This window comes from Podarcis pityusensis (assembly GCF_964106645.2).
Source record: "Podarcis pityusensis genome assembly, chromosome: 5".
Lineage (NCBI taxonomy): Eukaryota > Metazoa > Chordata > Lepidosauria > Squamata > Lacertidae > Podarcis > Podarcis pityusensis.
Window position 1 is genome coordinate 95773536 of NC_138032.1, and position 51137 is coordinate 95824672.

The 51137-nt window shown below is 41.8% G+C and overlaps 1 protein-coding gene across 3 annotated transcripts; it reads right to left on the reverse strand.

Annotated features, from left to right (window-relative positions):
- Positions 1-425: 425 nt before the first annotated feature.
- On the reverse strand, positions 426-49757 carry PACSIN2 (protein kinase C and casein kinase substrate in neurons 2). Of its 3 annotated transcripts, none has more exons than XM_081005593.1 (11): positions 49618-49757; positions 28332-28443; positions 20891-21047; positions 19670-19905; positions 18411-18566; positions 16887-17062; positions 14605-14725; positions 11602-11723; positions 5513-5626; positions 4775-4971; positions 426-2568 (listed from the first exon to the last, which is right to left on the reverse strand). In XM_081005593.1, exons 2-11 carry the CDS (start codon positions 28389-28391, stop codon positions 2456-2458), a joined length of 1452 nt encoding a protein of 483 aa, XP_080861719.1. In that variant the 5' UTR covers positions 28392-28443; positions 49618-49757; the 3' UTR covers positions 426-2455. The 3 variants fall into 3 exon arrangements, with proteins under 3 accessions (XP_080861719.1, XP_080861718.1, XP_080861720.1); XM_081005592.1 differs by having other exon boundaries at positions 5513-5629; XM_081005594.1 differs by lacking the exon at positions 5513-5626.
- Positions 49758-51137: the final 1380 nt, after the last annotated feature.

Consider the following 51137-nt stretch of genomic DNA (forward strand, 5'->3'; position numbering starts at 1 on the left):
GACTTATTTTCACCCCTGTCCAAAACCAAACCTTTTAGGGGAACTGATTTGTTGTTGTTCAGCATTCCTTTATTCAGCATTTGTTTTATCTCAATATATTCATGCCTGAACATAAATACATTTTGTTCTACGCTTGCCTAGTGTAAAGGGTCTGCACTTTGCCTATTCTGTATTTTGAGCATTTCTTCCAAAGTATATTTGACTCCTTTTGTAGGCATACTTTGATAGCTGGAGGACAGGACTGTAACTTTCTTCAGTCTCATGTTAGCCAAAATCATGTGTGCATTGCTGGGACAAATAGTACTTCTACTTATCATTATGCATATACCAAACAGTAATTTTTGACTATTTATCTCAAAGTGCAACAAACAGAAAATACAGCGCTTTCAGTAAAGAGAGAGAGAGAGAAGTACTTTCACAGTAAATTTGTGTTCAGCATATTTAAGATTTTATTATTTTTAAAATAGTGTGCTATACAGAAAAATACTCCAGACTTATTTTTCACCACTTGTGGCAAATCTACTGTTCATGAACAATTATGCTGGAATATTATGATGGCAGCGATCCAATACTGAACCTTATACAATTGAACTTCATATGTTAATAAATATATTGATCTCCAAAAGCAAATGTAATACCAGGAGCACTTACAGCATTTTAATTGCCAAAAAGTTATTTCAATTACAGTGTAGTTCCCTAAAATAGCATTTCTACTTATCGGATAAGATTTAGATTTTCTATAAAGCAACTTGTTCCAACATGTTCACAATCCAGCTATTTGATCTCCTACAAATGTATACAATTTCACGCTTTTACAGTTGATTTGCAATTTCAAACAAGTAGATTTTACAGTGTTCTGCTACAATAATCCACAGTGGGGCTACTGCGAGTTTATATTTGGAGCCACGATTCTACCTACAAATATTAATATTAGGATGTAACTACTATGTTCATCTTATTTGAGAATCAAAGTCACATAATACTTAGGCCTCACTCCAGTGTACTGTGGATGCAGGGCCCACAGAAGGATCTCAGGAACGCATAGAGGAAGACTGGTCTTCTCCCGCCCCGCCCCCCCCCCCCCCGAGGCCTTTACAAGGAGTGGGAATCTTGTGCGTACCTTGCAACTCCCCATGCAGCCCTCACTCCTCCACCTCCATCAAGGAAAGTGAGATTGGGGTGGACAGGGACGTATTATGTGTGCATGCAGATCTCTTCCTCCTGAAATCACTCCATATGGAAGAGGGTCAAAACTGGGCTCCTATATCCTTATGGCAATCCCTCCCAGCTACTACATCCACAGTGCACTGGGTTGAGCAGCTGATCTACTTTATGTTTAAATGAGTATGCACTGTCAAAGCACAATTTAAATATGTTATAATTTAAATGGCTTGCTCTAAAGATGCAACGTCCCACTGACATGGATAGCAAACTCACATTTACTAGTGCTGGACTCCACCTTAAATCTAATGCATAGACAATAGGCTGGCTAATTAGGATATGCTCTTTAAACATTTGAATATCAAATTATATATACACATATGCACAACTTAAAGAGCATCTCAATAAAAAAAAGCATTAATCTATTTTACAGTCTTTTGCTTGAAAAAATAATCTTCGTAGACGTTTCCAAATTGCACAAAATCATTAACATCTTGCAAAATGTAAATTTCTCAGCAAGAATATGATGGAAATAGGTTTAAATATTATACTTTTAGAAATCCACTTGGAAGTCGTAATTTGGAAAATTCATGTTTCTGGTGCCAAAATGCATCAATGGCATTCCAGAAACCCAAACTAACATTTGCAGACAGTATGCTACAATGTTATGTAACAGACCCAATTTGGCATTTTACACCATTAAGGCATGCTAATAACATGGAAAAGTTAACAGTACAATGTAAACTGAGGAATAATCAAATTCATAACTTAAGTAGTAGAAGATGAACCAGGCATGAAAAGATGGCAGGCTACATAGTCTTTAAATTAATAAAAATGCATCTTTCAAATATTGCTAAGAACAGATAAAAAATTGCAATTATAAAAACAAGTTGCAATTTATTGCAAATTATTATAGGTCACTTAAAAGAAGTGATTTAAGCAAGAATCAATGCAAGCTACCACCCAGAAAACTGGGACTGAGGCAGCAGCAAATTTCAAAATATACATAAGGCATGATAAAACAGCAAATTGGCAATAAGTTCTAAGAATATCATTTTCTTGCCAACTAAATTTCCACTCTGGCCTGGTTATTTTGTGCTGTGCATAAGCTGCCAACCTTTCCCAGTTTCGGTCTGAATTGTTATCTTGTCCCCTGGGAACACATATTTCAATCCATAATTCATTTGCATTAAAGGAAATATATACAATTTGAACACATTTCAGTTCTCTTCATGGCGGGCCACCAACTGCATACCGACTGACAATTACTACAGCACTTCTATACAATTCTTTGTCACTGGATTGCCTCGACATAGTTTGCGGGATAGAGTCCAACTTGTCCATTGTCCAAGCGGCCTTTGCACCAACCCTGTTCATCTTCATCTTCTATTTTAGTTAGCTCTTCCCCTGTGAGGAGAGAAAGTAATTTCAGAACCCCCAAAATAGCTACTCCCCTGGAGTGTGTCAGGAAAATGGGTCTTCCCATTGCAGTTACAGTACTGCCTCTTCGCCCCAATAAGCATCAGAGCATTAGAAATCCGGGTTTTATTACATTGCTCCTCCCGTCCCTTCAAAAATAGTAATAATCAAAGCATCCATTGAAGCACCATGTTAACTGGATAAAAAACACCAGATATCATCATTTATTATTATTATTTATTGATTTTATAAACTGCCTTATACCTGCTGGTCTCAGGGAATCAGGGATATCAGGCAAATTAGTTGCTACCAGCTCTGAGTGCAGGGCCAGCTAGTCAGACACAGCTGTGTAATGTCAATGTGTGTATAAGACAGTGGTCCGGGGGGGGGGGGTTGATTTTTTTTTTAGGCAAATATTTTTAGGGAAATGTTTCTGGACAGGCCTGGGATAAGAAGGTTGCAGAGCAGGTTTAAATCTCCTAGAAAAAGGAGCTCTCCAAACTGGGTGAATGGGCAGTATAATAGCAAATGTAATTAAAAGTAAACAAGTAGAAAGTGATGCCCATTGGGGCAAAAAATCCTAATATCACATATACACCCATGGGGTACGAAGTGGCAGTGACTGACCAGGATCAGGAAGCGCTATTAAGATTTTGGTCCTGCGTGCCGCAGCTGTAAAAAGGTGAATACCATGGAACGGGATTGAAAACAAAACTGGCAATATCATAATGCCGTTATACAGCAAATGCACTTTGACTACTGGCATTTAATCTGATAAAGGATACTGTAGAAGTGAAAAGGGTTCAGAAATGGGCAACCAAAATGATCCCTTGTGAGGAAAGCTTAAAAAATTTGGGAGCTTTGTGTTAGGGAAAGGACGAGTAATGAAGGACATGATAGGGGTACAGTGGTACCTCGGGTTAAGAACTTAATTCGGTCCGGAGGTCCGTTCTTAACCTGAAACTGTTCTTAACCTGAGACACCACTTTAGCTAATGGGGCCTTCCGCTCCACCGCCCGATTTCTGTTCTCATCCTGAAGCAAAGTTCTTAATCCAGGGTACTCTTTCTGGGTTAGCAGAGTCTGTAACCTGAAGCGTCTGTAACCCGAGGTACCACTGTATATCAGATTACCGTATTTTTCGCCCTATACGACGCACCGGCCCATAGGACGCACCTAGTTTTTTTGGGGGGGGGGGGGGAAATCAAGGGGAAAAAATTTATTTCCCCCCCAGGTTTGCGCAGCCATCCCCAAGCTAGAAGAGGGAGACGGAGAGCTCCGTCTCCCTCTTCTGCCTTCAGGGACAGCCTCTCTAGCCTCCGTGGGGCAGCGGCTTGCCCCGCTATCCCCCGAGCTTGTGGGGCTGGCGATGGGGAGAAGCAAGCTTGCTTCTCGCCCCCCCCCCGCCAGCCTCCAGATCAGGTCCGGGAATAGCAGGGTGGCGGCACTGCGGCTCCCCGCTGTCCCCCGAGCTTGTGGGCTGCAGGCTGCTGCCCGCAAGCCTTGCGAGCCCGCGGGACCTCCCGCTGGGCTTGCAAGGCTTGCAGATAGCTTCCTGAAGCCTGGAGAGTGAGAGGGGTCGGTGCGCACCCCGGCGTCAGCGAAAGCCTGTATTCGCCCCATAGGACTCACACACATTTCCCCTTCATTTTTGGAAGGGAAAAAGTGCGTCCTATAGGGCGAAAAATATGGTATGTATGGGGTGGAGAAAGTTTTCTTTCTCTTTCTTATACTACTAGAACTTGCGGTCATTCCATGAAGCAGAAGGGTGGGAGATTCAAAATGGACTATTTCTTCACACCACAAAAACTAGGGAATTTGGTTCCACAAATTGTAGTGTTGTCCACAAACTTGGATGGGTTTAAGTTGGCGATCAGCCCAATTCATGAGGGTAAAGGATACCAAGGCTAACATTTTCCCTTCCCTGTCAGAGGCAATATCCCAAGTGGTGAGGGAGGCTGCCTGCCGGCGCTCCTTAGGCATCTGATTGGCCACTGTGAGAACAGAATGCTGGACTGGATGGGTCCTTGGTCTGATCCTGCAGCCAGGCTCTTATGGTCTTAGAGATGCTTGTGGCTGGCATTGACACTTATGTACCTTTGCCATTTGCTCTTCTGTTTCAGGCAGCAAAATGTTTTGGGCCAATCCTGCCTTGCATCTTTTTAGGGCAGGGAAAAAAAGTAAAGGGTATTTACCAGTCTTGAAACTTAGTTCGTCAAGCTCTTGACCTTCATAGTCATACAATGCCCGTACTCTAACTTCCATCGTAGGGGATGTATCCTCATCAAATGGATTTGTTTCTGCTGGAGCATCATTGGATGAAAAAGGATTGTTGGTCTCCTCATCGGACCAGTCCGCAGAGTAACTTTGGTTTTTCTCCGAGCTGCTAACACTAAACACACGGAAAAATTATGTTAGCTTCCCTGATACAAGTAGCTTGGCAGGAGGTGGGATATCAATTCTAGATATCCCACCCCCTGCCAGGCTACTTCTGGGCACCTGCTTAGCAATGCTGTGCTTTGCCCCTTTTCACATCACAGTGCCCTTAGAGACAATAAGAGTGAACATAGAGGTTATGGACCACCAAGAGAAACATCAAGGCCAACATGTTCATTTGAGGAAAAAACATGAAACGGTGAGAAAGGGGAGGGGGGAACACCTAGTGAGCACAGCCAGTAGCAAAGATCCAGCAGTAGTTTCAAAGCACATGACCGCAGTTAATATTTGTGGAACCAGTGAAGGAAAACCAACCAGAAAACAAAACAGTGACAGAGCATTGGGAGGTTAGTCGGTCAGGTTTGCAACAAAATAACCGTTCAACAAGGACTTCATGCATTGTGCAACATAAGGCTTTTGTAGAAACCCGGAGTTGGAAACCCTGGATAGGAAAAGTGTAAGTATAAAAAACAGTTTGAAAACCGTCTTTCACCAACTTTTTGATTTTATTGTCCTCCTTTTCACTGACAGTACTTCCAGTATCCTCTTCATCTTCAAAGGGATTGTAACTTGACTGAACTGACTGCACTGTGTCACCCGGAACACTAACACTGCTATTTGGGAGAGAAAAATCATGAAGGTGACCCTGCCATTTCACGGAGTCAATATACATGCAATTAAGAACAGAGCCATGCACATCCTTCTCTTTGGATGGCTTACCTTCCCAACACTTACTTAAAACGGAAACACGTCTCCCCTTCTGCCAAAGCCATTTCCATTTTATTTCGCTACAGAGACACTTCAGATTCAGTGTCACAAGTGTCTGACCTGCCACTATAGAAGCCGGCCTAGGATCCCAGTTTCAAGCTGGTTTCTGAGCATATAATGCTTAGCAATAAGAATGGATACATTGATTCTGATTCACATCAAATCGTAGTTAGTGCTAGCCAGGGAAATATGGAGTGCACAACGTGGGCAGTGCGCTCCAAATCAGTCTTGATAGCAAGGACTCTAAAAAGTACAGCAATTAATACCATTTTACAGGTTACAATGCATGTTTACATTCTGAAGTCACTTACCAATCAGACAAGCCCATCTTGTGGAAAATGAGAAAAAATTAACATTAAAACCAAAAGATGAACAAATAAAACAAACTATCAAAGCGTTACGAGCACAATTTTCTATGTTGGTGAATCAGGAAGTAGAATGGAAAATAAAACTTATGGATGCCCTGACTTCCCGTTGGCTGCAGGGGCCATTTCAGACGCGGATTTAGCCTCTTGGGGAAAATCCAAGCTTAGCAGAAGATTGGAGCTTCACAAGGGCACTGTGAGCTCCGGTAAAAAACCCAAAAGGGAGTTTTGGGTGCTGCGGACCCAGCGGCACCCCTGGCGTATCTCCCCAAAGGCAGACGGACCCGTAAAAAGGTTTGGAAACCCGAGGGGATGGAGGCGCGGGTGCAAGGGGATCTACTTGCTACTTCTGCTGAGTGAAGCCTCTAGTTCCGATGGCAAAGGCAGCTGATTTCCCGACATTAAAAGATAATCCGAAGGCAAGTGGAGAAAATTTGGACTTATTTGGCAAAAGAAGGAATTCGGAGAGCTTTGAGACGCAAACAGGGAGTCCGTCTCACTGCTGACGAGAAAATGGTGCAGTAAGTTTTCTACTACAAAATTGAAAGTATATCAGTTCTTTAGCTACAAACAGAGACAAGTGGCTATAATAGCTAACCCCCGTCAGCCCTTTGGGGAAGGGGGAAAATAGCTATATAAAGACACTCAGAAGCATTGGACGTGCAATATTTGTTGCTTGATCCTGACGCACTGGGAGATGCGGCTTTAAATCTGAGGGAACTGAGATCTGCTGGTGTACTCCGATATCATTACTGATGATTAGGTCATTGAAGAGACCGAAGAGGGGAGTTCTTTAATAATTTTGGATCCTGAGGACTATTTTTTTATTGGTGGTTGTGACTTTAAGAACTGGATTAGGCTGAATTGGCAGCTGAAGAGAACAGATAGGAGGAATTCAAAACAGGAAGAGCCCAGAATAGACATTACAGAGATACTGGCAGATATTAAAGATACTGAAAAAATCTTGGATAGTAAATTTGATAAAATGGATGGGAAAATTGATAAATCAGTGGCAGAATTAAAAGGCCAACTGGGAGAGGTAAGGATAAAGACCCAAGCCCTGGAGGAGATGGTGAAGAAAACAGTGGTCCCTCTTGTTGTTCTGGCTTCTGAGATTCAGAATATTTTTTTCTTGTTTTCCTCCTCCAAAAACTAGGTGCGTCTTATGGTCTGGTGCGTCTTATAGAGCGAAAAATACGGTAATTTGTATACAGGAAACACATGTGGCAAAAAAAATGAAATAATTCTTAAAAATAAAAGACTAGGGAAGGAATATATTTCAGCAGATGACAGTAAAAAAAGAGGGGTGGCCTTATATATAAAGGAAAAATATGAATCTCGTCAGATTTTTAAGGATGATAATGGAAGGATAATAGCAGTGGAAATGGTAGCACAACGGGAAAATTTAATTATGGCGGGAATCTATGCACCGAATGACAAAAAAAGTGAACTTTTACAAAGAACTAGAGGAGAAGCTGTTTGATTTTATGGACCAAAATATAATAATAATGGGAGACTTTAATGGGGTAGTTTCCCCAGGGATGGATAGAACGGAAAGGGAAAAGGTAACGAATCAAGGGAAACTGCCCAAAACATTTTTCACTTTGGTGGAAAATAATGATTTAATAGACACATGGAGATTAAAACACCCACTTGAGAAACAATTTAGTTACTTCTCAGAACCAAATTAAAGTGCTGGTCGGATTGATTATATATGGACTTCCAGAGATTTGGCAACGAGAATAATAAAATCTGAAATTCTTCCGAAAACTATGTCAGATTACAATGAAACAACACTGGAGTTGAAAGTTAAGGAGGAGACTTCATTTAGGTGGAGATTTAACGAGGGGCTGCGAGATAACCAGATAATATTTGAAAAAGCACAAAAGACACTGAAAGATTATTCTGAGTTTAATTTAAATAAAGGAGTGGACATTAATGTGGTATGGGATGCCTCAAAGGCTGTAATAAGAGGATTTTGGATACAGCAGAACACAATTCAAAAGAGAATGAGAGAGAAGAAAAAAGAAGAGTTGTTAAAACAGATAATATGTAATGAAAAGAAATTAGCAACTAATCGAAAAGATAGCCAAGCTAAACAAAACATAAAAATGTTGCAGACACAATTCTCAATATTGATAAATCAAGAGATCGAATGGAAAGTTAAATTTTTAAACCAGAGAAGCTTTGAGTTCGCAAATAAACCAGGAAAATTGTTAGCCTGGCAACTAAAGAAGAGACAAAAGCAGAATACGATAAGAAAACTAATAGTGGAAGGGAAAACAATAGAAAATCCAGGAGAAATAAGGAAGAATTTTCAAAGATTCTATAAACAATTATATAAAAAAGAAAAAGATGAGGAAAAAATAGAAGAATTTCTGGAAAAGAACAGGTTGCGGAAAATTCCCAATGACAAAAAGAACCAACTCAATTTCATTATTACTGTGGATGAAATAAAAGTAGCAATAAAACAAGCAATAATAGGAAAGGCACCAGGACCCGATGGCTTGACAGCCAAATACTATAAGAAATGCATGGAACAACTGTCAGTTCCATTAATGGAGGTAATGAATAACATTTTAATGGGGAACAAAATTCCAGAGACTTGGAAAGAAGTCCATATTACGCTAATTCCCAAACAAGACACGGACTTAAGGCAGGTGAAAAATTATAAGCCAATCTCACTCCTAAATAATGATTACAAATTATTCGTCAGTATATTGGCAAATAGACTTAAAGATGTATTGGGAGAGGAGATTGGAAAGAACCAAACTGGATTTCTATCTGGTAGACAGATGAAGGACAATGTTAGAAATATAATTGATATAACGAAATATCTGGACTCCAGGAGAGACAAACAAGACGCCCTAATGTTTCTGGACGCTGAAAAAGCATTTGATAATGTGTCTTGGCATTTTATGAAAAGAAATTTAGAATTTATGGATATCAGTGAAAAAATTTTAAATGGTATTCAGGCTATTTATTCGGAACAATATGCTAAATTGATAATTAATAATAACCTTACAGACAAAATTGAGAAAACAAAGGGAACCAGACAGGGGTGCCCGCTATCGCCATTGTTATTTATAACAATACTAGAGGTCCTGCTGAAGAAAATAGAAGCAACAAAAGAAATAAAAGGGATTGGTATAGCCTCAAAAGAATTTAAGTATAAGGCCTTTGCTGATGACATTGTTTTGACTTTAGAACAACCTATGTCCAGTGCAATAGAAGCTTTGAAAAAGATTGAAGAGTATGGGCAATTAGCAGGCTTTAAGCTCAACAAAAATAAGACAAAAATATTAACTAAAAATTTGAACAGTAAAGAAATAGGAGAACTACAACAAAAGACAGGTATGTCGATAGAAAAAAAGTTAAAATACCTAGGAGTCTGGCTCACATCTAAGAGCATAAACCTCTTTAAAGACAACTATGAAAAGGTGTGGAATGAAGTGAAGAGAGATCTGGAGATATAGACTAGAATGAAATTATCAACGATGGGAAGAATCTCAGCTATCAAAATGAACGTGTTACCGAGACTGTTGTTTTTATTTCAGACAATTCCGGTTATCAGTGGAACAAAACAATTTAACGTATGGCAAAGAAGATTGTCCAAATTTATCTGGCAGGGAAAAAAGCCAAGAATTAAGTATAAAATATTGACAGGTGCAAAAGAAAGAGGCGGTTTTTCCCTGCCAGATCTAAAAATTTACTACGAGGCGGCATGTTTTTGTTGCTTGAGGGAATGGATAACCTTAGATAATTCAGATATATTGGATTTGGAGGGATTTGACAACAGATTCGGGTGGCACGCCTACCTGTGGTATGATAAGGTCAGAATGCACAGAGGGTTTTTGAATCATACTATTAGAAAATCAGCGTATGAGGTATGGAGCAGACATAAAACATTATTGGAACGGAAAACTCTGAGGTGGCACTCTGGGCCCTTTTACCTTGCCCTTTCCCCATTTCACATCCCTCACCACCAGCTCAGCTCTAGGCCTCCTTGAGAGCTTTTGCTTGGCCGGAATGTGCCCTTGAAATGTGCTAAACCCTCTGGGTGGAGAGTTTTGTCTACAGAAACCTGATGTGTAACTGCAACATAGCCTAGAGTGCCACATGCCCACCCCCACCCCATGAAGACTGCTAATGAAGAAACACAACCCTTGAGCTAAAAAAAAAAAAAAAAAAAAGATTCACTACTCCTTATCTATTACCTCAGCTGGTCAAACTTTAACTACAATCCCAGAACAACAAATCCCAGTAACAGATGCTACCTTTCAAAGCTGTACTAAAAGTTCTTTAAAGCTTGTGTTATTCCGCAGCTATACCTAGTTCTAAGCAATTTCACAAGTGAATGACCAACGCCAAATTTCTCATAGCAAGTCTTCTGTATAGGCACTAGGGAGACTATAGAAGTGGTGGGGAGCTTGTTTCAACACCAGTGTTCAGTTTCTTCATGGACTACCTTCCAGGACCCACAGGCAATGCACCTTTGTACAGTAGGTTACATACCAGCCATAACAGAGTAAAGGTTTCCACATTCACCTTGTCCATCCAAGGCAAGCAAGAGGCATTAATGGCCTTCAATGGCACATGTCAGGCAGGCCAGAACATCCAAGTTGGGCACAAAGCACAGCTAGTACGGGATGTGGCCTGGGGGGCATCCTGAGGGCCAGAGGGGCCCCAGGCCTGAGGTTCTCTATCCCTGGATTAGAGCTTTGTAAACTATATGCATTGAGATACTAGGATCTCCAATTAAACAGACCTGTAGTTAGGAAGCATAGAAGGAGGACCCAGTTTTTGAGCGTGGGAATGTATTTTGTCAGGGCATACAACTTCCTGCTAGATACTGCTCTGACTCAATATAAAACTTACCTCCATCTGTTTTCAACAAGGCCAAATGTTGAATCGATTTGTTGCAAGTCTGTTCTTTTCCACAGATTACTACTTATTTGCCTTATTCTGGAATCTAATCAAAAATTTTAAGACTCCGCTGTTTAGTTTGGTTGACAAACTGACTGCCAAAACAAGTCCTATTTATTTACTTAGATTTTAAATGAATGTATGCTTACTTCTCTACAGTTCTGATGGGACATTAATTCCAACCCAACTTTAGCAAGAGACTGAGAGTAGGGTTCTGGCTCTCCTACCCACGTTTCAAACAAATCAGAAAAAGCATGTTTTCCAGAATGTGGTGACTTCCCATATTCAATCTACTGCAACAGCTCCCAGTTCAGTCAGTCATTCACTTCTTCACATAGTAAAGGAGCAGGAGAGGGGCCCAGGAATAAACATGTCAGCTCAAGCCTACTCCCAATCGCTCCTTATGGGGAAATAGGTCTGAATAAAGCCTAATTTTCCAAAACTACATATTTCCAGTATAATCCAAAGTACGACCATTTGATACTTAGCAATTAGTGCTAAAAGATAATGGGCTCATGATCATGTACCTGCTGTTTTTGTTGTGCTGTGGAACTGGTTCTGTCTGGCTAATACCCGTCAGAGTTACCCCATCTGCAGCTTTCTTCTTCTCTCTTCTACTAAGAGTGCGATTCAGATCAGCTGACCAGTCCTAGAAAATGTAAGTGAGAAAAGGCGTTTTACATCAGCTTGTTTCCAGAGACCAACCCCCCATTCTTGGGTCCAAGGGGTAATGCCCTTTGTGTGTCTTAACCCTGATTCTAGTCTTAAGTCATTCATACCTGTATTATAGCTAATAATAACTGAGGGGGTTATTGCTTTTGCTTGTTATTATGGTATGTATTTTTGAGTTTTTATATTGTAAACCACCCTGTGATCTTTGGGTGAAGGGTGGTATAAAAAGAACAACAAAAAGCACCCTCTCAACCTTAGCCTGGAGATATTCATTGTCAGGGAACATAAACTGGCAAAATCTAGCAAACAAGGACAAAATGCCTTTGCCCCATGTTCCCGCTGACACAAGCATTGCAATGTCCCACTCCATACTGTGGCTTGGGAATCCCTGGAATTGCTAAAACTTAATATTCAGTTCAGTCAAGACAACACTGTATTGCTGCCCAATTGGCTATGGAGAGTAAAGTTTAAGAGTCCTTACAAGTAGCACTGTAGCATAATAAACCACCTTAAGGAAATCCTTCTGTTAAGGTTCACCTGGAAACGGTCATTTCAGGACTACTTCACTCTTTGGAGAGCCCTTGTTTCCTAAACTATAACTGACGTTAAATGCCTGAAATCAGATGAATCCAGGGCTGCCTTGCGAGGAGGCACTCTGCTCAATCAGCTTTTCAAATTCCCAGCCCATTTTTGTACCTCTGAATTTTAAGCAATTTCAGAGGGTTTGGCTGGGATAAATATAGTCTGACTTGACTTCCAGCTTTGGGTGGATTTTCTGCATCCCTACACTCAGTAAAGTCTCACTGTGGTCAAGGAAAGTCTTCCCTTTCAACCTCTTGGATCTTATCCTGACACTAGCAATTCTCTGTTTCAGATAGAGCAGAAGGAAGCGAAGATCTAACCCAGTTTTCTGATCATCAGTGTGTCTGTGCAGCACTTTGCAATGGTAAACCCCGCTCAAAAGGGCTTGCAGCTTTCCAGCTTCTACCGCTGCGCGTCCCTCTTTCCTCACACTAAATGCCAGAGCTCCACTATGCAGCCTTCTCTGAATCAATGCTGCCTTATTTTTCATCCCTCTCCACACCTCCCCACTCTGGGACACTTTTTCTGGTGCCTTGGCAGAAAGGCAGTATATAATTAACTATGAGCTAACCTAGCTTTTTGTTTTACTTTCTCAACAAAAACTCTAGCTTCTGGAAAAGCTTTGATCTCACAGCTGTTGCTTCCTCCAAACTACCTTAATTCAAATTATTTATTAAATCCTTGGATGAAATTAAAATTCCTTAACTGAAAATTGTTTCTAAGTAGCAAGGAAAATTACGTACACAGGAAGTAACCATTTACAAAAAAGCTGAAAATTGTACAAATAGCTCGTCTCATTTGACATGTTTTCATGACCATTTAGGCAGTCTGAGTTATAGAATTAGCTGTAAGTAAATGTGGAAAAAAAACTTACTTCCTCCTTGTTGCATGAAAAATAAACAAACAATATTTGTTAGGACAGCATTTTATTTTAAGCATTTTAAAGCCTGACATTCATTTAAAAAAAGAAGAAGCTTCCAGCTTAGAGTTTAAAGCAAAAAATTTAAATGCAAACAAATTAGAACAGTAGAACCGATGGGAAAACAAGCTATAACATCACATCTATAACATGTAATTTCCATTTTGGATAGTGCTTCACAATTGCATACCCAACACAGAATACATACAGAACATATATTAGTATAATTTATAGCACAGTTCTCAGAGTGTTTACTCAGAAGTAGGCCTGATTGTATTCAGTGGAGTTTACTCTGGGTAAGTGTGCAAAAGACTGAAGCCCTAAGTTTAAATGCATTTTCCAGCTTTATTCCATCAGGAAGAAGAATACTAGAAATACTGAAGAGTATTTTATCAATCCAGCTGATTTTAAATAATGTTTTAAACATTGGTTTACTTTTGTAATCCGCCCTGGGGCCTTAGGGCAAAGGTGGGTAATAAATTGTAATAGTTTCAAAATGCAATTTCTAAAATGCAATTGTGGTCGAATCCAGGCAAGATAAATCCATAGTTCTCCTGCCAGAAATGTAAATATCTGCAACTACATAACCTTCCTACAACATAACCTTTTTAAAAAATTAGCATAAAGCAATGTTAAATTGCCATTTGCATATTATCTAGCTCACAATGAAAAAACATTACCAAGGCAGCAATAATTTGCTAATATTATCCTGATAGCACATGGCAGCACTTTGATTTCTTATATGCTTTTTTCACATAGGGTCTTTGGTAAAAAGATCTGGTTTAGCTTACACTGAATGCTGTAATGCATTTGTATTGGAAGCCATTTAAAAAGGACATAGATTTCACACCTCTTTAAAACAAAACAGCAACATGAGGATAATATTTAACTTATTTCATTCCTAGTGTATTCTTCCAAACAAGAACATGAGCCAAACATGATCAAGATTCCGAAGGAGAATCTCTCAACTGGCTAAGTCACAACCTGAACCATAAAACTGCTGGTTAATTCTAGATACAGAAACGTTACAACGGGGGTTGCCTTCTGCCCACCAGTCCCTCCTATGGTACCTGGCAAATGTCCAGTAATCATTATGTCAAAATTGCTATTCTTACTCAGTTCCTCTTTACACTCTCGTACACTGAACATGCCTCCATCAACATACCCACATCTCCCTGGATGACAGCCACCCTCCTCCCATCCATTCCAAAGAGAGGAGAGTCACCAAGAGCTTCCCTCTGTGAGTGTGTGGCAGCCGGGGCAGATGGAGGTGCCTTTTCCCCCATTGAGGGGGGCATGGCAGCACCATTTTGTGGTCCCACCAGGAAAAGGCTGCAACAGAAGATCAAGTCCTTACCTCAAACTGGGGCCAGTTCATGGACATGCCTGGACCATGATTAGCTCTAAACCACCTCAGATCTTCAACGGTGTCTGCTGCTTTGATGTTCTGCTCCAATTCACGATAGATATTTTTATAGCTGTTAAGTAATACACGCTGATTTAGAAGTTGCAATAAGCAAATCAGAAAGGTTTCAGCTACACAATGTTTTGCCTAGGTATTATTACATAACGTCTGCTTGAAGTTCGGTACAATACAGACATGTAGTAGATAGAAAAAGGAGTAATATCTTTTTAATCAGATCTATAAACAGCTGGTGAATATTTTCATACCACTGTTTTAACAAAAATATTAACCTTTTATGTGCAGTTAAACATATTCATCATCAGCTAAAAGAGAGAGAGCTTTGTTGCTTCAAACCACATTAGTCAATCTGGATGGAAAACACAAACCAGATCAACTGTAAAAATAGTGCAACTTTATTGTGAGAGTATTTCCCAAGGGCAAGGTGAATTCTGTTTTTAGATCTGCACATCTACTAGGCATTTCACTGTAGCACCAACAGACTTACTATTTGGTATTACTACTTAAATACGAACTAGCAGAGAGAAACATTTCACAAATGTTTAACACACAGGCTGTTTTTTTTACTAACAAGGGGATTGGGTCAGTGCTTGCACTACTGCACTGCACACTTCAGTGATAAAACTGAGACTAGCAACATACCTGCATCCATTTTAGCCTGACAACTGAGAGGGAGAAAAAAAACTAAAAATAAGAAGTTTACTTTATAGTTTAATCAAGTAATAATAAGCAAAAAAAAAATCTGGTCATGTGTTTTAGCTGTTAAACGTATTTTCTAGAGACGTATAAGCAGCTGATCAGTAATATTTGGAAAAAACGCTTTGAAGCTGGGTGTGAGCAAGGGCATCTTTCAGTGACCAATTGTATTTATAAGTATTTAAGAGTTTAATTTCTTTAACTACCTGTCTTTGGAGATAGGGTAGGTTGTATATAACACTATCATACAATTGGTTTTTCCTTCCTGGAAAGATTAGTGCTATGCCTAAGTGTGTTAGAAGCTATATGGAATTATTCTGTTTAGTACTTCACCACTAAAAATCTTGAAGACAGAAAGAGGCTGACGGCAGGAGGAGTTGGATGTTTTTCTAGAGAAAATACCCTCTACCCCAGGCATAGGCAAACTCGGCCCTCCAGATGTTTTGGGACTACAGTTCCCATCATCCCTGACCACTGGTCCTGTTAGCTAGGGATGATGGGAATTGTAGTCCCAAAACATCTGGAGGGCCAAGGTTGAGATAGTTTGCCTATGCCTACTCTACCCTCCTATTATCATAAACTCACTCAAGTTGATCTTTACAACCATCTAACTGATTACTCTATTAAAAGCCTTTAGAACATTGCCCTGCTTAATTTTTAAAATTATTTTAATTACTTTAGTAAAGGTACTTTAATAAAATACTCTGTCTACCTATATCTCCCACACAGGGAATTCACCTTTGGGTTGTATTTGTTTAAAACCGATCTTAATATTCTATAAATAAACTACTGTAACTCATTCTTGGACCTTGTGGTGAAGGGTGGGGTAATAAACAAACAAACAAACAATCCTTTGGGGAATGTTATGAGGATAAAATTAGGGGTAGACCATTATCATAATGTTATAAAGCATATGCATTTAATACTATTTATCATTATTGTATTTATTTCTGTTTTATTATTTATTTATTCCTTAATAAGCCTGTTAGTATTGTTAACACTCTAAACTAAAATAAATCACATTAATTAATATTTACCATTCTGTTCCCAGCTTGTCAACATCATGTTTTCTTATTGTTACTTTCTACTTAATAAACAAGCAAGCAGTTTCAAAAAGTGCTAACAAAACTGAGGGCGGAAGACCCCTTTTTGGAAGCCCCTTCTCTTTCGCAAAGGAGGGTTGCACCCATGACGGTGCATGCTTCCTAAGAAGACTTTTTTTCCCTTACTGAATCTTCAAATTTATGCAGATTTAACCAAATCAACTAAGATCTCTTTAAGTAAAACACTAAGAGAAAAATCACTGGTAGCTTTTAAAATGAAGCCAGTCACAATCACTAGCTTGTGAAAATCATGTCCTCCTATAATCCTCCTCAGAAGTCAGTAAATTCAAAAGAAAAATGTTTAAATATAGGTTATGTCACCCCAATTCTATATTCTTTAAATAGTGAGCTATGCTAGCATAATTTACTGTTAGAAGACAACTTTGGTATGCAATGGCTTTCATCTTACACATTTACCCTGGAACAGTAGACAAGTCAAGATGTTTCTGAACTTCCAACAACACTTCTCGGAAGAAACGGATACGTCTTTCCTCAAACTGCTGACACTGCTCAAAAACCTGCTCCATATTTTCCATATATTGAGGTGTTGCGTTGTCCAGGTCTTTCAGAGCCTTTTCATACTTTTCTCTCGTCTTAAAGACAAACAAACAAACAAATCCAAATCAGATCAGCTAATTGGGGAACTAGGTCTGACCAGCTGGCTATGGCACAGGCAAGACTAACCTTGCTGCACTGGGTTGCTCACAGGTGACCCGGAAGAGCTAAGCTAAGGTTAGGTCTACAGGTGGATGTCACTAAGATATCCTGGCTCAAGTCTGGCAACCTGTCTCCCATTAGCACAGTTCTAATTGGGTGTTAAGGTCCGTATAGTAAAAGCTATGGTTTTCCCAGTAGTGATGTATGGAAGTGAGAGCTAGACCATAAAGAAGGCTGATCGTCGAAGAATTGAGGCTTTTGAATTATGGTGCTGGAGAAGACTCTTGAGAGTCCCATGGACGGCAAGAAGATCAAACCTATCCATTCTGAAGGAAATCAGCCCTGAGTGCTCACTGGAAGGACAGATCCTGAAGCTGAGACTCCAATACTTTGGCCACCTCATGAGAAGAGAAGACCTCCTGGAAAAGACCCTGATGTTGGGAAAGATGGAGGGCACAAGGAGAAGGGGACAACAGAGGACGAGATGGTTGGATAGTGTCTTCGAAGCTACAAACATGAGTCTGACCAAACTGCGGGAGGCAGTGGAAGACAGAAGTGCCTGGCGTGCTCTGGTCCATGGGGTCACAAAGAGTCGGACACGACTAAACAACTAAACAACAACAATTGGGTGTTGACTGCCTCACTTCAGTCTCTGGCTGTGTAATAAAGCATAGTTTATCATCATGTACTATTATTAATAAAAATTTGAATATCTATAGTCCTTCATCCTGTATCATCATTCTCTTTCCACCATGTGAACTTTGTGTTTCTATGTCTTTCTTGCTGCTCTTTTCTTTGCAGAGTGTTTAAGTAAGCCATGTTTAACATGTGGTCTTTTTCTATGCTAATGGAAGTGGGTAACTTTGGAAGCAACTTAGAAGGGGGAATTTGAAAGGTCTAACAGACTATCTCTTTCCATGCTTTCCTTTGCTGCATGTTCTGTGATTTCAAATCTCTGCTGGGGCTCTCTCACCAAAGAATTGTTGGAGCACTCTCAGAGGTGCAATACGTAGTTCATTCACACACACAAAATGCCACTGGCATATCTAGAATGCAACAGGAAGAGAAGAACACTTCATACAACTGAACAGCAAAGTGAGAGTGAAAGTGTGCACATGTACGCTCCAAATACCCTAATTTGAATAGAATAAGGATACTAATAATATGAGACAGAAGGTGACAATTTTTTACGCTTGTGCTGGGATCACTTATATTTACTAATCTATTTTTCCACCTGGAAGAAATGCTTGTAAAGTCCCGTGTTCAGAGTAACACACAGTTTACCTTAAGCACATCCTGTTTACTTTTATCAACTTTGTCCTGCAGTTTCTTCAGTTGTTCTGGATTCAGGGCTGGGTCAGCTTTGCTATTAGTCTCTCTGGATACGGCCAGCTTTTCTTCCTTGCAGGCTACATGATATGCTTTCTTAGCAGCTTCGACCTAAGTGACATGTTTTAACAATAATTTCATCTTTGTACAGCATCACTATAAGCACCCACCATAGATTAGAAAGTTTGAGAGAGGGGAAATATTGTTGTAGGACTTAAGGAGGTATCAAAATATCTTTAGATAACCTGATCATTATATTGCTGAAAAGTACAGTGACTGCGTACTTTTGTGTACAGTGAGCCAAACTGAGGCGCCAATAAATACCCTTTCACACCTTACACACGTGAAGAGGTCCTTGTGTAGTTAACACAGCCCTGTTGCTGGTCCTGTCCCCATCATGAGATAGCTACTGGCCCTGCCCCTGGACACCCAAAAGGCAGTATATATGTTTGCAGGGGGAAAGCATGTATGAGCAGCTACCCTGCAAGCATTCCCGCAGCACAGAAACAATGGAGAATTGTTGGCTCATACAAGACGGAAATGAGACTTCCAATCTACAGATACAACAAAACGTGTAGTCAGGGACTTAAGCACCTGTTTGGCTCTCTGTGGCTTTAAGACCAGAGGGAAATGAGCATTGGCCACAATTTTCCTAGAGAGTGAGAAAAATAGCAGTGGAGCCAACTGCTGCAACATTACTCCATTACTGACTTTTGCTCTCACCAGGAGGAAAGAAGAGATTCTTGAGGAAGGCACAGGGCCCTGCTGCATTCTCCAATCAAGAAACAGCACACTATGGGCAGGAGAAAAGAGGAAAGAAGCGGGAGAACTGGATGCAAGGATGTCCTTCTGCAACATTCAGTTCTTCCTAAAAAGAGATCAACAGTCCAGCCTACTGTGCCTCTCTGCTTCAAGGACCAGAAAGCAAGGACCTGTTGACCATGATCAACAGTGGAGTTGGCTCTCTCAGAAGGTGGCAGACTCTCCGTCACTGGAGGTTTTTAAGCACAGGTTGAATGGTCATCTGTCCTGGATGCTTTAGCTGAGATTCCTGCATTGCAGGGGGTTGGACTAGATGACCCTTGGGTCCCTTCCAACACTTTAATTCTATGGTTCTATGTGAAAGCACCCAATGCAGCATGGATACAAGAGCATGGAGAGGTGGAATAGTGGACAAAGTTGCAAGGAACACCCAGTACATAACAATCACTTACCTCTTTTAGCTTTTTGGCCCATGGTTTCTGAGCTTTCCTAAATCCATCTTCAGCTTCTTTGGTTTCCTTAAATCCACCCATTATTTGCTTGTGAAATGCCTCCTTCTGCCAGTTCTTTATCTTTTCGAAGTCTTCATTCATTAGGGCACTTTTTACTTCTATGTGTAGTTCACTCACCTTTTCGGCCTCAGACATAAACGCATGCCAAGCCTTTTCAACGGTACCATACTGGGGCCCTGATCACAAAGATGGGAAAAAAGCAGCAAATGAAGTCATTTTTCTCACACTGTCCTGAGTTTTTAAGGGGGGACTATAGCAGGCTTCCTCAACCTCGGCCCTCCAAATGCTTTGAGACTACAATTCCCACCATCCCTGACCACTGGTCCTGCTAGCTAGGGATTATGGGAGATGTAGGCCAAAAACATCTGGAGGGCCGAGGCTGAGGAAGCCTGGACTATAGTGACTACATTCACTTCACAATAAAGCAGTTAATGGTTTGCTGTGAACATACAGAGGCCTGACAACACCTAGTGTGTCTACTGTGGTTCCCCAGAATAAGCCAGGGGGTCCTTAACACACCATCTGAGACCATGCAAAGAGGCTGAAAGGCAGGAGGATGGTCAATGCCCTCTAGATCACCCACCAAGATTTCAGTAACGCAGGCTAGGTCAGTTCTTTCAATCAGGATCAAACCCTATATGACAAATCCTATAACACCAACCTGGCATTAAGCAGCAACACCATAAGACTGGTCAGATAAACTTAAAATTCTTTAATTATCGATCCCTGAATCAGGGAGCCCTTTGGTCCAAGGATAGGTATATATTTTTAGGTACCCATTATGACTGAACCTGCATTCACTCTATTTTTTTCTCTTAAACCTTCTTAGAAATCAACTCCAGGACCTATATTTGTGTTTTTCATAACTTGTTGGGTTCTATTATTTCACCTTTTTTAAATAGAGGGCTAATTTAATTAAGGATCGCTAGACTCAAGTAAATTACCAAATCACTTGTGTTAAAAAAAAATTGGGTAGATTTTGAAATCTGGGCAAACAGCTACTCACTAACATTTTGGGAAAAGGATGGTATCCAGGGTTACTGCACTTTTTTCAGAGCTTCCTACTAACCCGCTAAGATCTCCTAAGTAATTAAGTGGACTTGCACACTGCCATCGATACAGAAAACATAAACACGCAAAATAGACAAAAGTTCCCTTTACCCTTTTCTACAAGTTGTCTCCACCTTTTCGCCCATTCAGTGAGCTGCTGTGCATAGCCCTTTTCTATCCTTGCACGCTCATGAATGCAGTTCATCAGATCACTGCAAAGTCTATGACCATCATCAATGCGTTTCACTGTCCGCTTATAGTTTCCAACCTAAAAAGAGAGACAGAAACATTTATATAAACACATCTACGGCAACAAATCCAACCTCTTATTTAAAATGGACGCCAATTGTTTTTCTGTTCCTAGAAACGTGACAACCATTCTTAGGTTAATTACAAAAATGAAACTTGTACTGAAAATCAGTTTGTAATGCCAATCACAAGCAATCAAATACTATTAAATGACCATGATTCTGAATGCAGTGAAATATTCCCTAAATACATTCAGGTATGTACCAAGGAGTCAAGATTTGAGAGAATTCCAATTTTTAGCTATAAGCAATCTTGCTGCACTTGATGTGTTAAAAAGGTAGGCATTTTCTTTTCTAAGAAATCCAACTTAAAGTACCATAATCACCTTTCCTAATACTATTTTATTTGTGTTTTCTATTGAGGACCAAATCCAATTCCCTTACACACCTAGAGCTCATCATACTTACCAGAGTTCTGTTATTTTGTAAAATAATAATAATCATCATCATCATCATCTAACAGTTACATTCAGATGAACAACTGAGCTAGCTAGGAATGTTGAAGTGTTGCTGGCCTTATTTGTAACCAGCAGCATATTTTTCATATAAGACAAAGCCTAGAGCACAGTCTGTAAGAAAGATCTTAAAAATCAAGGCTGTTCCATAGAGCCAACACTGCCTTTTTTATAATAATAATAATAATAATAATAATAATAATAATAATAATTTATTATTTATACCCTGCCCATCTGGCTGAGTTTTCCCAGACACTCTGGGCAGCTCCCAATCAAGTGTTAAAAACAATACAGCATTAACTATTAAAAACTTCCCTAAACAGGGCTGCTTTCAGATGTCTTTTAAAGATAAGATAGCTGCTTATTTACCAGCTCCACCGGGTACGCAGGCTGAGACCCTACCTGCCCGCAGACTGTCTCGCCAGAGTGGTGCATGCTCTGGTTATCTCTCGCTTGGACTACTGCAATGTGCTCTACGTGGGGCTACCTTTGAAGGTGACCCGGAAACTACAACTAATCCAGAATGCGGCAGCTAGACTGGTGACTGGAGGCGGCCGCCGAGACCACATAACACAGGTCTTGAAGACCTACACTGGGTCCCAGTACATTTCCGAGCACAATTCAAAGTGTTGGTGCTGACCTTTAAAGCCCTAAACGGCCTAGGCCCAGTATAACTGAAGGATATACCCTGACACTGAGGTCCAGCTCCGAGAGCCTTCTGGTGGTTCCCTCCCTGCGAGAAGCCAAGTTACAGGGAACCAGGCAGAGGGCCTTCTCGGTAGTGGCACCTGCCCTGTAGAACGCCCACCAGATGTCAAAGAGAACAATAAGTACCAGACTTTTAGAATACATTTGAAGACAGCCCTGTTTAGGGAAGCTTTTAATGTTTGGACTACTGTATTTTAATATTTTGTTGGAAGCCGCCCAGAGTGGCTGGGGAAACCCAGCCAGATGGGCAGCATATAAATAATAATTTATTATTATTATTATTATTATTATTATTATTATTATTATTACCCTGTCCTGAATAAGGGTTTGTCCACTGTCCTTTCCTCATGCAAGAGAACAGGCATCATGTCCAAGGGTGTATGGGGTGGGCAGCAGAATTGTGAGGACTGATCTGGGAATGAAAGCACTGCTTGTTTCTAACTGCCAGTCACCTAGGAGCCAAATAGGACTACTCTGGGGAGGCCTATTGCGGCTTCCTGAGAGCCTCCAGACTGCTGCACCACTTCCCCAGAGTCCACCTAGTCAACCAGTTCATTGCAGCTAGCAGAGGACAAGACTCTGGGGTTATCACAGCTTCATTCTGCGAGATTTGAAAGTCACGGCAACAACCCCCTTAGGCTCTCTCACCCCATCCAGTTCCTTCCCCACCCACCCGCCATGTAGACCTGCCTCTAAAGCCACAGAAAAGGGTAAGAGCTGCCCTTAGGCACGCTGCTATGGTTCGTCTTAGTGTGTCGTCCAAACCCGGGCTTGTGGCTTAACATAGCACAGCAGCAAAATGATTGTAGGAGCAAAGCTGCCACAATCTCCTGCTCAGGAGCCTGCACATTTGCTAGTTTGCACTAAGACGTGGTTTGACATGGTGTTCCTGGCAAAGAAATTCATACAAATGTTTTTTCAGTTGGCAACCCTCAAAGGGGCAGGAAAGTGAAGCTTAGACTCTCACTGCTACTAAAAGGTATTCTGAGCCCTTGTAGTTTCTGCATTGGCAGAATCACAGGAGACTCCCTACAGGAGTGAAATTTGAAGTCCTCTTAGCATACAAATACATCTGCCAAATATTCTCACTTACAAATGAAGCTGTTGTCTTGCCAAACTCAAGACGGACACCATGTCCTTGTTGCGCATTCCCTTCTGGCAATACACTTGCAAGTATTTCCACTTAATACGGAGTACATCATAAGTGACGTTTGCAACTGGCACAGCTTATACGGAACAGTATCACCTGATGCTTTCAGAAGGGGAAACCCTTTAGACCTTTTGGTCCATTGTAAACAATCTGCTTTTAGCACTATCCTCAGGCACACAACAGTCAAATCCCTAATGATATTTACTCGGTATCTACTAAATCTTATATTGTATTGCTAAGATTCACTGGTGATCTGTGACATCTTTATGTAAGCCACACTTAAGTTCAAAGTGCAATGGGAGCTGCCTATAAACCGTGAAGGTGGTTCCTGGATTGAACTTCCACAAACTGCAGGCAGGTTTCATGGGAACTTCACAGGAAATTAACTTGTATGGCCTTGGAGAGTGTGGAAGAGGGGAGGCAGAAGGTAATTAAATACTGTAGCCAAACTACAGTACTTTTCTGTGTGTAACACGCCCTGTATATAAGACGCCCCCTATTTTGGGGGAGTAAATTTAAAGCAGGGATGTCCAACAGGTCGACCACGATCGACAGGCCGACCCGCGGTTGTTAGAAGTCAGTCGCGGGCTCATTTTCGTCTGCAGGTGCAAAAGGAGCATTCGGCTCCACCCCCTCCCTCTTTCCTTTATCTGCGCACGATTTCAAGAGGAGTAGATCACTGCCAGTTTTTCATTCTCTGAGTAGATCACAGTCCCTGATTTAAAGAAAATGGGGGAAGACGGCACAGAGTTGTCAAGCTTTTTTTGGGGTGGGGGGGAGGATTGACAAGAGTTGTTTTTTGGGGGGGAGTGCCCAGTTGCTGAAAATCTCTCACTCAACTGAGACGCTAACAATCGCAAGCGACGGCAGCCAATCCAAAGGAGCCATTTACGCATTCGCAAACAACTGCAAATAACTCACCCAACTGACAAAGCAGCCCTTGCAGCAGACACCATTCACCCACCCAATTGCAAGATCCTGTTCATGGCTGCAGCCAATCGCCCGTCCCCCCTCTGCACTGCCCATGTATAAGACCACCCCCCATGTTTAACTTTAATTTTGAGTAAAAAACGCTCATTTTATACACGGAAAAGTACTGTAAATGCAAGTCAGAGATAAAAATGCAATCATGAGCACACTTCAGTAACTTTCAAAAAGTTTTTATATTTTTGTAAATGGCTTTTAGGTATTTTACAATCCTGCGGTATATAATTTTTATGTAATAAAGAAATACAAAGACTTGCCTCTGATATTTAAAGGCTGCATAATTCCTACAATAGCAAAGTTATTGACAAATTCTAGAGGCGAATAGTTGTGCCCACGCAAGCAGAACCTGAGGCTCAATTCAGACAAGCCAGAAAGCAGTAGGATGAGCTTGCAATGCAAATAACAGGCAATGTATGGTCCAGACCAGTTCATCTGCTTTTATATTCCATCCTCTCAGCACTTGGGTCATAGCAAATTATTTTCTGGAGGTAAAACAGCAGGTGTAAATATGGTTTGCCAATCTGGACATCACAGCAAACCACAAATGGTTTGCAAACCGTAATTCACCATAGTTTTGAACTTTCTGATTCCGTTTTGCCAGCACCACGGTCTGTCGTGATGACTGAATAGAGTCTGGGTTCTATCTGCAAAACAGGAATCTAGTTTAAAAAAAGAAACAATGGGCCATGATGATACTATGCAAATATAACTGAGGATGGGCGGGGGGAAGCTACTGGGAAATTTATTCTGCTTGGCTGCTAAAGATAAAAGAATGTGTCATTTGTTTTCAGGTCAAATGCTTCTGATGGAAAATAGCCTCTGAGAGCATTTTATAGTTTTTGATCTTTGCATTCCGGCAAGCAAAATCTGAACAAAGCACTGTTTACAAAGAAGATCCAAAAAGTTAACCATACTTTGTTTTTACTAAGCGGAAAGATGTTACCAGTTGGTTTCCTGTGCTTAGCATACGCAAAGGCAAAGACCTCTTTGCGATAGTTCGCTTAAGCAGAAAATGAAATGTAGCAATACTTCACATTTTTATCCCTAGTAGCAGAACATGAAAGCTGGAGATTAAATTTTTAACATCGATATTTTTATATTTTTGGGGGCAAACGGAATCTTGAGATTTGGCTAGCATATCTATAAATGCAGCTGGGGGAGAAAAGAGGAAAATTCAGCTTTCCACCAGGTACGTTTCTTCCCACAAGGTCTCCCCCATTTAGTTATTTTGTAGACTACATCTGGTATCAGTTTCTACCTGTGTTATAACCAGCAGGCAGAAAGCTACTTTGACATGGACCAAGGGCTTAGACACATTCAGTGGGCTCTCTCTTTAAAACAGCAGACAATTTATGTCATATCAAAACGATTTCTAAAAATCTCAAGTCTGAAAAGCAATCCCAAGGATAGATTCTGAAGTTCATTTGGTATGTGGAATGAGCTGTGGAACTCTTTCACTTCCAGCCAATGGCTATTGCGACCAAGTGCAGAACATCACAAGCTTACCTACTTGTTACCTTCCCCAACATTAGCTGGATTACTGTCATGTGTTATATGTGGGGCTGCTTCTGAAGACAGTTTGGAAACTTTTGGAGGCTTTTGGTTTTGATACTTTTGGTTGCCCTTTTTTGCAAGTTATCTAGCCCTACAATAGCCTTTCTGAGAACAGCACGTTGGGCTATGCCTTAGATACTTCATCCCTGCTTCACCCCTATGTGGCATTCCAAATAGGGTCATATAATCAAAGTGCGTAACAGCATTACAACACTGGTGATTTATTTCTCTTTTTCCCTTTCCTAATTATCCCTCTCACAGAATTACGCTAGTCTTTCACAGGTGCTGCATACAAAGTTACTATTCTCATTGTGCTATCTATAATGACTCCAAGATCTCTTTCTCCTCCAATGTTCATCAGTTTCAGTTACTTAAGGTAAAGGTAAAGGTACTCCTGCCCGTACGGGCCAGTCTTGACAGACTCTGGGGTTGTGCGCTCATCTCACTCTATAGGCCAGGAGCCAGCGCTGTCCGCAGACACTTCCGGGTCACGTGGCCAGCGTGACGAAGCTGCTCTGGCGAGCCAGAGCCGCACACGGAAACGCCGTTTACCTTCCCGCTAGTAGGCGGTCCCTATTTATCTACTTGCACCCGGGGGTGCTTTCGAACTGCTAGGTTGGCAGGCGCTGGGACCGAGCAACGGGAGCGCACCCCGCCGCGGGGATTCGAACCGCCGACCATGCGATCGGCAAGTCCTAGGCGCTGAGGTTTAACCCACAGCGCCGCCCGCGCCAGTTACTTATCAAACCTAAATTGCCATTCTGTTGGTCAGCTCCCCAGTTAGAGAGATTTTATTATCCAGAAAAACCTGAAAACTTGACAACTTTGTCACTCAACCCAAACTTCTGATGATTAATGAACAAGTGGAACAGCACTAGTCAGCTTAATTGAAACAGGTATCTTTCCCAAATATTTCACGGTAAAGGCAAAGAATTAAGTCAATAACTTCTCCAAAATCTCCTTCACCTCCCCACCCTAAGGGGTAACAAGGGTAGACCTCTATTTGGGTTTGACTGTAACCAAGCTGGTCCAAAAGGGAGGCACTCCTGAACACCCCACAAATAGCCAAGAATGAAACATATGGGGTAGGGTAAATCTACTGTTAGCACAAAAATGTGATATTTTTCACAGTAGAAAGACTGACAATGACAGTGCAATTTAAAGATGCAATCTATCCAGAGACTTTCAGAGGCACACCACTTTAATGGAGGTCTGTAATTCAATAATGTTATTCCCATCAATGGTTACTTTCCCCAATGAAGACAGATTTTAAATCTAATGAACCTGCATATTTTTAGCCTGCTCCTCCTCTATGAAGGTCAGGGTGGCTTACATTACACTGAAGTTCCCATTTTACCTGTGCAACACCCTTATGTGGTAAGCTAAGTGGAAATAGTAGCTTGCCAATGCTGCCAAGAAAGCTTTACGAATGGACAGAGACCCGACCTTATATTTCCCAGACACAAACTGAAAGCTCTACAGGCCAACGCTTACAAAGCTTGTGAGGGCAGCACAGCTTGCCAGCAACATGGGTGGTTTTTTGGGGGGCGGGGGTTTACCAAGGCAGATAAAAATCGTAGGCTCATGTGTTTTTAATATTGTGTTTTAATGTTGTAACCCATCCTGGGACCTTAGAGTGAAGGGTGGCAGACAATAATAATAAGCAATAAATAATATTTTTAATGTAAAGTACAAAATTTAAGTCAATACTGAACTGAGAAAACACAGGCAGAAAAAGTCTAGTTTATGACTTAATCCATTCACACATTCTGTATAGTATCGAATCCAATAATTCCTTAAACCGATTAACTGAAACCCTGATAAAAGAGAGACAACCAATACAGCTGTTTTAAAACAGGGTTTATATGCAATCTAAATGGAACATCAGCAGTTGCGTTTTGAATCAGTTGAAGTTTCCGAGTTCAGTGACAGCCCCACAGAGAGGGCACTGCAATAATCCAACCTGGAAGTTACCAGAGCATGGAGCACAGAGGCCAAGTCACTTCTGTCCAAAGGAGGCCATAGCTGGTGAACCAGCTGGAGCTGGAAAAGGACACTCGTGGCCACTGAGGCAACCAGAGCCTCCAGTGAGAATGCTGAATCCAGGACCACAGCCCAACCTGTGGGCTGCTCCTTTCAAGGGAGTGCAACCCCACCCAGAAAATGCTGTTTCCCCACCTCCCAAACACAAGCACTCAGGGCACATAACACATTTACCAGTCAGCCTGATGACGAGTTCTGGAGAAGTCAAAAGCCAGCACACTCTTTTATGGTATTTTGCTTGGTCTAATAAAAATGTCGCTCCAATACAGATTTTGGGATTTCTTATGGTGCAACATAGCTACCTGTACTTTTAAAAAACATATTGTTTCCTTTTTTTTCTTAATTACCTCCCAGAAGCTGTCACTAGGAACCTCTTCTCCAACAGAATCATAATACGAGTCAGACATCTCTACACACCCAGTGCAATCCGGAGTCTTGTAAATAGGAGTTCTTCAAAGTCTGTAGAGAGGAAATACAAAGATCAGCGGAACAAAGAATTGAACTTGCACATTTTTAAAGAATTAAAATTATTTTAAGTTTGCAGTGGAGAGAGAGAGAGAGAGAAAGACATTTGTTTTATGTATATTATATTATATTATATTATATTATATTATATTATACAGAGCCATATCTGGCAGGATCGAACTGTCAAAAGAGTAAAATACTCAAGCGAAATATTAAGTTAATGGCTTGGTTCACATGTCACGGTAAGCCAAACTTTTACCAGGACTGCACAAACATGCTGGCTCCAAGAAAGGAGCTCACATCCACTTTTCTCCTCTGCAGCCAAGTCAACGTTTGGATTAGCGTATCGTCTGAACCCAGAATGCTGGTAAAGCTCTTTCCTCCTTAACCACAGTCTGTACCCAGGAACAAACCTTCTCTACAGATGGTGATGAAGGAGCAGACAGCTCACCCATGAACCCGGAGTTGGATGATATGCCAAACTCGGGTTTAGTGCCATGCCGAACTGACCAAAAAAGGACAAGAAGGAAGCAGAGTGTTTGCAATCTCCTCCCAGAAAGCAAGGATGTTCACATTAAGCCAGTTTGGTTTCTTGTTATGTGTAAACAAAGCCCAAGTCACCTGTTTTGCATCCAGTCTCCAGGCAAAGCCAACAGGTCTAGGGGCAAGCAAGTCTTGGAGCTTCTGCAGTCAGAATACAAACTCCCAGGGCCAATGTACCAGCAAGGTTACATTACAGCAGTTAGGCAAGGCTGTTTTCTAATTTTAAATGGCATCAGTAAGGATTTTTGGTCCCCTCCTTTCCTCATGTGCTCAGGTCGACTTGGACTATATTCCAGCTACTTACAGAAATCATTTTTTGTTGCCAAGCCTGAACGTTCTTTGTCGACCATCTCACCACCACCTGGATCATAATCAATGCATGTCATTTTTGGAAGCAAAATGCTTAGCAAAGCCCTTAATTTTGAGTTCACACAGAACAGATTTGAACCAAAAGATTTGTTCAATGCATACAGGAAAGTGTTTTCATGGTTGTCAATTACAAAATACATCTAGATATCAAGTGCAGAACAAGGTGCATGTCATGAAAACTGCTATTCATACAGACCAAAATATAGCCAAACCTCCATGCTGAGTTCTAGCTAAGGATTACACTGCTACCACCAAAATTTTGAAATTTTAGCCAGGCAACTCTGAGAGACAGACAGCAAAGAGCTTACCCATAGCAGCCTTGGCTCTATTTAAATTTCTACTGTCCCAAATTTTCATTTGTGATGAAGAAAGTCATTCAAACCTCCAAATTATAAGATCTTTTTCAAACTTATATACAGTAATGTCCTTTTGTTTTTAATAAATTGGCTTCCGAGACCAACCTTATGGAAATATTTACCTTTCAGAATTCAGCCTATGACTTTGTAATGTTTACATGCCAAGGGAACCTGGGAGTGGTTAATACAGCAGTGAAGAAACACACACTCTTTCCAATCAGACAAGTCATAATATTTTTTGAATAAAGCACTTTCTTCATGATACATCAAGTTATGCTAATATTAATTTTAAGGTTTGTACATATCATTGATGCTACATGGTGAGAAAGTAGGAACAGGCATATTTGGGGAAATATTATGAAGTCATAGCAACGACCACGCCAGAAAAATCTCTACTCACACAGGACTTTTTAAAAATAAACTAGATACTAAAATACCAACATTAAGCTAGTGATGACTCACTCCAGTCTCCTACAATACAATGATTAGAAGAACAGCCAGTACCTTAACATATCTGATGAAAGAGATTGACTTTGCCTTCCCCCACTCAGCACAAAAGCAATTGCCCTGGCATTTATCTCTACAGCAGTAGAGAAGCGTAACTGGATTGTGTCTCATCCTTAATAGTCCAGACTACTTTTTAAAAATGAGGGAGCTGTGACACATTTAGACTCAGTTTCACAAAACAAAGCTGTATAAAAAATGAGTGGAAATGAATTCAGTATCTCAAAGGGAAAGAGTATGTCACTCATTCTTAGAATATTAAAAATAATTAACTCACATCACCAGGTGCTCAAAAGGCTTGGCAAAATTACTTATGTGTATGTCAGGGAACTGCCATCAGTGCCGGAGGGAGAGAGCAAGATCCAGAGGGATTCCAGAGAGCGTCCCGGGATTGGGAGAGGCAGCCCATCTTCTGGGGAAGAATCAGTGTAGCACCAGTGGAGAAGGGGGGCAGGTGGGAAGCGACGAGGCGGTCCCATGACTCCTTGCCGGGGACCAGCGGGGAGAGTAGGGGTCCTCCGCTGCCTACGCCCTCCTTGCGCAGAAGGCTTTCGCACAGAGAGAGTAGGAGGAGACTAGGCGTCAAAGAGCTTCTTTGCTGGAAGAAGTTTAAGAAACGCCCACTGACAGATTCTGCCAGCGATTCTGCCACGGGTGAGTGGCTGTCCGGACAGAAAAGGTTCACTCAGGCAACCCAGCCAGGTGTTTGCACTGGCTTACGCACAAGCAACCCCTAGAACCACTACAGTGTACTCTTGATCCAGATTTACACCTACCATTCTTATTTATGTCGCACAATTTATAAACCACTTGACTGCAAAAACAACCACCACAAAGTTGCATGTTCTTCTTCAGCTATATGCTATACTAAGCCAACTCTGGAGAAGAAAAGTATTTTGAACAATGGACAGCTATTGATTCTTGTGGACTACTTAAAGGAGCATTCAGATTTTTAAATCGCCTAGCCTTCCTTTAAGCTGCTAGCCTTCCAAGTCTCACCCAAAGCACGGAAACTGTTGAGCTCACGCTGGAAACTGAAACCATCAAGGTTGGAAGCCAAGGGCATCTGTGGGAAGAGAGAGCACTAAAGTGGCAGAACATGATGAGGGCAGCCAGTCCTCTGTGCTATGGCAATGCCTCCCCATGCAAAGCTCAGGGAAACGTTGGCTCAGAATTGGGGGGAGAACCAAACAGGAGGGACAAACGTGTGAAGTTTTTTTGAAGGGGGGATGACTGACTTTGGCAATGGTGCTGCTCATCTCAATCTCAACAGCCACATTTTTCTCCTTGGAATGCCATCATATCATGACACAGCATCATTCTGAGGGGGCTTCCAGTAATGATTGCCCTAATGACCATCTCCTAATGATCAGTCAGATATTCCTAAGAATTTTAGGAAATTATCTGTATAGGATCGGGGGTTACACACAGAATGTCATCATCTATATTAGTTACCCACTTACACACCCATAGGCACCCACACCACAACAGTGAAACCGTCACAACTGTTAAAAGTTAAATTATAATATTTTCCAAAATTTTAAAAGATACTGAAATGACTAGAAATCAGACTGGGAAAATAATGTTGCAATTATATGCACATTTACCAAAAAATGCTTCAGCTCAAACACTCACAGGATTGGCCTATGAATATAATATACCTCAAAAGTATCAGAAAGAGGCCAAACATGTTACCTAGAAATAGTACTACAGGTGTAAGTTTGGCTGAGAAAATGTGGTGTCAAAGCACAGCAAACCATGATTGCTTGAAATAGAATATTTGATGACGTGGAAATAAATTAATTGGCATTTCCAGTACATTATCAGCCTCTTCAATGATTATTTGATAAATAATGACAGTGCTGCTTTCTAGGAAATGCAATACCCACAACAAACAAAATTTCAATAGCTTAAAAAAGGCATCACTTTACTAACTAGATAGAATAAAACTGGTCAGATACTTGGATGAAGAAGCCTAGCCTCAGTTAAGGCTATTAAGTACTTACTAGCAAGTTGCCTGCAAGTCATTATTTTTACCCACAATGATCTCGACCAAACATGCTTTAGCTCATGTCTGAACATAGTTGTAATGCTCCAATATGCAAAACCTGACTGCCAGAGTTTTAGGATTAAGTAATGGAGAATTATTTTACAGGAAAACATTTCCCTGCCTGGCTGATCACATGACCCTATTGCATAATAGTCTCCCATGCTAATGTGATGTTTTAAGATCCGAGCAGATTAGCTGAACTTAAACTGAACTTTGATACACACATGGATGTTCTAAATTGTTTTTAAATAGCATCCAAAGTTGATTACAACAGACACTTCACACTAGAGGACGATGCTTTCACTTTGACAAAATTCACTTTGAAAAACTGACTCCTTTCTATTGACTGCATTCAAAGGCAGAATCTGCACCACTTCCCTACTTCCTCGTCCCAAAACTGCTTCCTCACCACTTTCCCCTCCTAAAACTGTTTCTAAGACAATACCAGAAGCGACTTTCTAAGAACAATTTAAGCCTTGAAGCATACTTCAATGACTCCTCCTGGGCAGTCATCTTTCTACCTGAACCATGAGCAGACCTACCCAAGCCTACCATCTTAGTCCCCAGCAAAATACTTAAGTTCCTCATGACATTCGGAGATATTTGTGGAGGCAAGCTAGAATATTTCTAGTGAAAATGCTCAGGGACAGAACACAGTAGTGGAGCTCAGGAATACAATTTAGGATGCAGTGCATTGGGTACAAAAACTGTTTCATGAAATACCACCACCACCCCATGTAAGGCATGATCTGACAGCAAGTGTCGGAAACCTGTGACTCTCCAGTTCCTGATGGGACTCCCAGCTCCCATTAGTTCGAGCCAGCACGGTCAGTGGTCTGGGTTAATATGAGTTGTAGTACACCAGAACAGGCGGCAACCATTTCACACAGGGTTTCCTTTCCCAGCCCACATGAGCATTGGTGGTGTGAACAATTCCACCCTGACCCGGTTACACCTTCCTCCAGAGCCAAAAGTTCTCCTGCGTTCGCAAACGCATGTCCATTGGATGCGCCTGAAATGGTCGCCACCTGGATCTGGAAACTCAACAGGTTCCACACCCATGTCTTACAATCCATTTCTTTAATTACTCACTCAATATTCTGGAAAGCATCACAGAGAATTAGCATCCAACATAAACTGTCATGAAAAATCCCAGGTATGAAAATCCAACTTCTTTTTTTTTAACGTTTCCTTAAGATGTGGTATCATTAACATATGCAATAAATTACACATTATGGCCCAGGTCCAAACAGCAAGGCAACTAGTTCTAAATGCCCAGAGGTGCTTTGAGCATGTGTTTCTCAAATAGGAACCCATCCTCCAAGCTGCCACACTATTCGTCTCTTGTGAAATTAATGAGTTTGAAAAAGCAGTTTCTGCTTTCAGCACCCTCTGCTCAAAGTAAAAATATTCGGCTGGACACACCTAAAAACTCTTTGGGACCTGGCCAGTCTGCAATGCCTTGTTGTGCAACCAATGTGTGAACAGGGTTCCTTTGCAAGCACAGCACTGCATGCCAAGCAAAACCCCACACAATGTCCCCAGAGCTTAAGATTGGAACTTTTTATTTCTGGCCAACTGTTCATTACTAGTAGACCACATCAGGAAGACCAAGCCACAGCTTGGTGTCCTCCTGAATAAGATATGATCGGTGAAATTACAGGTGGTCTGGCAATGAGTAGGAGCACCATTTATCAGCTCAAGCCAATTCACCAGCTGTGACCCTATCTAGAGAAAGATGTTTTCTTACAGTGACACCTGCCCTTCTGGCATCCAATTTCAATGCAATTTGCATTGTCCAAAAGTTTCAGGGGCTACAGAATACAGTTGCTTGGGTGTTGAGGAGGAATAAATGCTCAAAGTATGTTACACCATTCTGGTTCAGCTGCACTGGTTACCTATTTGCTTCCAGACTCAATTCAAAGCACTTGTAATGAACTTCAAAGCCACTAACATTTGGGGTCAAGCCACTTAAAAGGACGACCTACACCCCATATGAACCTATTAGAACATTAAGATCAGCGTTTCTTGTTTGCTAACTAGGAAGGGAAGCTGGCCTGGTAGGTCCAAGAGATAGATAGGGCCTTCCTGATGGGCACTTCCTACAGAGCAGGGGTAGGGGACCTAAGGCCCGTGGGCCGGATGTGGCCCAATCACCTTCTCAATCCAGCCCGTGGACAGTCTGGGAATCAGCATGTTTTTATATGAGTAGAATGTGTCCCTTTATTTAAAATGCATCTCTGGGTTATTTGTGGGGCATAGGAATTCATTCATTTCCCCCCAAAAAATACAGTCCGGCCCACCACATGGTCTGAGGGACGGTGGACCGGCCCACGGCTGAAAAAGGTTGCTGACCCTGATACAGAGCTTCCTTCTGCAGGAAATATGAACAGCAACCTCCTGTCTTCTAAATGGGGTTTAAAAACACTTTCTGTTTGAGGTATCATGGGATGATAAACTGGAGAGGCTGTTTTCAGTCTCTGTGTTGGAGTGGCCAGCTGAAATATACTGAAATGAAACAGAAGGGGTCCTGTTCATGCAAAGACTTCTACTTGTGCAAGGGAAACCTCTGTCCCTTTCCTGCCCCCCATACCCCCCAGTGTGCCCCCAAGGGGCTCTAGAGGGCTGGGGGAGCCCCTAGAACAGAGGGCCTTCTTGGTAGTGGTGCCCACCCTATAGAGCACCCTCCCATCAGATGGCAAAAGAGATAAACAATTCTACAACTTTCCAAACACATTTGAAGGCTGTCCTGTATCAGGACGTTTTTCATGTTTGATGTTATAAGTAATTGTTGATGTTATGATGATGATGATGATTCCACTTTCAAAGCCCATGCATACTACAGACAGTTGCAGTATAGGCAGATTGCACACTCACTGAACAAAAAGGTGTTCATTCAGACAAAATAATGCCTACCAAACTCTCATCCCCCCTCAGAATTTTTTTAAGTGATATCTTTTATTATGACTTATTTGTATTGGATCGGATTGCTGTACATTTTGATGTTTCTTCAGCTTGTAAACCGCCTTGAGTATAGCAAAATGGAAATATGGTATACAAATTAAAAGGAAAATGAAAATGAAAAGTGAAAAATGAAATTGGCCATGCTGCCTGGGACTGATAGGAGTTATAGTCCAACAACAACTGAAGGATACTACTTCGTCTCCCCTGGTTTAAACATTATTCACTCTCCCAAGTAACAACTAATGAAGAAGAACCAGATAGGCAAACTCAAACTCCTTCACACACTTTGCCTTGCTAAATATAACAGAGAAGGGGGAGAAACTTGTCTGCAGCTTGCAGGGGAAGCTACACATCTGCCCAAGTGCTATAAGAATGACATTTTGACCTCACTAGTGAGCCACAAATGTTGGTGGGGTTAAGCTACTTGCAACCAAAAACATCACTCCAACTGAACAATTCTGACTTGTCCATAGATTGAAAGGGAACTCAGCCAAACAAATACTTTATTTAGCAACAAACAGTACCAGCCATGAATGGACACTAAAATCTCAGATGTTCCTCTACAACATCTTCCACCTTCATAATAGACAATTTGCAGAATCACATACAGTAATGGATAATAACACTACTTTTCCATCTATTCAGCAATATCCCTTGCTTCCCAATTTAATGCAATACTGAAACTCATATATACTTTTGGTAACCTTAAGAAGCCCTTTCCAAATGTTAACTTTTAATTTCATTAAAATTTGTTCAATTCACCCTACCCCCAAAAAATCCATACCAGCTTAACAAAACCAAATCCACAAAAAACACTAAGCTATCAACAGAAGATACCAGCATCATAAATTTCAAAAAAACAAACACCTGTTTAGCTGGTCCAGATAACTAGGGATTAAAGTTTTGAAGAGTTTACAAATCTTTACAAAACTTCTTTGTTCCTCAATTCCTATTACTACGTTTTTCTTTTAATAGTGGCAAGTCAGAATATCACTTGAATTTCTAAAGTGAAGGAAAGAAAACATTTTGAAATAATTGTGACTCACTATGTATGTTGCTTTGAGTAACTAGGAAACCTTAAGTAACTTGACATTATACAGCAGTTCTATCTTTGATGGGGACAGAACTATTCTGGAAAAGCCTAGGCTACCTTAGCTGGATAAAAAATGCCCCTTATGCCAGACATGATATGGCTAACAACAAATTAAGAAAGAAACACAGGCAATGAAACGGTAACACCAGAGAAAGGCAATACATGAAGGCCTAACTTTATATCCCATTAAAAACAAATATAATGTACCTGCAATTAAGTAAATCCACAAATAACTAATCCCTGACCTTCTATATTAGAGGTGCTCCGAAAGTGCTTGCAGTCACGCCAACACTAATTCATATTTAGCATTTGATCTATTATCCTATAGGTGAGGTTTCTTTTAGGCCAATAATTTTAAACTAAGTTTGCAATACCATCTATCTTCTTACAAATACCTTAAGCATTCCACATTCTTCCCAATTTCACATGCTTGCATAATCATGTAGATCTGTGAACCCTGTGCCTGTCTTCTCCTAACAGAACTGTAATACCTGCAGTGTTCTGCAAACAGAATTCTCACGGCACATTTCATCATTTCCTGTTGGCAGCTAAACTCCTTGTAGCTCAAGATAAGGTCATTCTTTCATACTGCAGATCTCTTCCCCCACCAGCCAAAAGGTTGTTTGTTTGTTTTGTTTTTTTACTGCTTATATACTGCAGTTTCTGCACTAACCTGCCTCTCCCAAGAAATTGAAAATATCTGAAACTAAGAAACAAAAAATATAATCAGTTGGACAAAGAATTACTCAGCAGATCTTATGTTATACCTATTATGTGCACATATAGGGAAAGGAATGGTGCCTAATTTTTATTTCATTTCCCAGCCACTACCTCCTAGGCAACTCACAAACAGTCTAACAACAGCTAGTCTGACAAATTATAAATCCAATTTTCAGCCAAGATAAGACAAGGTGATGAGATACCTCCTTATTCCCTGGATTTTAATGAATTCTATATTTCCACATAGAATGGTTAATCTTTAAAAAATATATTAGGATCAACAGCAGCAATTAACACTATTTTTCTTGTTCAGACGCACACACATGAAGACTAACAATGAAGGAGTTTCCTTTACGTCACCTTCTTTATAATTACATAGTTTGATGAAGATCACAAGATAGTGCCTTGGGGAAAAAAACACAAAGTCTGCAGGAGCTCAAGGTTATGCTAACATTATGCTGGCATTTTTTTCCTGTAGCCTGAAGGATTTCAAGCCACTACTAAATAATATGGAACCCATACGTATTCACCAGTTACAGTCTATATTCCAGAAAAAGGTTATCCTGCCCACCCCCCAAATACCAAGATTCAGAAAGAATTGTGCTAAATTATTCTTTTCTTTTCACTTGCCAACATCCAAGCAACCAACAAAATAATAAAGTGAACAGAAACATAAATTAAGGAATACAAGGTCAAAGCCGATCAATGAAAACTGATTTGTTGCAGATCAACAAATCAACCAATCATGACATGGTCAGGAATATAAAACGAATTTGGAGCCTGAAAAATGAGTCAGCAGCATCAAAGAAGTGCTTCTTAGGAGGGTATTCACTTAGTGGGACAGTACCAGCAAAGAAGCCTAAGCCCTCAACACCTGCCTAACCCTCCCCCCCCCCCCCCAGAATGGGATGGTCTTAATGAATGGACAGATTTACATGGGATATCCAGTACTGCTAATCTATCAGATATTCATGAACAGCAACCCCAATTGCACCAAAAAAAGGGAAGTTTCAAAGCCCCAGTGAAAACTGCAATACCATACTAGCCAAGCAAAGGACAATCACAGAATGCCTTATGGTGGTTTATTTAAAAATACAGTAACTGGAATGCCACAATATGTTCAGTTTTACTAATACATTGGGGATGCAGAATTTTGTTTTCAAGTGAGACAGTGCTCTGTAATCAGACTGAGTGGGCGAGGAACCTGATCAAAAAGAGAGCTGAATCCCCTTTGCACCCCCTGCATGCACACAGACACTTTTCTCTTAGATGAGTTTACCACAGAGCTGGCTGAAATTTAAAGTGTCCAGAGTGGAAACTACACACATATTTTAAAAAGTTCTGAAAATGCTTTTTTTTAAAAAGTGTTTTTAAAAATACATTGAATTTTCGCCATCTAGTGTCACATTGTATACTGCACTTAAAACACACCTAAAACGTTTTATTTCCAGATGTATAGCTGAGTCCCAGGAAGACAATCTGCAGAGAGGTTATCACCATTATCACCTTTTGCACTTAAAAAAATAAATCCACCCATCTTTATGTACAAGGTGGTGGACGCTCATTTCTTGGAGGTTTTGAAGCAGAGTCTGGATAGCCATCTGTCATGGATGATCTAGTTGAGATTCCTGCATTGCAGGGGGATGTGAGACTCGGGGTCCCTTCCAACTCTACAATTCCATGATTCTAAACAGGTTTGCTGCCATCACATTTAAGCCTCAGATTTGAAGCAATTACTGACAACATAACTAGGTCAGTCATTCAGGCCATACTCAAAATCTGAAAGAACACAGAAATTAGGGCAATAACCATTAGTATTCAACACCTACAAGACTGTGATTTCATTGATAATACAGTGGTACTTAATTCGTTCCGGAGGTCCATTCTTAACCTCAAACTGTTCTTAACCTGAAGCACCACTTTAGCTAATGGGACCTCCTGCTGCCGCTGTGCTGCCGGAGCATGATTTTGTTCTCATCCTGAAGCAAAGTTCTTAACCCGAGGTAATCTTTCTGGGTTAGGAGAGTCTGTAACCTGAAGCGCATGTAACCTGAGGTACCACTGTACCAATATCTGCATTTTCACTCACTCACCCACACAAACCCAGCGGAAGTTTGGGAAAACTTTCTCCCTCTGGAAAACTGGGAACTTCTAACTCTTCCCTGACACTAATGTCATAAACCAACAGAGACTTGATTTTACATGTTTGGCTTCTTCAGAGATCAAACTATACATGTTGTGTATTAAATACCATATTTTTTGCCCTATAGGGCACACCGGCCCATAGGGCGCACTTATTTGGGGGGGAGGGGGGAATTATTTCCCCCCCCCGAGCTTGCCAGGCTGGGGGTGGGGGAAGCCCGAGCTTCCCCCGACACCAGCCCCATAACGGGTCCGGGTGCGATGGCGAGGTTGCATTCAACCTCGACATCGCTCCCGGAGCTTGCTGCTATCCGAAGCCCAGAGAGCGCGGCGCTGTAGCCCGCTGCACACCCCGGGCTTAGGGCAGCTATCCGCAAGCCTGCGGCGCCCGGCGGGAACTCCCGCAGGCTTGCGGATAGCTGCCCTAAGCCCTGGGTGCACAGTGCACCCCGGACTTCGGGCTGCAGGCAGCTATCCGCAAGCCTTTGGAGCCCGTGGGAGTTCCCGCCGGGCTCCGCAGGCTTGCGGATAGCTTCCTGAAGCCTGGAGAGCGAGAGGGGTCGGTGTGCACCGACCCCTCTCGCTCTCCAGGCTTCAGCGAAAGCCTGCATTCGCCCCATGCCCCATAGGACGCACACACATTTCCCCTTCATTTTTGGAGGGGAAAAAGTGCGTCCTATAAGGCGAAGAATACGGTACTTCAAAAGACTTTTCCAGTAGCCCAAAGTAGCTAAAATGAAAAATTATTAATTGAAGTGTGTTTGTAACCACTTCTGATGTGTAAGTAACCAGTGTTTAAAGAACAAATTCTCCCCAACTTAACAGATGTGTGGCACAGTGTGGAAAGGATTCTGAAATGTTGTCCTGGTGACCTTTATAAACTTCTTATTGTATGGCTGGCCACTTGCTATTCTAGAGATGGTCTCTATTAATTTACGGTATACTTCTAATGCACACTGAGAACTTGATCAATTTTCTAAATAAATCTAAATGTTAATATTTATGCCAATGTACCTTATATTTTTGGTATAATCTTTTCCCCAAGGTGGGGAGGAGAGCAGTGAAGCTAATAGAAGAGAACAACAGGGAGGGACCAGATGTTCCCAGGAAAGGCAAGGGCTAAGTTCTAGCTCAGATTGGGAGGAGGGGAGATACAAGCCAGCTCTAGCCAGGAGGGTAGAAAAAAGAGCGGGAAAGCGAAAGGAACAATGGCGCCTTCGCCATTTTGAGGGTGGCTGGTCACAGAGAAGCAGAGCTCAGAAGGTATCTGAAATAAGGGACTCTGAGGAAGAATAGTTAAAGATAAGAACCGTTTACAAGATGGTTTGTTAATACACAATAAAAAGTTATAAAAGAACAAGAAGCGTTTGTGTGGTGATCTGAAGAGGACAACGACCAGCCCCGACAATTAGGAATTTTCCTAATTCAACTCCCCCCCCCCCTTGAAAATGCCATCTCTCCTTTTGGCAAAGGCTTCAAGCAGCACAAGAGAACAGCATCCCTCCACCGTTGTATGTCCACAGCGTCTGCATGCAAGAGGTTCCACTTATCTGTCCTGGCTAACAGACTGATCCTGCCTTAATAAGACAGCACCTTTATTATTTTATTTTATTTTATTTTATTTTATTTTATTTTATACTGTACCATCTGTGTACACAGCATTTTACAACAAACAGGTATGACAGGTTCCTAATGCCCCTCACCCTGAGGAGCTGCCAACCATCTAGCTCCCAATATTCAGGCTAAGGTGGTCTCCCTCAACCACCCCCCAGGGCTCATTCCTAACCATCCTACTCTGACAGGAAGAGATTCCTAGTTTTCAAAAATGATTTCCCCCTGTACTTTGTCTGAATTAGTTTATTACATAACCAATCAATTCAGGATTCTTGTTTAATATTTCTGTGTATACACAGGGCAACAGAGGAAGGGGAGAAACGGAGCCCCATGTAGGTAGGGGAAGAATATGTGATTATTTCAATTACACGTTCTTTGGCTTAGCTACAGAAAGATACAGAGCCAACTAAGTAGTTACACTAATGGGAGCCAGTCCAGTAAGTCCTGCTAGCACAATGGGGCTCTCCTTCCGCGGTAGTTTTTCAGCAGAGTTTGGACGGCCTCTGCCGAATATGGTCTAGTTGAGATTCCTGCATCACAAGGGGTCGGACTAGATCATAGCTGTCAACTTACAGATTTGAAAATAAGGGACCAGCAGCCTCGAAAATAAGGGATCAGCAGCCAAAATAAGGGATTTTGGCTTAGCTTATGCAGAAATCCACCACTGATGGAGCCATGCTGCTTTGGCTGCGACTGACTGTGTTTTGAGGGGGTTGGACTAGATGATCCTAAGGGTCTACGACTCCCACCAAAGAAGAGGGGCAGACAAAACTGATGAACGACGTCCAGATGGCAAAGCTTCCAGGCAGAATTAGAAACCAGGAAGAGGACCTCTTTAATAAAGAACGGGGAAAGTTTATAATTTATTTGAAAAGCTATTGTAAAGAGTTACATACGTTGGTAGGATTGACAGAAAACTTGTAGTAAAAATTTGAACTATGGATGGACAAATGATTTATAAAAATAGCGTTATGAAAGGGATGCAGAGGGGGAAATCACTACATTAAGATGCTGTACTGGTTGGAGGGGATGCTAAGCAGCACGTCGGGGCTGCCGTCGTCCTGGCGCGAGGAGTTCCATCGGCCCTTCCCCGCCCGAGAGAGAGGGGGGATGGAGAGAGACTGTCGCCCACGCCGCCCGTGAGCCCGCCATGAGGCAGTTGCGGCGGCGGCGGCGCAGCTGCTGAAGTGCCGCCCTTCTGCGTCCCTCCCCATCCCCTCCTCTTCCTGCTCCCTCAGGCCACCTCCTCAGCCACCGCCGCTGCTGCCTCCGGCTTCCCCTGGCAGCAAGGCGGAAGTCTTGCAAGAGAGGGACTGCCTGCCCGCCCGCCGCCACCCATCTCCTCACGACGCACCCCTGAGGGGGAAAAGGGAGAGACGGGGACGTGGCAGCTCGCGCGCGCGCTCTCTTGCGCGGCAGAGAACCCCGAGCCGCTGCTTCCCTCCCGAGCCGGGCGAGCATGAAACCCAGGAAATTTAAGGGACATCATCAATCCGGGACAGCAGCATGAAACGGCACTGGGATAAGGGACGGTTGACAGCTATGGACTAGATGACTCTCCGGGACCCTTCCAACTCTACAATTCTATGATTCTGTGATAACCAGAATGGTGAGGGGAGCTGGGAGAACACCCAGAACAGCACACAGATGCACAGAAGGAAGGCCATTCCATCAGGAGGTCAAATCTCATTAGTGCTACTTTGAATTCCACAGTCTATACCCTATCTAAGCTAGGAAGGCATCCCAATATATTGTGGGATTGTATTCAATGTAAGAACACGGCTCTTTAATATAAACTGTTCACAGTACTACTTCCTCTGCTGATACCCTAAACCAGAGTCTGCACAGCTCACAGATACTACCATTACCTATTCACAACCAGGTGCCTAAAGTGGAACAGCACCTTCTGCAAAGTAGAACACCAGATAGCAATTAGCTTTCACATGCAACAAGTTCAGTTATTCTTCTTTATCTCTCTCTTTTGCTAGAAATCTCTGCTCTTACAGGCATTCATCTTAATGTTTGGGGCTCTGGTTATTTCATTCTATGAGGTAGTTCTGCAAGTCTGAGATAAGAGAAGCAGGTTTTTCATCTGCCCTAAAACCTACCAAAGGGGATAAGAATATGTGGCATGCAGCCTAACAGGAAGCAGAGCTTAATTTTCCCAACACATTCTTTCCACACTATTTTGTGAAGAAATTCTGAGGGCAAAACTATTTAGAAGCAGCCTGTAGCATGATCTTACTGCTATTTCATGGGTCAGAGTATGAGTGATGCGCTAGAGGCCTTATTTTAAAGCAAGAACTGTATTCTCGGGAATATACAAGAAGAATCGACCATTATAACTTAAATATAGCCCTGTCCAGAATTATTTGCAGTACAGTACGGCGGGTTTCATGTTTAAGTATTGCCACCTTCTTTGCTCCAAATTACAGAAAGTTTTATGAAGATTTTGAGCAGATCCCTGAATAATTTCATTTCATACTTCCTCTACTGTGGCCCATCAATTACCATTTGAATTCACATTTTTTCATTTAAGTGGTAGAAGAAATATGTGTGGAGAGAACTGCTAATAGTGATCTCAATTATCTGCTTGCTGGCGATTATATAGTCAAAAAAGCTCCATCCATTCATAAGAGGGAAGTTTCAGCATGCTAAGAGAAACCCTGAGTTTTGCAGAAGTGCACAAAACCTTTAAAATAAAGGACTAAGGATGGCATACAAACCGGCATGATGTCCTGAGAGCCCGTGTGGTTTAGTGGTTAGAGTTCTGGGAGACTAGAGTCCATGCAGCTGACTGAGTGGCCTTGGGCCAGTTACTGCCTCTCAGCGTTCCTACTTCACAGGGTTGTTGCAAAGATAAAATGTGAGAGTGGGAGAACCCGCGTGTGCCACCTTGAGCCCCTTGGAGGAAAGGTGAAATATAAATGTAATAAAAAAAATGGCAAAGCTTTCACTCTGCCCATTCAATGAGCTTTCAGTCACCTAACAGTATTTTCCATTTCTTTTTTCCTCCCTGAGAGTTGGGGACTCTGCAAAGCAAATTTCAGGGAACCTGGGATGGGGGAGAGGAAATTCTGTCTTATCTGCTCACATGTGGAATCATGGATATTGCCCTTAAGGGGCAAGCAACCCAAAACAGTTCATTGGGCACTAAGCACAGAATGCTGATGGAGAAAAATAAAACAGAGGATGGGGAATAGAACGGTATGGTTGGAACATTGAACCAAACCACACTGCACTGCAGATGCCACTTGTTTTTACAGATTAAAAATAAATGTCATATTAATGCCAAAAAAACCCATACCTTTATACTTCTGCCTTCATCTTATTCCCTGCTTACTTTCCACTTTAGAAAGTTTACGTAGTATAATGTGTTTTTATGTTGGCCACTAGTAACATCCGTGTTTTCTCCAGGTATTTCAAAAACTAGATTGTTTAAATTAAGCTTAATTTGCATACTAGCTATGCAATAACCATTAAGTCAAATAAATAACTGATAGTATTAAAGCTAGGTAGTAAATCAGGTAAATGCCAGTTAAACCACACACAATGTAATTTGTGCTGCTTTTGAGTAAGAAGGCATATGGATCATTCCACTGTTTTAATCCATAATTCTTTCCTGACATGTTACCAGGTTGTATGCCTTTTCAGAAGAAAAGCATGCAATGCACTGCTATCTCAGAACAGAAAGAACTAAGGAAATGTAGCTCTTGATGCTGGTTATTGTGGTTTCTATGGGAATACAACACTTGTCACAGTTCTGATATAGTGATGAAATTAAGTTCCTTGGTTGATTAACCTTTAAAGACATGGACTTTGTGTCATTATCAAGGCTCATGAACCACTAACCTGTATTTCCAGTTGAACTACAAACTATACAGTACTTCCACAGGGATTAATATATTTCCCTAGACATATTTCAGATGACAAACTTGTACCTTGTCTAATGCTCCCCAAATAAACTACTGGGATAATAGATTTTATACAAACTTTAGTAGTGCTTTAAAATTCATTAGACTTTGTCTGCTTTTTCTTTTGAGGGGTACACCAAAACTTTTTTTCATAAAATGTTTGCCTTAAGCCAACTTGCAAGAGGCATAAGCAATATGAATTCACTCAGACTATTACCCCAAATATATGCTGATTTTCAGACAAAAGGAATCAAAAGCAGTGATTTTCATATTACATGCGGAAGACGATGCAATAAATCAGTCTAAATCACAATTGAAGTGACCCAAAGAAAGCCTTCCCAAACTAGAGTATTAAAGAGTGCTGTCATTATGAATGTCAACTACATATATCAGTCTCCTTTGGATTCTCACATTGCTTCACGGAGCCCAAGATGGTAGACATGGAGCTATTCCACTTTATCCTCTACCACACTGTAAGGTACATTAGATACGCCATTGTCTCTGAGCCTAAAGCCACCTAGTGAGCTTCATGGCTGAATTTTTACCTTCTACCTATTGCCCTGCTTCTCAGCAATGCTTCCCCTCTAGGGAAGTACAACCCAGAGTTATCAAAAAATGGAAACCTTTTCTATCTTGAGAATTTTATCAGGAGGGATCTCTTAGAACCCAGGGTTGAATCTGACTCAAGAGCTCTGTTACTTGTCTACCTTTGGTCATTCTTCCATACATGAACTGGAATTGCCTTAAAGTGTCTCAATACAATTAAATATACAGCATGTGCAGGGAAAAAACCCAATTCATAAGCAGCTAAAGCATCCTAAGAGACCTTGGAGAGTCTTGCTTTTCCCCCTAGACTGAAGTTACACCCAACTTAAGGTCTATTTAGCAAACAACATTTCTTACCTTCTCAAATGCTTGTATAGCCTACCACCCTACCCTGCCAAGCCAAGTCAGCACAACTAATTACAGGTCACATACATGAAATCAACCAAATGCCTCTAAAGCAAATGTTTGTCTAAGTAAGAAAGAGTCATGCTTTTATAATATGTAATCTGAACACAGTGCAAGGAGCAGGCAGTTCCACAACTCTAAACTCACACAGCAACTCCAGTTTATGCTGTCAATACACAAAACAAGTTTCACTTTAAAATACATAATTGAAAGTCAAGTACCACCAAACTTAAATGGTTATTAATATATTTGCATGGAAGTCCTACAGTAGCTCATAGTTTCAAACTATGCATAGACTGAAGGCCTGCTCAGATGCTACTTATCAGCAAAAAAAAATCAAGCAAGCACAGGTCTTGAACACAGTGAGGGGACACAGGAGAACCCTAACTTACATCTCAGTAGCCTTTAGGCAAATGTGGCAGTCTTCACTGCACTGTACAAGAATCAGATTTTTAAAAAAATGTTTGTTACTAAAGCAGTTTCAAAGCATACAGAGTTTTATCTTGCCACAATAATTTTTAAATTCTGTTGACACATTCAGACAGCATACATATCCCCCAGTGTTAGAAATTGGGATAGGAAAGCTATTTGCCACATGGCTCCTGCGTTACGGGCACAAAAACAGAATGGCTAGTCACCATTTTTCTCCCCAATGCAGCAGCACTTTCTGTTTTTTGAGAGAGAGAATATATTTGGTTCTTTTCGCAATTTGTGGTATTTAGAGGGTTGTGACCAGCCACAGCAAAACAGGTCATAAAGAGAACACATTGGGACTTAAGTTTAGGCATGCACAGGACAGCAACACCCAGTGAACTTCATGGCTGAGTGGGGATTAGAACTCGGGTCTCCCAAGTCCTAGTCCTACAGGCACTCTAACCAAGACATCACACTGGCTCTCACTGGGGTGAATCATTTTCTTTCAGTTTGCCAAGTCACAGCGAAACAGCTAGATCTCCCCTGCTGCGCCCCACCTCTGCAAGAGAGAAGCAATCCATTTGTTTGCAAACCACAAAGTGTCTGTCCCCTCACAACTGCTTCTTCACAGCTCATTTAGCACATCAAAAAGCTTCCTGGGGAGCAAACAGAAAGGGAACACTAGCCAGAGATCTCAAGATCTCCTTTGCTAGGTGGAGTGAGTCACAAAAAACCGACTGGCAACCATTTAATTTCGAACGCTGATTCCACAGTATAGTAAAATTGGGAAGTCATGCAACAGCAAAGAATCAAACCATTCAGTGTTCTCCTGGCCTATCAGTTAATTCCTTCTCCTCCAACCAAGACTATGTTAACAATGGAAGCTAGGAGTTCATTTTGCACTTCAACTGAATTTAAACTCAGTAACAACTGACACTTGTGAAACAGCCTGCAAGAGTAACCATTTGGCATGTTACATAATCTGCACGCACAACAAGTATACACATTTCTGTATGACAAGAGTTCGTTCCCCTTTCGTGGCAACTCCTCCTAACTAGGAAGCTCCCTTTAAGACTAAAAGCTGTCTCATTTAGAGCAGCACAATACTCTAGCTAGATAATGATATAGACGTTTTTATAGTCTCAAGGGTCAGGCCTGTATTGCAGATGCCATAGCAACAAACACTGTCCATTTGGACATTAGGTCAAGCAACTGTTACAGAAGGCTGCTTATTTTGGTTTAATGTGTTGTCTGAATTAATAAGCCAGTGTTTGTGATTAGCAGAAAAGCCAGAAAGATTGCAAAGTATGACAGTATCTCTTGGAAGATATATATCTTATCAAGAAGATCAGGTAAGATCCAGGTATTTATTGCAGTCCTCCATATTCACTGCTCTGAAAACTTCAGCTATGTTATGCAGTTTTCTAAGATTTCTAAGTTAATTCATAATAAGTAAAAATTAAAAAGTTGGGTTAAAGTTCAAGACTGGGTTTTTGCAACACACATCATTGCAAAGTCATTAACATGGCTTGTTGAATAATAAGGGAACGGAAAAATGGTGAAGAAAGAAAAGTTTCCTGTCCCCTCCTGACCTCTGAAGTCACCTCCACCCCCTGAAAATCATCTCTGGATGGGGGGAGTCCTCATGAAAAAAATAAATAGGAGGAGTTTAAGACATCATGGTGGAGGGAGATCAGCCAGATCGTGGATCCTAAAGTAAGTTAACTTAAAGAAATCCACAGAAGTGTTTTCTACCCCTCCACTCCCCTGCACACCATCTCACATGGTTCTGGAATCCCCTTCTGATTCTCTGGACAGACTATTTGGGACACAGGTGGCTTCATGAGGAAGAGGATATCGGAAACTGTCCTCCCACAAACCTCTCTAAATTAGCTTACGTTAGGATGAAAGCAGTGATGTATGGAAGTGAGAGCTGGACCATAAAGAAGCCTGACCGCCGAAAAATTGATGCTTTTGAATTATGGTGCTGGAGGAGACTCTTGAGAGTCCCATGGACTGCAAGAAGATCAAACGTATCCATTCTTCAGGAAATCAGCCCTGAGTGATCCCTGGAAGGACAGATCGTGAAGCTGAGGCTCCAATACTTTGGCCACCTCACGAGAAGAGAAGACTCCCTGGGAAAGACCCTGATGTTGGGAAAGATGGAGGGCACAAGGAGAAGGGGACAACAGAGGACGAGATGGTTGGACAGTGTTCTCGAAGCTACAAACATGAGTCTGACCAAACTGCGGGAGTCAGTGGAAGACAGGAGTGCCTGGCGTGCTCTGGTCCATGGGGTCACGAAGAGTCGGACACGACTAAACGACTAAACAACAACAGGATGAAAGCCTCTATCCAGAAAGTCCACCACCACACAATTATCATACCGCTTTTCACAAGATCTCAAATGGAAACAAGTATTAAGTACTTAGAACATGAATAAAAATATAAAATGTCATGACTTAGGTTTTTACTGCCAGTGATAATTCCCACTATAAAATATAAGACTTAAATCTACTGATTACAGGAACACGCTAAACCAACGTAGGTTGTAACAGGTAACTTATTCAAGTATAACTTATTCAACTAAGGCTTCTCTTAAACGACAAGGGCCAGGATCTTGAGAATGCTGAGAAACTAGATTTCATTTTAATGAGAGCAAATTGGCTTCACAAAAGGGCCTCAAGGCTACACTAGGCCAGTTTGCAGCAAACAGCTCCAGGCTAGAAAATTTAAAGCGCAAGAGCTAGGAAATGTAGCATATTTAATGAACAACTCTGATCCCAAAAACCTTCAAAAGACATATAGCAAAGTTCACATAGAGAGAGAGAGAGATATTGAGACTACACTCAACAACTCAAGCTTGCATTTCTATATTGAAATAAAGCTTTTTGGATAATGGCAGCCTTTATAGTATTCCTAAGAAATCTATGCCAAGCTCATTCTACTAAGTAGACTCTTAGAAAAGTTAGTAGAGACTAACCTCTTCCACCAGGTACCCAAATAAAAAAAATTGTTCTCAGCATTCTTGTTCTCATTTTTAAAACTGAAGTTGTTATTCTGTTTTATAATATTGTACGTAGTTTTACTATAGGAACTGATTTGCGGGCTTCAGGGGACCCAAAAGTAAGGCATACGGAACATTTAAAAGTGAACATTTCATTCTCATGAAGATGGGAGCAAGTCTCAAGTTTCCAACATACATGTTTCCCAAATCAATGAGCTGTCTGGTGCACTTAAGGAAAGTGCATTAAGGCAATCAGACGGGTGGGAACATTTCTCAGCTCTTCAGTTTGTTTTGTTGCAGGTCCTGAAAGGCATTCTCAATTAGGGGTGGGGGCAATTCTAGAAGAACGAAGCAAAATATATGGCCAAGGTTAGAATTACATTAGCCAGCCTCTGATTTCAACCCGAAGCAGCGGCCACCAGAAAAGCCGGAGAAATGAATCCAAGTGGAGCAGACAAGCACCTCCCCCCTCCGGACACGAGCAGAGGAAAGACAGAGGCGAACACATGTCTGGATTCAAAGCTCACCTTTCCGTCTCCGGGGAGCCTTAGGCCAGCTGCCCTCCGTCCTGCCCTCCGCGCCGCGTCCGCCCTGCACCTCGACGCCCCAGCGAGTCCGGAGCCTCCGCCCCGAAGCGACTCCCTTCTCCCGCCCGCCCGCCTCCTCCTCCGCCCGCCCTCCCGCGCTGATTGGCCGCCGCCGCCAGGGCGCCGCCTCCCATTGGCCAGCCCGGCGCCCCGCTTCCCCATGTTCTTCCTCCGTGAGCTGTCCATCAAGGCTGCTGGCTTCCTGGCGCAGGCGGAGGGCAGTTCGGGATGGAGCGGCGAGGTGGAAGGCGGGGCTTCACTTCCTCCTCTTCGGAGGAGACCCCAGCCTGGGGGCGGGGCTTAGCAGAGCTCGTCCTGGGACGCGGCGCTGTTCTTACTCGGAGGGACACGCGCAGCCGGCGCCTCAGCCTCAGGCCCAGCAGCCGCCTCTTGGCCGGCGCCCCGCTCCGGCTGGGGCTGGGCGCAGGGGGCCCCGGGCCCTCGGCAGGTGGAGTCTGTGGCCCTTGGCTGCTCTGCTCTTCCGGGGCGGGGAGGCCAGGCTGCTCTTGCAGGGACCCCACGTCCTGCAGCTGCTTCGCCTCCTCCTCTGGCTCTGGTCTTCTTCTTCATCTGCCCACTGGATGTGCTTGGTCTTCTTCTTCTTCTTCTTTTTTTTTAAATAATTTTTATTAAGATTTCAATAAAAGTTAAACAGAAGAACATAAAAGTTAAAATACAAAAACACACAATACATAATCCAAAAAGAAAAAGATGTGCTTGGTCATCTTCTTGCTCTTCCTTTTTTTTTTTTTTTAAATGATATTTATTAAAGTTTCAAAAAATACAAAAAATACAGAATACAAAAAGAAAAAGAATAAAGTTTTTAAAATATAACCAAAAAAGTAAAAAATAAAAAGAAACATACCAAATAAGACAGTTAAAAAGACATTAATTTTCCATAACCTATCTTCCCTACACTTATTTCCCCGGACCTCCTCATACCTCCCTTTTTTGTATTCCAGTTCAATTTGTTAGTTCAGCAAATCCTTACCATTGAGCTTTTACCCAATTGCAAACCTTTTTTCATATCTCTTAAAGCATTACAGCTAAAAACCTCTTAGTTTCTATCCAACATCCTTCTAAGATTCCTTAATTTTACAATATTTCTGTAAGTAGTCTTTAAATTTCTTCCAATCTTCTTTCACCGACTCTTCTCTCTGGTCTCGGATTCTGCCAGGCATTTCCGCCACATCTTCTTGCTCTTCCAGGCCATGAGGGGGGAGGCAGAGCTGCTGGTGCTGGGTCCCCAGGTCTCAGGAGGGGGACGTCTCCTGGCGTCCCCAGCAGCCTCCACGCTGCCGGGGTCACCAACATGGCTGCTGCCAGGCAGAGGCTGCTGCTTCTGCAGCTGGGACTTCAGCTCCCCTCCTGCGGCCGCCGCCGTCTCCTTCTCCAAGCCCCCTAGGGTCTTCCGCTTTTCCCATCTTCAGACTTGGCTGCTTGTCACTCCCGCTTCCTCG

Excerpts from the sequence above, each read along its gene's own strand:
- PACSIN2 (XM_081005592.1), bottom strand. The coding sequence starts at position 28,391 with ATGTCTGACTCGTATTATGATTCTGTTGGAGAAGAGGTTCCTAGTGAC. Across the intron at positions 14,726-16,886 it reads GACTTGTCTACTGTTCCAGG|CTATAAAAATATCTATCGTG; the intron begins GTAAATGTGTAA and ends ATTACTTAACAG. Across the intron at positions 4,972-5,512 it reads GAGGACAATAAAATCAAAAA|TGTTAGCAGCTCGGAGAAAA; the intron begins GTTGGTGAAAGA and ends CCGTGTGTTTAG.